Below are 72,089 nucleotides of genomic sequence, written 5' to 3' on the forward strand. Positions count from 1 at the left end.
TTACCAAAATTATTATTAATTGGCATTCTCCAGAGAAATAGAACCAAAAAGATATATAGACATGTAAGCAAGAACTTATTATGAGAATTGACTCATGTAGTTATGAAGTCCAAGAAACTCCACAATATGCTATCTACAATCTGAAGAACCAAGAAAACCAGCAATGTAATTGAATCAGAGACTGAAGGCCTGAGAGCCAGTGGCGGCAGTGGATGGCACAGAAGGATTAATGTTAGAAACCCTGGAGTACAAAGGGCCAAAAACTAGGAATTCTGATGTCTGATGGCAAAAGATGTATGTTCCATCTAAAGAGAAGAGAGCACAAATTTGTCCTTCTTCAACTTTATTCTATCCAGGGCATTAATGGATAGGATAATTCTCTCACATTAGTGAGGTGAGGATATATTTTCTTTACTCAGTCTACTAATTTAAATGCTAGTATCTTCCAGAAACAGCTTCATAGACAAACCTAATTTTAAGAGTTACCTGGAGCCCCATTAACCCAGTCAAGTTGACACACAATATTAGTTATCACAGCAACCATTTCCTTATTTCTACTGACAGAAAAGTAAGGCCTAGAGATATTAAGGAGACATATACTCATGTATACAAGGACAAGGATGCTCACTATAACACTGATACAGGGGACAAACTGCCTGGAATAGAGTTATGCTTGTATTAACATTATTACTATCATAGTGTACATTTTAAATCTACTTTTTATCTCTTACCAGACATAAAAGATACAGATCTACAAGATTCATGAAGCATTGGCAATCATTAATTAATCACAGAGATAACAAGATTATTTTCATTTTTTCCATGAAAACATGATGTTAAATTTGTATTGACTTCTTATTTTGATATAATCATCTATTCACAAGAAGTTACAAAGATAGTACAGTGAGGTTCTATGTACTTTTTACCCAATTTCTGCTGATTGTTGCATCTTACCTACCTAGCTATTGCACAATTTTGCATTTGGAAATTCACACTGGGGAAATTTTCTCCTGTATATTTTTGAAAAGTTTTATATTTGTACATTTTACATGTAAAGCTATGATATATTTTGAGTTCATTTTTGGAGAGGTGTGATGTTAAGGTCAATGATGTCTAATTACTTCAGCACCATGTCTTGAAATTGAAACCTCCATTCTATTTCTTTCATATCTCTGTTCAAAAGTTGCTTGATTATATCTCTGTGGACCTATCTCTGGTTTTCTATATTTTCCTTTAATCTACATAGCTATCATTTTGCCACTTTGATACTGTCTTGGCTACAGTTATATAATGCTTCTTGAGATAGGCACACTCAATTCTACAATTTCATTGCACTTTTTCAACATAGATCTGCTATGTATTTCCTTTGCCTTTTTATATAAATTTTAAATTAATTTTGTTCTGAATACAAAACAAATTTTACTTGAATTTTGATAGAAATTATATTACATTAAGCCTATATGTACATTTTGGGAAAACTAACACTTCCAAATCATGAACAAAGTATGTGTCTCTTAATTTAGGCAATTTTACATTTCATTAACATCGTTTAGTTGTCAGCACAGAGATTCAGTATCTTTTTTAAGATTTATACCTCCTATTTCATTTCATTTGAGTGAATGTAAATGGCTCTGCATTTTAAAGTAATTCTCGTATGTTTATTGCTAGTATATTGAAATACAAATGATTTTTATGTTGACCTGTGTCCTGTGAATTTACTTGTTAGTTCTAGGAGGATTTGTGTAGATTCCTTGGGGAGGTTCTATGTAGATCATCACACCATATACAAATAGGGTATTCCTGATATGTTTATCTTATATTTCTTTTTCTTACCTGTTCACACTGACTATAACTTCTACTATTATGTAGAAAAGGACTGTGTTGAAAAAAATGAGATCTTAAGTTTTTGTCTTCTCAGAATTAGTGCAATGGTATCCCATTTGTTACCATTATGTATAATTCTGTTTTTAAAATAATATTTTATCTAGTTGGGGAAACTCATTCTCTATGTCCAGTTTTATTAGAAGCTATATTATGAATATGTGTTGAATTTTATCAAATGTTCATTTTGCATTAGTAGTTATGATAATGTGAATTTTCTTTAGTGCTGATACCTTCTTTTTAAAATTTAAGTGTGTTTATGATTTCTTTTTGTGGGTTATTTTTATAATGGCTACATTAAAATTATTATCAGATAATTTTAGCAACTGCTATCTCAGAATTGGCCTCTTTTAAACTTTTCTCTTTCATATTTTGATTTTCCTGGTTATTGGTGAAAGTAATTATCTTGTAATTGATCCTGGACATGTTAGGTAATATAAGACACTGAATCTTTTCTAAATCTTTTTAAATATTTCTCATCTGACATTACTCCAGTGCTAGGAGGGAGATGACATTACTCCAATGCTGGGATGAGGTTCCCCACTCTACCACACTTGATACTTGATAATGATGATTGCCTTATTTCGGCTCCCAAGTGGCCACCATTGACACTGTGAGAGGTGATGTTCTCACTATTATTTGTGGGCAATGACTCTTTATCGTCCTTCTCTGATTCTACCACAGACAAGGGCAGGGATTATCTATTTATTATTAAGTCCTCCTGGAATTTAAAGCTCTACATGTGTTCTTTACTGACACTTCAGTTAGGAGGGAGCTTGTTACTGCTCAGTGGGGATAAAAATCTTGAATTCTTATTGCTAAGACACCACTCCAGTGGAGGAGGGTGGAGGAAAAAGACAAGGCACTTTGCTTCACAGCCTAGTGAGGGAGAAAACCTGGACTTCTTGCTTGCTCTGTGCTGGAAGAAGTGGGGTTGTGGTCAGGTGGCAAGTTGTTTTTTTTTTTTTTTTTTCTGGACCATTCATTTGACTAAAGTAAAGGTTTTATTTTGTACAAGTTTTCTGCCTTTCCTCTTTTTGGGGGAGTGGGTGGGTAACAAAGGATTTCACCCAAGAGTGCTCAATCACTGAGCCACATCCCTGAACCTTTTTATTTACTCTTTTGACAGGATCCCACCAAGTTACTTAGAGACTCGCTAAATTGCTGAAGCTGCAGCCTTTGAGTTTACAATCCTCCATGCTCAGCCTCCTGAGCCACTGGGATTACAGGCATGTGCCACCATGCCTGGGGACAAGTTTTCTATGTGTCAATTTTCTGGTCCTTTGACTTATAAAAGGAGTATTTTCTTGAGGCTTTTCTATTGACATTTTCAAATTGCTATTCCTCCAGCAACAAATCTGTGATATGAGGCAAAAGAAAACCAAGGGAATTCAGTTCTCTATTATTCCTTGAGTCCTAGAGTCCTTAGTGAGTCTATGTTCTTATTTTAGATTTTCAGAGTTTTCTCCTTTTAAAAAAATATACTGTCCATGTTTTTTGTTTACTTAGTGAGATATATAGGGAAAAACACATCTACTTCATATATCCAGAAGTCGCTCATTTAATTTTTTAAAATTTTTGAATATGAGGAAAAATGTTTTTTCAAATGTATACCACAATTACTGTTTCCTCTGTACTTTATTTCTTACACATGTCTTATATTTTTCTTTTAAAAGTATTTTAATATAAAGAAAGATATTTTCACTAAGTTCAACCCTTCATAGTAATATTTTTATGGTACTGGGCATCAAAACCCAGAGCCTTGTGGATGCTAGGCATGTGCTATACTACTAAGCTATATCCCTAGCCCCTATATTTATTTTCAATTAAACTTTACACTTTTTCTATTAACTTATAAGAACTTTTAAAGGCACAACTGCAATATTGATTGCAAATACTTTCCTCAGTGTTAGTCATTCGCTTTTATTTTTTTCTTATTTTCTTTTATATAAAATATTTAAAATTTTCAAGTAATTAACCCCATCATTCTTTTTTCAATTAAAGTTTCTGTATTCGGTGTCTTGATTTCCCTATACAAAAATTATGTAAATATGCATTTTATATTGTCCCATTGGCTTGAAATCTTTGCCATAGCCAATGCTCAATTAATTTTTCTTTGCCACAAATAAGATTTTAGTAAATTAATGTATAATATACAGGGAATGAAATATACCTATCTTCAGTGTATAGTGCCATGAGTTAATACTTAATTTTTATGCATATTTTGCTTTCTTTTTTACTTCTTATCCTATTCCCTTTCCTTTAAAAAATTGTTTGGGATAACAAAGGGCCTCTTGAAATCATGTACTTAGATTTTTATTGCCCTTATGCAGAGAAGCTCAAAACCTTTTTGATGTTAACACCTGGTCATTAAGAGGTAACCTTCACCAGTTCATTAATTACAAGTGCTTCTGATAGTTTCCAGGCGCAACACAGACTAGCATTCTTATTAGGAATTTGGGTTTGGCCCTTAATATAGAAATTTTCCTTCCAAAACCAAGATCCTGACTAACACTCATTTTAAATTTCAGAACTGTACAAATTTCAAAAACCAGGGTCTTGGAGAGGTCTACAAAAAGTGCTGACATCTGTTTGGAGATTAAATGTGTGGAAAAAGATCAAACCAAGTTAAGTCCCATCATGAGAACCCTAAATTATCACTTCCCTTCTCAACTTCCCTCTGGAGGAAATACAAAGTAGATTTCTCTGAAAGTCAAACAGAACAAACATATATCATCCTTTGCCCTCTTGTGAATAGACTCTGCTGGAGCCCTCCAAATCTGTGGTCACAGTATTATAAACAAAAGATTAAACTTCAGGACTTTATTTCTTTTCTCTCATTTATTTTGGGTACCTAATGACCCTTTTAGACTCCTAGAGCAACAGCCAGGTACAAATGTGTGCATGGAAACGATGAACTCATCATAAGCTAATGGAGGGTATGTTTCATTGTGGTCCATTGGAAGAATATATGCTTCTTAGGAAAGAACAAAAGTTCTCTCTTGGGTAGCTTAAGGTCACTGAGCTACAGAACACACACACTGATAAGGCCATGGAGAGTATGAACATGCCAGGGAAGGTTAGTGGAGCTTAAAGAAATTTTGAAATATTTTGACAAACCAAGAACCAAACTCTTGTCAAATGCAAAAGAGGCTAATTTTGTCTCAACTTCCTCTTAATATTAGTTGCTCTCCACCTTCTTCCCTAAGGGTATTCATCTGCTATTTTTCCCCACATTCAAAACTTCTCTTTTATTTTTGCCAAGGTGTGAGTGACTTGTTTATTCATTCATCACTTATTGAGGACTTATTTTGTACAATACACTGGGCTAGCTTTTCAGGAAACAAAGATGAATTGAAAGGGTTTTCTCTCCTCAGAGAGCTCACGGATCACAACTTAAAATATTACCCCAGGGGTTGGGGTTATTAGTTCAGTGGTAGACCACAGGCCTAGCATGTGTGAGGCAATGGGTCTGAGTCTCAGTGCCACATATAAATAAATAGAAAAAATAATATTTTAGTTGTTATATATATGATGTTACCCCAGACAAGTGGTTGACATTTTTATTGAAATCAGTTTTCAGTGGAGGGGCTGGATTATCTAATTTTGATATTTTAAACACTACTGGAAAGTAGTTTGAATACCCTAAAATCACTTCCCCAAACTCAGCTGCTCCTAAAAATAGGTCTATATGGTGTCAATGCGTTCTCCAGATGAAAGAAGTCAGTCACAGAACTCTAGAGAGGTACACTGTTAACAATATAATTAAATTGAAAATTCCTTGAAGTCAGGAACAATGGTTTGCTCTTCTCTGAAGACCCACCTCCTACTAGAGTGCTTAGGCATAGGAAACATTGACTCTAGAAGTGAGCAAATAGAAGAAGATGGAATAACTCTACAAATGAGATCATACCTCAGCTGTCCCCTAAACAAATGTGCTTAAGGGTACACACAGGGCACCTGGAGACTGCCCTCCGAGAAAGTCTCCTTTCTCTTTTGTTGTTTTCCAGGCCTTAAATTTCACATTACCCTTCTCCCCACCTGCAATGAGATAGTCTTTCATCAAGAAGCTAAAAGAGGTTGTGCAGCTGCTGTGTAACTGAAAATGGCTAGACATGCCCAAGTGAGTTTTTTCGTGTAGCTGATGGATATTAATAAATTAGTCAACATGTAAGTATTATTTATGTAGTTTACTTTATGTAATTTTTTGGTACATACAAATATTACTTTATCTTGGTTATTGCATAAGATATGAAAAAATTAGTAAAAGTGTAGTGTTCTTCCTCTGAGAGAGAGTATAACAGTGAGAACAGAGGCCTTGGGTGAACATGGTTTGAAATCCTGCTTAAAGTACTTCTCTGTGTGTTGTCTTGTGCAAGTTGTCTGAGGAAGTTTTTAAGCCTCAGGTTTCTCATCTGTAAAATGAGGGTAATAATAGAACTCATCTAAGTTTGAGCTTCCTCTAAACTCTTGTTATTTGATCTTTGCATTCATCTACCACCCATAAGTCTTTGGTACATGATAGGTGTTTTTTATAAGTGTTTGTGGAATTAACAGATCAAGTATATTTTTAAAGTAATGGATTCCTCTTAGCCAGTTTTCCAAGGAACAAAAAGAATGTAAATAAACAGTTTTTGTACTCTGATAGAACCTACCACACGGATAATAATAAAATAAACCCTCATTCTTAAAGAAATACTTTAAAAACTAAATTGCTTCATACATAAATATAGAAGCTTCACCAATCCATGAGAAAATGGGGTTTGTTTTTTAAAATGACTTTGAAGCTATTTAAGTATGAAAGAAAAAATTGTCTCTGAGTCAATGCTGTAAGTTTTAAAAACAACTGCAACTGTCTTGAAAGTTCATCACAAACAGTAAGGAATATGAAAACAGGACTCCCACAATTCAGTTTCACAGAAATATGTGACAGGACTTGAAGCAGATTAGTTTGTTCTGGTCTGGTTAAAACACCAAGAGATCTAGGCCAGTTCCTTCCAATCGACCATTTCCATGAATGTAATCTAATGCCATAAATTTCTCTGCACAGTGATTTTGTTGTGTAACGGTGCCAAGAGGAAATCAGTGCTGTTTAAAAGAGGCTAACAGCCTTCTTCAGTCACTTCCAAATAGGTGAATAATACTGGAACCTCAAGCTGTTTTTCAGTCAGAGAAATTTGTGAAAGTGAGGGCAGAGAGAGCTTAAATAAAAGTATATAAAGGGACAAGTCATAGCAATTAGAGTAAAAGTGATCATCTTAATAAGTCAATTTATATGTGTCCAAGGCATTCTTGGAACAAAGTAGCTTTGGTGAGTAGGTAAGTCATTCTTGAGCTTTCCCCCTTCTCTCTTACTTATCTACTATTTCTAGAAGTGATAAGATTTCTTTCTAATTATGCCCCTTTAGTAGGAATAGTAAACCGATACATTTAAAAAAAATCCTTTGGTAGAGAAGTCATGTCTTACTACTGTGTCACTGAGTAGAGTACTTACAGGTACTATTTGCTTAATAAACACTTGCTGAACAGATGAGTGATACTCTATTTCCTTTCTTTTCTTCTCTTTTCTTTTTTCCTCCTCCTCCTCCTCCTCCTCCTCCTCCTTCTTCTTTTCTTTTTCGATACTGGGGACTGAAACCAGGGGTTCTTAACCACTGAACCACATCTCCAGCCTTTTTTATATTTTATTTAGATACAGGGTCTCTTGAATTCTTTAGGGTCTCACTAAATGCTGAAGCTGGCTTTGAAATCACAATCCTCCTGCTTTAACCTCTCAAACTCCTGGGGAGCTGGTGGAATTACAGGTGTGTGCCACCATGCTTGGCTCCACTTCCTTTCATGATAGCATCATCCACCTAGTTAGTTAGGCCCAAGATATATTGCCTGTTGATTGCCTCCTTTCTCTCAACCTCCAAAGTCAGACACAAAATCCAGTTGTTTTTTTTTTTTTTTTTTTTTCCTTTGGAACATCTCTCAAATTCATTCCTTCTTCTTGTAATCACCAATCTTATCTGTGTCAGTCTGCAAGGACATACTGGATAAGTTCCTTTTCTTATTCCTTGTTCACATACACCTTGTTCAACTTAGCTTACTGACAGACAGTGGGCTACAGGAGTTAAGGAATTTTATCTTCTCATCATTATAACATTTATCAGCATATAGAATTTCTTCTCTGTGATGGGTTCTGAGACTTTTTAAAAATTTCTGTTATTTTTACTTCTTCCTGCTTAAATTGTTTGTAAGTACTAAGTGAAAGTACTGAACTTTTCTTCTAATTTCTTTGATTCTTAAAATGATAACTTCAGCCAGATGTGGTGGCACACACCTGTAATCCCAGCAACTTGGGAGGCTGAGGCAGGAGGATAACAAGTTCATAGCCATCCTCTGCAACTTAGTGAGGCCCTAAGCAACTCACTGAGACCCTATCTCTAAATAGAATACAAAAAAGGAATGGGGTTATGGCTCAGTGGTTAAGTGCCTCTAGGTTCAATATCTGATAACAAAAAAAACAAAAAACAAAACCAATGATGACTCCAAGCCAAACACAGTTGTGCACACCTGTAATCCCAGAAAATCTGGAGGCTGAGGCAGGATGATCACAAGTTCAAGGTCAGCCTCAGCAACTTTGTGAGTCTTGAAACAACCAAGCAAGACCCTGTCTCAAAATAAGTAATTAAAAAGGAATGTAGAGTGTTCCAGTGTTCTTCCTAGGTACAAAAAAAAAAAAAAAAGAATATTACTCCACTCTATTCATTCTCGCTCAGATGCTGAAATGACAATGAAGATCTATCTATCTATCCATCTATCATCTTTTCATCTCTCTATCGTTTATACATGTCTCCTATTCACTTCCCCATAAAAAATTTTTGAAGGAAAAATAACAATTCTAAAACAAGACACTTAAAAATGTTAAACATTTTTAAAAAATCAACAATATGCCCACAATTTCAAGAGTTTTGCAAACCTACAGAAGCCCATTCATGGAATCAAGATTAAAATCTCCTGATGTTAAAGGAGAGCAAAAGAGGATTGTGGTAGGAACATGGAACAAGGAACCAGAAACTAGTGAGGGAAAAATATAAATTTGGTTGGCTACTCAGTCTCATTATTTGAAAGTTCTACTATATGATCATCACACCTACTTCCTAAAGCAGCTGATCTGACTACGTTCCTTTCATGGAATGACAATTCAGTTCTTTTCAATAACTAAGTCTCTTTCTGGCATTTAGTCTTTCTCAACCCCATTTGCAGTTGCCCATGACCTGTTCATGATACTTCCCAAATCCTTATTAACTTATGCTTGGATTATTATAATATTGCTGACTTGTTTTATTGCTTTCCAACTCACTTCACCAATCTATTTGTACCTTATTTTTACATTATGTAAAAATAATACATTTCATCAGAATCATCTCTATATCTCCTTTAGAAAATTAGAAAAAGTTTTCTCCTCCTATCTCACATGGGCCCTGGTTAAAAGGATCGCCTTTTGTAAAGGAAAACTATACATATTCCTGCACGTAAAGATACGGTGTGCTTGGGAGCACTATTTGGCTTGAGTTTCAGCTCCCATGCACATTTTAGGTTGTTGCTCTTTGCAGATTTTCACTGACCCTGGCTTTGTTTACATTACTCTTCTGGGTTCAACCTTTGTTGAGCTCTCATGGCTTATAACAATATTATGATCAATTGCTTTGTCTTCTATACTATAAACACATACACACACACACACAATTACACACATTTTTACATACAAAAGGAAAAGATTTAGAATAAAGAAATAGCTAGAGAGCCGCTTATAATCTTAGATACTCAAAGTATAACTACACACAGTAGTGAAACTAACATTTTGAGGGAGGAATTTTTGGTTTCAAAGCTTTGCTTTTGTTGCAGTTAATGATATTTTCAGACAAAAGCCTGTTAAATAACTGTTAGAGAATCCTTCCAATGGGGCCAACATCAGTATCATGAAATCCTAGAAGTTTGTCTTTGGAATCTTTACCAATCCTTTCTGAACATTTGTCTGCATTTTTAGGCATTTTACTCTTCCTCCACCCATGCCTAATGCTAACCAAACAACACATTTCTAATATAGTTTTAAGAATTTAATATGTTAAAACTAGTATTTTTGAAGATAAGTTTTTGAAGAGAACAATTCCTAACCCAAAAGAATGTCTCAAGGGGCTGGGTTGTGGCTCAGTGGTAGGGCATTTGCCTCTCATGTGTGAGGCACTAGGTTCAATCCTCAGTACCACATAAACAAATAAAATAAAGGTATTGTGTCCATCTACAACTAAAAAAAATTTTAAAAAGAATGTCTCAAATAGTATGTTACTCATCTTTATGGGAGACATTGTTAAGCAGTCTTTCTGGTGACCTCAAATCATTCCTTTTTGGTGACCAATAAAATTTGCCCTGATTCCCAAAAAGTTTCCTATTATTACCATCTTTTATACTTGAAACAGACAACATGGCAGAAAATTAGCAGTGTGAGCTAAATAGTTCAATATGGACTGGAAATATTTACCTCATTTAGCCAGCCTGAAAGTCATATTTGACTTACACATACACATGCATACACACAGGAAAAAAGGAAGAAGAAAGATCATGATAGAGTAAGATGGGCGTGTGCATACCAGGAAGCTCACTACATTTTTGACACATTCTTTTTCCAAGCACCATGGCAAAGACACATGACCATTTATGTCTTTAGATGGAAGCAGCAGCCATTGCATACATGGGATCTAATGATATCTGGAAGTGTAGTACTTTCTGCAAGTTTAGCAAACTATGGAATAGCTACCTGATAGCCATCAGAGTAGTGCAAATGAATTTCCCCACGAAGTAGATGCCTTGGAAGAATGAAGCAGGAAGAAGCTATGGTAAGGAAGAAAATATGATGGATACACATGTGTAAAATAATGTTTATTGCTTTCTGTATGTGTTAGCATTTTAAATACATTGCAGCTCACTTTTTAAATACCAAAGTAAAATTCTAATTCTTAAGATTGGTTTTGCATAGCCTACACTTTAAACTTTCAAAATAGACTGAAAAAACTATGGTAATACGTGGCAAATTAAAGTCAGATACTCTCTTCCTGATTGAAGAAGTAGTACAAATCATGGAAACTCTGAATTTATCAAAGCCAAACTTTGAATTTTCTTTGCCCACAATATCCTCTGAGGGGACTGCTTTCCTAAACAACTGAGTGATGCTGACGAACAGTTCTACCTCCCATTAGAGGTAAACGATTTTGTTTTTTTCCTGTTTTGCTGAATAAACTACGTTACTTCCTCTTGTAGCTGTACAAGCCTGCAGTTCTCTACAGGATATCTGGGTAGAAAGGGTAAGGCTCTTGGCTTTCTCTTCATACATTCAAAAATAGAACTTAAAAGTCTCGGTGAATTGGAAACGACAGTAAATTTCTGCTGCTTCCATTGAAAATGTAACCCTGAATCTGCTAATATATTACTTTGGGGGGATATATTGTTAAGAAGAATGGAGACTCCAGTGAGGTAATATCTATTTATAAGTGTAAGTGGTTAAAATGTTCACTGAAACTGCTGCATGCTTTGTGAAAGGAAATGTGCCTGTCTAGATAGAAAGCTCCTTTCTCTACAAATTAGTACGCCTTTGACAAAAACCAGGAGTCCAGGCTAATGTTAAACACTGCTCCTAACAATTATGTGTCAAAATTAAGATTGTGGTTGATTAAACGCATTTCTCTTAGTGTGAGCTGTGGAGGAAAATAAACTTAAAATTTTAAATCCATGGTTTCTGTCAACCAAATTAAACAGCATTCAAGTTGTAAATATATTTGAATGCCTAAATCTTTTCATAAAATGAGACTTGACATGTTTTCTTGGATTGGGACATTTTCCATGCATGCCTTCTCGGGTGGGACCTGATGGCTTCAAATAGCACAAAAGGATTTTCATCAAGCCCTAGAAGCTAGCACAGCTGTCAAATCTCAGTGGAGCTGATTCTCAACTTACGATGAACATTTTTTGGATGTATTTTTAATTTTAGAACATGGGAAATATTTTAAGAAGGGGTTCCAAATATTTTACTGTCATTTTTAGAAGGAATTTCTTCCATTTTCTTTAGTTGAAATAACAAAATATTTGTTCTTTGTAAAGTATGCTCATTTCACACTTGGAGTTTGATTCTTAAGTATGGAAGATCATTCACAATATGTAAAAAATATATAATCCTAGATAAGTTAGTACAAGCCATACTAAGATATCAGTGAGACCTAGTCATACCACAACCTTTCCATGATACAGATAAATCATTATTTTTTATATACTGAATTTCCTCAGATTAAAGAGTTGTAGATACTAAATTTTAGTAAAAAATGTGTCAATGAAGTTTTTTTCTTCTGTGAAATATCAGAATAAAGACTTTATTGTACTACTAGGTTTTTTTCCCCCCAGAAACAAAATGTAACTAACAGCTGTAGACTACATGAGCATGACTCACAGGATGGCACTATCTGCATATTATGGTTGCCAAGCAGCACCATAATGTTGAATATTGAAAGAAACTCTGCCTAATTTCTCTGACCACAAGTATAGGTGGGGTTTTTCCTCCATGGAAGTGGTTCCAGAGTGACTGAAACTTGGGACTGAGACTGAGTATATGAAACCCAGGCAGGCCAAGCAGCTGCATGGCTCTGGGGACCTCCAGAAGAGCTGAGGTCAACAGTACTCCTTGGACTGACCTTCCGCAGAAATTGAGTTTTGGCGGGATTGTGAGGAAAGGATCTCTTTAGCTGACTTGAAAGCTCTGGGTGGAGTTTTTTTTTTTTCCTTCCCTGTCAGATGCCCCTCCCCCACCCTCCAAGCAAGTTTACTGAGGAGGAGGCTGCTTATTGAAGCAGCTGCGGAGACCGAGTGGGGGAACGGAGAAATTAATCATCTATGTATTTCTAATAACAAAGTTTAGCCCAAAGCTCGAGCTTAGTAGGGAATAGACAGTTGCTGAATTGTAGAGCCCTAGGGGGAGGGAGGGGTTGCAGTTCGCTGACTCTGTGCTGATGTCTTGCTTTCTGCAGCTGTGAATGTGAGTGTCCTAGAAAGAAATTATTCACTAGAACATGAGACATTTTTCCACTTGTTCAAAATAATTGCTCAAGATTGGAAAAAGAAAACTTGTCCATAGTTTCTAGGGGTATAAAATGATAGCATACCACTAGAATTAGACTTAAAAATCGGCAACTGCTTAAGTACATCATTTTGATGCAGGGAAAATGCACCCCAGACTGATGTGTTTCCTAGTCCTGACTGCCTGTTTGCTTCTAACCAGAAATGACATTATTAGCAATCTATTCCCAGATGTTACTTACTGCCTCTCTGAATTCCTATACTTGAAATGCAAATGTTCCTGTTAGTGGTAATAGGTGAAGCTAGTGAAAATTCAGTGAATGAGTTAATGAACTAGATTTAACAGCCAGCTGTTAGATTTTCTCAAACAAGGAAGGTTGGCACTTTTAAAGATACTTAGTGGAACTGGGGATGGAGCTCAGCTGGTAGAGTGCTTGCCTTGAAAGCATAAGACCCTGGGTTCAATCCCCAGCACTGCACACACACACACACACACACAAAAACAGATAGTAATTGAGAAGAGGGCAAAGGAATAAAAATTAAGGCATTGCAGGATAGTGCAGAGGGAAAGTTACTGACTTCACACTTCCTGTCTACTTAATAAGAATAATACTTGCAATGTGTACTTTCTATACCTGGCCAACAACCTGTGAACATACCTATGGAAATTCCAGAAATTGAGTAATGCCAATCATAGGGTTAGCTTTCCTTTTTCCTTTTTTATAGTTATGTTTGGAAAAGAAATTTACTTCTTAAATGTAGTTTCATCTATATTGCATATAATTTATTGTGTTAATTTTCTATAGATGCATTTATTTTAATCATTTATTTTCTTTCAAAATATATTAATAATTGACAAATAATAATTGTGGGTATTTATGACATACAATGTGATTTTTAAGTTTTTATTTTTTTATTTGTTCTTTTTAGATATATATGACAATAGAATGTATTTTGACATATCATACATACATGGAGTATAACTTTCCATTCTTGTGGTTGTACATGATGTGGAATTACACTGGTTGTGTATTCATATATGAACATAGGGAAGTTATGTCTGGTTCATCTACTGTCTTTCCTATTCCCATCCCCCATCTCTTGCCTTCATTCCCCCTTGTCTAATCCAATGAACTTCTTATCCCCCTCCCACTTATTGTGTGGTAGAATTCACATAGAAGAGAGAACATTTAATCTTCAGTTTTGTGGGTTTGGCTTATTTCACTTATCACTGTATTCTCCAGTTCCATCCATTTACTGGCAAATGCCATAATTTCATTCTTCTTTATGGTTGAGTAATATTCCATTGAGTATATATACCACATTTTCTTTATCTACTCATCTGTTGAATGAGACCTAGGTTGGTTCGATAGCTTAGCTATTGTGAATTGAGCTGCTGTAAACATCAATGTGGCCGTGTGACTATAGTATGCTGATTTTAAGTCCTTTGGGTATATACCAAGGAGTGGGATAACTGGGACATATGATGGTTCCATTCCAAGTTTTTTGATGAATTTCCAACTGCTTTCCAGAGTGGTTGCACCAACTTTCAGTCCTACCAGCACAGGGTCTCTGTCCTAGTACCTAAGTCTTTGATCCACTTTGAGTTGCTTTTTGTGCAGGGTGAGAGATAGGGGTTTAATTTCATTTTGCTACATATGGATTTCCAGTTTTCCCAGCACCATATTCTCCAATGTATTATGCTTTTGGTGTCTTTGTCTAGTATGACATAACTGTATTTATGTGGGTTTTTCTTTGCTTTTCTCTACCATTGGTCTTCATGTCTCTTTTGGTGCCAGTACCATGCTGTTTTTGTTACTATAGCTCTATAGTATAACTTAAGGTCTGGTATTGTGACATCTCTCACTTCACATTTCTCAAAAAGGATTGCTTTGGTTACTCTGGATATTCAAGCCAATTAATAAATTCATCATCTAGCCAACTTATCTTTTGTAATTTTGAAATATACAATACATTAACTGTGGTCTCCATGCAGAGCAATTGATCATTTAATCTTTTCTTCCATTATAAGTGAAATTTCATGCCATTTTGTCAACATTTTCCTTTTCCTCACCCCTCACCCTCACCCTAATCCCCCTTCTCTGGTCACTGTTTGCTTTCTACTCTGCTTCTGTAACATCCTCTTGATTCCGCATATAGGTGAGACTATTCAGTATTTGTTTTTCTTTAGCTGTTTTATTTCATTAGCAGAATGTCTCCCACTTCCACTTATGTTGGAGTAAATGGGAGAATGTCTTTTTTTAAGCTCATATAGTATTGTGTTTTCTGTATATGCCACTTTTTCTTTATCCGTTTATTCACTGGTGGACACTTAGGTTGCTTCAATTATTTGACTATTGTGAATAATCATGAAATAAACATGGGAATAGATATCTCTTCAACACACTGAACTCAATTCCTTTGAATATATATACAGAAGTGGAACTGATGGATATATTTTTTGATGGTAGTTCTGTTTTTAGCTTTTTGAGGAAATTCTACACAGTTTTCTAAAATAACTGTACTAATTTACATTTCCACCAATAGTGTACAAGTGTTCCCTTTTCTGGTTAGTTCCTTTTTGCTCGCTTTAGATTGAAGCAATGCTGCTGCATTTCTGTGGGCAAGTAAGAGAATTAAGATTTGGGCTGGGCTTAAGAATCATACTTCCTGATTGTATACTTGAGAACTGGTTCTGAGGAGAGATACAATTCAACTGCTGAAAAATGACCATGTTTTTCCAGAGAGGCTTCTGAAGGTTTTGCAACTGAATTTCCTTAGTCAGAAAGTGACATTTATGCCAATTAAAATTAAAGTGGAAACCTATTTCTTAATTGAGGGTGAACATTTGTGAAGATGAACAGCATAGTCAAGATTTGATAGATCATAAGATGATTTCCTCCACGATATATATGAAAAGTCTGAGATAAGTCCTTTTTTATTCGTTTCCTCATTGAGCCAGCCAATTGTGGTTTAAGGCCTCTCACCAAGGCATGTTTTATAACTTTTTACTTTGAAATATATTTAGTTTCAAAAGGAAATGCAAAAAATGTTGCAGAGGCTCTGTGCTGTATTCACCAATGATCAGCTTTCCTCACTTATCAGATTATAATACTCTTAACTAGACTATAGACATTAGATTTCATCCATTTGTTTGCATTTATGTATTTGTATGACCAGTACCACAACTAAGATTTGGAATTCATCATCATACACAAAAAAGTCCTTTCCCTACTGCACCTTCACATGAGAACCTACCTGAAACTCTTATGCCTTGAAAACGTTTGACATGCTCTACACCTCTGTTTTTTTCCATTTTGAATATGTTATATAAATGGAATTAAACAGTACTTAATCTTTATCTTTGTTTATATGTCTCATCTTCTGCCAATTCCATATTGTATTGATTATTGGAACCAAAAAATAAGTCATAAAATTTTGTAGACTGATTCCTGTAACTTTATTTTTTTTCTTTTGCATATTCGCTTTAGCTACTTCAGTTCCCTTGCGTTTCCATATTCGTTTTAGAATAAACTTGCATATTTCCTATAAAATATATCCTATGATAATGACAGGAATGATATTAAACATATTTATCAACTAGGGGGTAATTTAAATCTATATTTTGTGTAATCTTACAATCAATGGATACATTATGCTTCTGGTTTTATTTCTTCAATATTTTGTATTTTTCAGCATACAGTTCTTGTAATATTTTGTTACATTTCCACCTGAGTATTTCTTGGGTTTTCTTTGAGTTATTGTAAATGGTATTGCATTTGCAATTTTAGTTTCTACATGTTCATTGTTAATGTAAAGAAGTAAAATAGGTTTTATTTGTGTTAACATTTTGTCTTGCAACCCTGCTAAACTTATTTATTAACCTGAGAAATTTTTTGGTAGATTACTTGATATTTTCTAGATGTAAATCACTTTTTTTTTTACTAAATAATACTGATTTTAATGAATAGCAATAATAATGATAATGATTCTACTGAAAGAAATGTGCCTTTATTGTCCTCAAATGGAAAACGTATATCTCAGAAATCATAGCAATGATCAGAAATGGGGAATAACAAAACTGAAAATATTTCTAACAGAAATGGCTGAAAAACTGATTGTGAACATTACTTAATTATGAAATTCTCAGACATGACATGAATGAGCAAAGATTCAATATGTTTATCTGCTATTAAAGAAGTCACTAAATTTAGGTGAGACTGACCAGCTAATATCATGGTATAAGTGTTATTCTTTTTTTTTTCTTTTTTTTAAATTTTATTGTAAACAAATGGGATACATGTTGTTTCTCTGTTTGTACATGGCGTAAAGGCATACCATTTGTGTAATCATAAATTTACATAGGGTAATGCTGTTTGATTCATTCTGTTATTTTTTCCTTCCCCCCCAACCCCTCCCACCCGTCTTTTCCCTCTATACAGTCCTTCCTTCCTCCATTCTTGCCCCCCTCCCTAACCCTAAAATTGGGATGGTTTAATTTTTTTCATTTTGAAGTTTCTCTTTATTTTTATTCTTTCTTATTGCACTGGCTAGAATTTCCAATAGTATCTTTAATAAAAGAGGAGGAAGTGAAATGAAATGCTTTACCTTATTACTGATTTTATTGGAAAATCTTTTTAGTCTTTCCCCATTAAATATGATGTTTAGGTTTTTAAGACATTCTCTGTCAAGTTGAGGGAGTTGCCTTTGATTCCTAGCTTACTAAAAAGGTTTTGATTGAATGGATATGGGATTTTATCAAATGATTTTTCAACATTAACTGATGGGTCCATGTAGCTTTTTTCCTATAACATGATAATATTGTGAATTACGTTGTTTCATTTTAAAATATTGAGTCAGTCTTGTAATGATGGAAAAAATTTCACTTGGTTAAGTTGTATAATTATTTATATATCACTGAATTTAATTTCGTAATATTTTGTTGAAGGGTTTTGCACATATATTCACAAGAGATAATGGTTTGTAGTTTCAATTATTTGTTGTATTGCTTTTTTTTTTTTTCATTTTTCACCAAACCATTTATTTTTTTTTTTTTTGCGGTGCTGGGGATTGAACCCAGGGCCTTAGTGCTTGCAAGGCAAGCACTCTACCAACTGAGCTATCTCCCCAGCCCCAGGAAATTTTCATTTTTTTTAAATTGTAAACAAATGGGATACATGTTGTTTCTCTGTTTGTACATGGCGTAAAGGCATACCATTTGTGTAATCATAAATTTACATAGGGTAATGTTGTTTGATTCATTCTGTTATTTTTCCGTTCCCCCCCACCCCTCCCACCCCTCTTTTCCCTCTATACAGTCCTTCCTTCCTCCATTCTTGCCCCCCTCCCTAACCCTAACTCTAACACTAACACTAACCCCTCCCACCCCCCATTATGTGTCATCATCCACTTATTAGCAATATCATTTGTCCTTTGGTTTTTTTAGATTGGCTTATCTCACTTAGCATGATATTCTCCAGTTTCATCCATTTGCCTGCAAATGCCATAATTTTATCATTCTTTATGGCTGAGTAATATTCCATTGTATATATATACCACAGTTTCTTTATCCATTCATCAATTGAAGGACATCTAGGTTGGTTCCACAATCTGGCTATTGTGAATTGAGCAGCTATGAACATTGATGTGGCTGCATCTCTGTAATATGCTGATTTTAAGTCCTTTGGGTGTAGGCCAAGGAGTGGGATAGCTGGGTCAAATAGTAGTTCCATTCCAAGTTTTAAGGAATCTCCATACTGCTTTCCAGAGTGGCTGCACTAATTTGCAGCCCCACCAGCAATGTATGAGTGTACCTTTCTCCCCACATCCTCGCCAACACCTGTTGTTGCTTGTATTCTTGATAATCGCCATTCTAATTGGGGTGAGATGGAATCTTAGGGTGGTTTTGATTTGCATTTCTCTTATTACTAGAGATGTTGAACATTTTTCCATATGCTTGTTGATTGCTTGTAGATCTTCTTCTGTGAAGTGTCTATTCATTTCCTTAGCCCATTTGTCGATTGGATTATTTGCATTCTTGGTGTAGAGTTTTTTGAGTTCTTTATAGATTCTGGAGATTACTGCTCTACCTGAAGTATGATTGGCAAAGATTTTCTCCCACTCTGTAGGCTCTTTCTTCGCATTGTTGATAGTTTCCTTTGCTGAGAGAAAGCTTTTTAGTTTGAATCTATCCCAGTTGTTGATTCTTGCTTTTATTTCTTGTGCTATGGGAGTCCTGTTGAGGAAGTCTGGTCCTAAGTTGACATGTTGAAGCTCTGGACCTACTTTTTCTTCTATAAGATGCAAGGTCTCTTTTGTCTGGTTTTGGTATCAGAAAATTTTTCACCTCATAAGATGATATGGGGAATATTCCCTCTTCCTCTGTTTCTATAATTGTGTAGAATTGATGTTACTTTTTATTAATTAGTTGGTAGAATTTATCTGTGAAATCATCTGGACCTGAACATTTAGTTTTTGAAGTTTACAAAATCTTAGTAATTTAATTTTTTTTTTTTTTTTTTTTTTGCGGTACTGGGGATGGAACCCAGGGCCTGTGCTTGTAAGGCAAGCACTCAGTAATTTAGTTTTTTAAATAATTATAGAACATTAAAATGATCTATTTCATCTTGAATGAGATTGTTTTATTTGTGTTTTTTAAGGAATTGGTCTATTTCTTCTAAGTTGTTAAATTTATGTGCATATAATCATTTATAGTATTCTCTTGTTAACATTTCAATGTTACATTGTCTATAGTCACAATGTCTTCTTTATTCTTCATGCTGACAATTACTGTTTTCTTCTTTTAAGTTTTTTGATCTTACTGAAGATTTAGCAATTTCTGTTTCTTTTCAAAGTGATGGGGTTTATATTTGATTGATTTTCTCAATTGTTTTTCTTTCCTATTTCATTGATTTCTGATCTCTACTATTTCATTTCTTCATGAAAAAAAGTTAACAATTTCATTAAAATTATTAAAAATTTCTTTTCTTTTCTCTAAATTTTTAGTTTCTTATAATGAAAGCTTATATTATTCATTTGATGCATCTCTCCTTTTCTAATATTCAATGATCTCATTGTTTCTTTAAGTAAACCTTTAGCTGCACCACATATATTTTGATTCATTGTATTTTTCAATTTCATCCAATACAAAATATAGTTTTATTTCTCTTGGAATTTACTATTTGATTCATGGAGTAATTAAAAATATGCTATCTGATCTCCATGAGCTTGGTGAATTTTCTGTTGACACTGAGTCTAACATATAGGATATTAATGAATATTAGTACAATTCCTAACTTAGTTTTTAACTTGATTATATTATTGTGAGTGAACAACCACTATATTTCAGTTATTAATGAAACTGCTAAAATTTGTTTTATGGTACATATAAAGAATGTGTGTTTTGCTCCTCAAAAACCTGTTTCTTAACAATACTTCTGACACCAAATATATGCATTTTCTACATTAAGAATTCTCTATCTATAGGCACCAACAGGGTATCTTATAATTTAATTCAATTCTGACACTACCTACCTGGACTTAGCTCAGAACTCACAAGTTAGGGACTCTGTCCTATCAGTCTACTTCCCATTTCAGATGCCAGTCACAAGTGGCAGATCCCCAGGTGAATCATAATTTAGTCTGATTTGGCTACAAATTGGTGTTTCCAATAACCCACTTCTCAGATTTTATAATTTGATGTAATGGCTCACAGAACTCAAGGAAACAATACTTACATTTGCTGATTTATGGTAGTAAATATTATAAAGGATACAAATAAATAACTAGATGAAGAAGTACCTAAGGAAAGGGCAGGAAGAGATCTGAGTACAAGAGCTTCTGTGCTCAGAGCTTTGGGTTTGCTACCTCCTGGCATATAGATGTAATCACCATTCTAGAAGCTTTCCAAAATGCCTTGTTTAGATTTTTATGTAGGTCTTGGTAAGTATGCATGACTGAATAAATCATGGGCAATTGGTTATTGAACTCAGTCTTCACACTCTTCATTCCCCAGAGGTTTTTGGTGAGACGTTAAGGGGTGAGAGCTGAAATTTCCAATCCTTTAATCACATCGTTGGTTCCTCTGGCAATCAGTCTCTATCCTGAGAGAATTGGGGTCCTATCAGAATTCACTTCTTTAGTGTAAACTCAGGTATGGTTGAAGGATGTTGATTATGAATAACCAAAGACATTCCTCTTAAATTTTCACTCAGGGAATTTCAAAGGTTTTAGAAGTTCTGTACCTGAAACTGAACACAAAAACGAAATATTAATTCCTTATTTTATCACCATGTTACACATGTCCACAATGTTGATTAGATCCTGTGGGTTGGTGTTGATGTTCACGTCTCCTACTTGTTTGCAGATGTCTCTTTTGCATTATAAATTGCAAAGAATGTTGAAGTCTCCAACTGTAGTTTTGGATAATTGTCTATTTCTCATTTCAACTGTATCTAATTTTGTTCTATGTATTTTAAGCTTTTTTTCTTACATACATTTAAAATTGCAACATTTTTGGGTGGATTGATCCTTTTTATTCTTATGAAATGTCCCTCTTTATCCCTATAACTTTGTTTGTTCTAAAGTCTACCTCAGATTAATACATCCACTTTGATTTTCTTTATATTTATTAATGTTTGCATGGTATATCTTCTCATCTATTTCCTTAAAATGTGCCTATGCCATTATGTTTTACATGACTTTCTTTAAATTTATTCTTTATAACTTCAATTTTTATTCTTTATTTGAAGTAGGATTATAACATTTCTTTTTTTCTTTCTTTTATTTTTTTCTTTTTAGATATACATGGCAGCAGAGTGTATTTTGAGATATTAAACATACATGGAGCGTAACTTCCCATTCTTGTGGTTGTACATGATATGGAGTTACACTGGTTATGTATTCATACATGAACATAGGAAAGTTATATCAATTCATTCTACTGCCTTTCCTATTCTCATCCTCTTTTGTTTGAATTGTTTTATTTTTCTTAGTATGATATTCTCCAACTCCATCTGTTCACCTGCAAATGACATAATTTCATTCTTCTTTACAGCTGAGTCATATTCCATTGCATATATATGTATGATATTTTCTTTATCCATTCATCTGTTTAAGGGCAACCTGGCTGACTCCAAAGTTTAACTATCATGAATTGAGCTGCTATAAACATGGCTGTGGCAGTATGACTACAGTATGCTGATTTTAAGTCCTTTTGGTACCAACTGAGGAGTGGGATAACTGGGTCAAATGGTGGTTCCATTCCAAATTTTCTGAGGAATCTCCATACTGCTTTCCATAATGATTGCACCAATTTGCAGCCCCACCAGCAACACATCCTCACCAACATTTATTGTTGCTTTTATTCTTGATAATTGTTCTGACTGGACTGAGATAGAATGCCACTGTAGTTTTAATTAGCATTTCTCTAATTGCTAGTGATATTGAATATTTTTTCATATATTTTTTGAGTGATCCTATTTCTTCTTCTGTGAAGTGCCTGTTCAGTTCTTTAGCTCACTTATTGATTGTGTTATTAAGTGTTTTCCGTGTTAAGTTTATTGAGTTCTTTATATATTCTGGAGATTAATGTTCTATCTGAGGTGCAGGTGGCAAAGATTTTCTCCCATTCTGTAGGCTCTCTCTTCATGTTCTTTATTGTTTCCTTTGCTGTGAAGAAGAATTTTATTTTGATTCCATCCCATTTATTTATTCTTGATTTTACTTCTTGTCCTTTAGGAGTCTTGTTAAGGAATTCAGTTCCTAAAGTGACATGTTGGAGATTTGGGTGCACATTTTCTTTGTAGGCACAAGGTCTCTGTTCTAATGCCTAAGTCTTGGATCCTCTTTCAGTTGCTTTTTGTGCAGAGTGAGAGATAGGGCTTTCATTTCATTTTGCTACATATGGATTTCCAGTTTTCCCAACACCATTTGTTGAAGAGGTTATCTTTTCTCCAATGTATTATGCTTTTGGTGCCTTTGTCTAGTATGAGATAACTGCATTTATGTGGGTTTGTCTCTGTATCTTCTATTCTGGACCATTGATCTATGTGTCTGTTTTGATGCCAATATCATACTGTTCTTATTACAATGGCTCTATAGTATAATTTAAGCCCTGGTTTTGTGATGTCTCCTTCTTCACTTTTCTTGCTAAGGATTGCTTTGGTTATTCTGGGTCTCTTATTTTTCCAAATGAATTTCATGTCTGCTTTTTCTAATTCTATGGAGAATGCCATTTGGATTTTAGTAGGAATTGCATTAAAACTATATAATGCTTTTGATAGTACACCCGTTATGAAAATGTTATTTCTCTCTATCCAAGAGCATGGAAAATCTTTCCATCTTCTAAGGTTTTCATCAATTTCTTTTGTAAATTGTTTCTGTAGTTTTGTGTTCTGTAGTTTTCATTGTAGAGTTCTTTCACCACTTTTGTTAGATTAATTCCCAACTATTCTTTTTGAAGTTATTGTGAATATGGTAATTTTCCTAATTTCTCTTTTAGTAAATTTATCACTGATATATAGGAACGTGTTTGATTTATGGGTGTTTATTTTATATCCTCCTACTTTTCTGAATTAATTTATTAGTTCTAGAAGTTTTTTGGTGGAAAATTTTGGATCCTTTAAATATAGAATCATGTCATTGGCAAATAGTGATAGGTTGAGTTCTTCTTTTCCTATTCCTATCCCTTTAATTTCTCTCTTCTTATTGTTCTGGCTAGAGTTTCAGGATGATTTTGAATAAAAGTGGCAAAAGAGGGCATCCCTGTCTTGTTCCAGTTTTTAGAGGGAATGCTTTAAGTTTTTCTCCATTTAGAATGATGTTGGCCTTGGGTTTAGCATATATAGCTTTTACAATGATGAGGTATATTCCTACTCTCCCTAGTTTTTCTAGTGTTTTGAACAAAAAGAGATGCTGTGTTTTGTCAAACGCTTTCTCTGCATCTATCAAGATTATCATATGATTCTTGTCTTTAAGTGTTTTGATGTGATGAATTATGTTTATTGATTTCCATATGTTGAACCTAACTTTTATTCCTGGGATGAACCCCACTTGATCATGGTGCACTACCTTTTTAAATATGTTTTGTATGTGATTTGCCAGAATTTTATTGAGAATGTTTGCATCTATGTTCTTAAGGTATTAGTATGATGTTTTCTTTCCTTGAGGTGTCTTTGTCTGGTTTCAGTATCAGGGTGATACTAACTTCATAGAGTGAGTTTGAAAGGGTTCCCTCCTTTCCTATTTCATGAGATAATTTGAGGATTGGTGTTAATTCTTCTCTGAAGGTCTACTAGGATTCAGCTGTGAATCTGTCTGGTTCTGGGCTCTTCTTGATTTGTAGACTATTGATGGCTTCTTCTAGTTCGTTGCTTGAAATTGATTTGTGTAAATTGTCTATATCCTCTTGACTCAGTTTGCATAGATCATAGGCCTCTAGAAATTTGTCAATGTGTTCAACATTTTCTATTTTATTGGAGTATAAATTTTCAAAATGATTTCTGATTTTCTTCTGTATTTCAGTAGTGTCTATTGTGTTATATCCTTTTTCATGGTGAATTTTAGTAAGAATGTGTATTCTGTCATTGATGGATGAAATACTCGATATATGTCTGTTAAGTCTAAATTATATTGATTGTATTATTTTGTCTTATAGTTTCTTTCTTAGGTTTTTGTTTGTAAGATCTATCCAGTAGTGAGAGAGGTGTGTTAAAGTCACCTAGTAATATTGTGTTGTGGTCTATTCAATTCTTGAAATTCAGAAGGGATGTATGTAGATGCTCCATTGTTTGGGGGATAAATATTTACAATCGTTATGTTTTGTTGATGTATAATTCCCTTAAGTAGTATTAAATGTCCCTATTTGTCCCTTCTGATTAACTTTGGCTTTAAGCCCATTTTATCTGATATGAAGATAGAAAACTCTGCTCATTTACACAAATGGTCCATGTGAGTGATATGTTTTTTTCCTCATCCTTTTACCTTCAGTCCGTGGATGTCTTTGCCTATGAGTTGAATCTCTTGGAGACAGCATATTGTTTGGTCTTATTTTTTAATCTACTATGCCAGTCTATGTCTTTTTATTGATGAGTTTAGGCCATTAACATTCAAGGTTATTATTGAGATATTATTTGTATTCCCAGTCATTTTGGTTTATTTCTGACTTTTAATTTGGATTAATTTTCCCTTCAATTGACTATTTAATGTAGTTCCTCACTTTGCTGGCTTTCACTTTTTTTCATTTTATCTTCATGGAATATTTTGTTGAGAATGTTCTGTAATGTAGGCTTTCTAGTTGTGAATTCTTTTACCTTTTGTTGATCATGGAAGGTTTTTATTTCCTCTTCAAATCCAAAGTTTGATTTTGCTGGATATAGGATTCTTGGTTGACATCCATTTTCCTTCAGAACTTGGTATATGTCGTTCCAGGACTTCCTAGCTTTGAGGGTCTGGGTTGAGAATTCAGATGAGATCAGAATTGGTTTCCCCCTATATGTTATCTGATATTTTTCTCTTGCAGCCTTTGCAATTCTATTCTTATTCTGCACACTAGGCATTTTCATTATAATGTTCATTTCTTTGGGTCTGTTTTAATTTTGTACATTTGGGGACATGTAAGACTCTTATATTTGATTTACCATTTCATTCTTTAGGTTTGGAAAATTTCTGATATTATTTCAATGAAAATTTGTGCATTCCTTTGGTTTGTATCTCTGCACCATTGTATATTCCAATAAAACTTAAATTTGGTCTTTTGATGTTATCCCATAATTCTTGGAGAGTCTGTTCATGGTTTCTTACCATGTTCTCTGTGTGGTCAACTTTATTTACAAGATTTTACATTTTGTCTTCATTGCCTGAATTTCTGTCTTCCAAATGATCTATTCCGTTAGTGATGCTTTCCACTAATTTTTAATTCATGTATTGATTCCATCATTCAAGAATTTCTGCTTGATTTCTTTTCAGAATCTCTCTTTATTTAAATGATATTTCACCCCTGAAATTTATGGCTGATTTCACTTCTTATATCATTTTTTACACCACTAATCAGTGCAATATGTTCTTTCTAAACTCCTTCTCTGATATTTCTTCTACTTTTTTTTTCACTGAATTCTATTATTGGAGCATCTTGGTTTGTTCGGGGTGCTTTCTTCCCTTGTTTTTTCATATTTGTATGTCTTTCCCTCTAGCAATGTGGATCTGAGGCAATGCAGTTTGTACTCTGTAGACTTATAGTGTCTCTAAAGGTTTTCATTACCTCACCTTTAATGTTGAGACCAATTTTAACAGCACCCAATGCTAACAATATACAGCCTTAAACCAAGTTGTTCTTATTTAGGTGTCTACAGTTTTGATGTGTTCAATTATAGTCTATATAAACAATAAGTTTGCAAAGGAGTTTATAATTTCAAATGGTGAACAAATAGACAACAGAGTGGTAGAGGTTGTGACATTTATGAGAAAAGAGGAGAGATAATCAGAATAAAAAATTGTAAGCAAAACACAGTGGCACACACCTGTAATTCCAGCAGCTTGGGAGCCTGAGGCAGGAAGATCTTGAGTTCAAAGCCACCCTCAGCAATGGTGAGGCACTATGTAACTCAGTAAAAGTCTGTCTCTAAATAAAATACAATGGGATATGACTCAGTGGTTGAGTGACCCTGACTTTAATCCCTAGTACCAAAATAAATAAATGAATAATGGAAGTTGGCTGTTAGCAGGAGAAAAGAGAGAAAGAGAATACCAGGAAACAGATAAGTGAGAAGAAAAATATGTATGTTAAAAATTAAAATTTAAAAAGAAATAAAAAAACTAAAGATAAAAGAATACACAACAAAACTGTAATATACTATTCAGACACCCCAGTCCTCAGTAAACTGATGCATGAAAAATACTTGGTTTAAAATATGGTAGAAATGTGAAAGAAAAAGATAAAAGAAAAGGAATCTTGGTGGAAAATTGACCAATATTTCCCATTGAAGTTCAAAAGTTTTTCAGCTTCCTTTCTCAGCAGCTAGGTGGGGTTGTCTGGAATATGATTTGTCTGGGGTTTGATGGTAGCTCCACCTTCAGGATGGTTGGAGTTGCTAGAGTAGGAGGGTTAGCCCTGGAGGTGGAAATCCTGTGGGCAGGGAGTAGGCTTGATATGTCTGGTCTCTTCACTGTGTGCCAATTGATCTGGGATTTTTATGTCAGTGTACCTCCAGGGCCCAGCAATTGCTGTTTCACTTTGGAAGACTGCACCTCAGGAATCTCCTTTGTTTTCCAATTCTGTGATGTAGGAACCTGTTCTTAGCCCCTTATGCCTGCAGACCCCACAATTCCTGGTCTGTGATTTAGTCTCTATACTAGATCAATTCCACCTCTGCCCCTTGGAATTTCTTATCAAGCACTTCTCTCCTAGGCAATCCTGAGGGTTGGGCACTGGGACCTGTGTGCCAGTTGCAGAACTGTGTATTGGATCTGGTGGGTCTGGTGGCTAAGAGGCATGTGAGGCCTAGCCATGTTGGGGGTCTAGCTGTTCTGTGTCAGGTGGATCCACACCAGGCACTGAGATCTGAGGGCTGGCCATGAAGCTGTCAGCCATGTGCAGGGCTGGGGTCTGGGCACAGGTTAGCAGACTGGGGACTGGGGAGCTGGTGGGGCCTATTGGGTGTTATGCTGATGCCAGAACCAGGGGACTGGTGGATATCAGACTGGGGAGGAAATCAGGGACCAGGCTAATGCTGGGACCCAGTGAGTGCTGACCTCAGTGGGTGCCAGACTGGTTGGTTGGACAAGTTGAAAGCCAGATGCCCTCAAACCCTCTTCCAACCTTCTGACCTGCTGTAACTCACCCTGTCATTCCCCATTAGCTTCAGGATTCATAGAGCTGGGGAGAACCTGGCTTTCTTCAACCTTTCTAACCTATGTTCCCCTGGATTTTTCCCTGTGTTCTTCCACAGAATTGCTAGGCTCAGAAAAGCCCACACAGACTTAGTTGCAAACTCATGGATCTGGGTTTCAGTTTCTGCAAGCTCCACCGTGCTGGAGTCCCACCACATTTTCTTTATCAATTCATCTGTTGAAGGGCACCTAGGTTGATTCCATAGCTTAAATATTGTGAATTGAGTTACTATAAACATTGATGTGGCTGCATTACTGTAATTTGCAGATTTTTTCCTTTTTTAAAAATTATTCTTTTTAGTTATACATGCCAATAGAATGTGTCTTGACATATCATGCATACACGGAATATAGCTTCCCATTCTTGTGCTTATACATGATGTGGGGTTACACTGGTCATGTTTTCATATATGAAGATAGGAAGGTTCCATCCAATTCATCTGACTGTCTTTCCTATTCCCAACCCTCCTCTATTCCCCCCACTCCACCCTGTCCAATCTGGTGAACCTCCACTCCTACTCCCCCTCAGAGAGAACATTCAGCCTTTGGTTTGTGGGGATTGGCTTATTTCACTTAGCATGATAGTCTCTAGTTCCATCTATTTACTGGCAAATGCCCATAATTTCATTCTTCTTTATGGCTGGGTAATATTCCATTGTGTATATGTACCACAGTTTCTTTATCCATTCATCTTTTTAAGGGTATCTACATTGGTTCCATAGCTTAGTTATTGTGAATTGAGCTACTATAAATGTTGATGTGGCTGTGTAACTATAGTATGCTGATTTTAAGTCCTTTGGGTATATACCAAGAAGTAGGATAACTGAGTCAAGTGGTAGCTCCATTCCAAGTTTTCTGAGGAATCTTCATACTGCTTTCCAGAGTGGTTGCACTAATTTGCAGTCCCACCATCAGTGTGTGAGTGTACCTTTTCAACTACATCCTTGCCAACATTTATTGTTACTTGTATTCTTGATAATTGTTCTGACTGGAGTGAGATGAAATGTCAGTGTAGTTTTAATTTCATTTCTTTAATTGCTAGAGATGTTGAACATTTGTTTTCATGTATTTGTTGACCGATCCTATTTCTTCTTCTGTGAAGAACCTATTTAGTTCCTTTGCCCATTTATTGATTGGGTTATTTGTTTTTTTGGCGTTAAGTTTTTTGAATTCTTCATATATTCTGGAGATTAATGCTGTATCTGAGATGCAGGTGGCAAAGATTTTCTCCCATTTCATAGGCTCTCTCTTCATGTTCTTGATTTTTTACTTTGCTAAGAAGAATCTTTTTAGCTTGATTCCATCCCATTTATTGATTCTTGATTTCACTTCTTGTGCATTAGGCATCTTGTTCCAGAATTCAGTTTCTAACCAACATGATGGAGATTTTGGCCAAATTTTTTCTTCTAATAGGAACAGGGTCTCTGGTCTAATGCACAAGTCCTTGATTCACTTTGAGCCAAGTTTGTATAGGATGAGACACAGTAGTCTAATTTCATTTTGCTGCATGTGGTTTTCCAAATTTCCCAGAACATTTATTGAAGAGGCTATATTTTCTCCAATGCATGTGTATGGGGCCTTTGTCTAGTATGAGATAACTGCATTTATGTGGGTTTGTCTCTGTGTCTTCTATTCTGTACCATTGGTCATTATATCTGTTTTGGATCAATACCATGTCATTTTTGTTACTATACCTCTGTAGTATAATTTAAGGTTGGATGTTGTGATGCCTCCAGCTTCACTTTTCTCCTTGAGGATTGCTTAGCCTATTCTGGGCCTTTTATTTTTCCAAATGAATTTCATGACTGCTTTTTATATTTCTATGGAGAATGTCATTGAAATTTTAATAGGAATTGCATTTAATCTGTATAGTACTTTGGGTACTATGGCCATTTTGACAATATCAATTCTGCCTATCCAAAAACATGACTGATCTTTCCATTTTCTAAGGTCTTCTTCAATTTCTTTCTTTTGTGTTCTGTATTTTTAATTGTAGAGGCTTTCACCTCTTTTGTTAAATTGATTCCCAAGTATTTTTTGATGCTATGTGAATGGAATAATTTTCTAAATTTCTCTTTCAGTTAAATAATCATTTCTATATGGTAACACAATTAATTCATGGGTGTTAATTTTATATCCTGCTACTTTGTTGAGTTCATTTATGAGTTCTAGAAATCTTCTGGTGCAGTTTTTTGGTCTTCTAAATATAGAATCATGTCATTAGCAATTAGAGATAGTTTGAGATCTTCTTTTCTTATTCTTATCCTTTTAATTTCTTTCTTCTGTCTAATTGCTCTGACTAAAGTTTTTAGGACTCCCTGTCTTGTTCCAGTTTTTAGAGGGGATGCTTTCAATTTTTCTCCCTTTAAAATAATGTTGGTCTTGGGTTTAACGTATATAGCTTGAGGTATGTTCGTACTATCCCTAGTTTTACTAGTGTTTTGAACATAATGAATTCTTTATTTTGTCAAATGTTTTTTCTGCGTCTGTTGTGATAACCATGTGATTCTTTTCTTTAAGTCTATTGATGAGATGATATGTGTTTATTGACTTCTGTATGTTGAACCAACCTTGCATCCTTTGGATGACCCCCACTTGATCATAGTGCACTGTCATTTAAATATGTTTTTGTATGTGATTTGCCAGTATTTCATTAAGAATTTTTGCTCCTACGTTCATGAGGGATATTGGTCTGAAGTTTTCTTTCCTTGATGAATCTTTGTCTGGTTTTGGTATCAGGGTGATAGTAGCTTCATAAGTGAGTTTCTTGTAGAAAACATATAGTTTAATGTGATAGATAAATGGGCCATGATGATTTCCTCATCCTAATCCCCAGAATCTATAAATGTTAAGTTACCTGACAAGGACACATTATTTCTCAATTTTCCAGATGGATCCAATGTAATCCATGGACAAGATTCTTTATAAATGGTAGGGAGAAGAAGAAGAGAAAGCATATTGATGATATCTGACTATTGTTAACATTGAAGGAGAAAAAGGGTCACGTGCCAAAGAATGCAAAAAGCCTCTAAGAAGCTGGAAACATCAAGAAAATTGATTCTCCCCTATACTCTCCAGAGAGGAGTAGAGCCTTAACAACATCTTCAATTTAGCCTGTTGCAATCCATTTCAGACTTCTGAGTTTAAGAACTGTAAGATAAGATAATGAGTTAGTCATATTTTTCTGTCTACAATGCTATTTCTCTCTTAATAAACATATTTAGATTTTATTTTATGTAATTGGTGATATGATATTTAGACATAAGTCTATAATTTTTAAGTTTATTTTCTGTTGGTTCTCTTTTTTATTCCTCTGGATAATTCCAAGTTACTCAGACAACTTTCTGTTCCACTTTGGATCTTCTAAAGTATATTTTAATCTACATTTTTGCAGTTATCTTAATACGAGTTTTTATTTACTTATAATTCACATACCATGAAATACACTTGCTTATTAAAAGCAACCTTTATACTGAGGTTACATTGTGATGAACATTTACATGAGACAAATATTTTCACTTTCTTTATCCATTCAGAGAATTCTACCCACACAGGTATTTCTACCCCAAACCTAGTTACCAATTTTCCAATAGCATTCTTTCTGATTTCTCATCATCCACACAAACCACTGGCTATAGGACATGATTCAGTATATCCTCCTACCTCCTGACACTTCTACTAAGCCAGATGGATAATCAAGTACACGGTTTGCGTTCAAAAATCATCTGTAAACAAGACCAGATTTTTCACTTCCTTAGTCAATTATTTGTAAGGAATTTCCTAATTGGCCATAGTTATGGAATGTGATAGAGAAGATGATGTCATAAGAATAGGCTCTATAAACATTTGGGCCACTTTCTCCTAAAAATTACTTGTGCATTTAGGACCTGTTGAAGATTGGTTTTGTATGTATCACTTCCATTGCATAATAAAGCACTGTTGTGCAGGCCCAAATTTATTGCCTGGAGGATCTAGCAATACCTGTTTAATGATGGGCAGTTGAAGTAACAAGGTAACTTGGTGGCTTATGGTTATATTTTAAGTCTCTACTAAGACCTAGTAGCAAGCCAAAAGGTGTTTTTCAAAAGAACAGTACTTTTCTGCAGAGGATGACAGGGCTTTGTTCCAAATTCTAAGGATCTGTGATTTGCCTACAGGGGTCCCACAAATGCTCCATACAGCATTTTGATCTTCTGTCGATGCCTTATTACCACTACATCTGCTGGGTCATATATCCCAAGTGACAGAACAGCTTGCATAGCAGGTTTGACTTGTGGCAGATCCTATCTTGTTCTGAGTCCCACTCAAAACTAGCAGCTTTTGGGTCACTGAGTAAATGGGCTTCTCTTAGTCTATAACAAAATACCATAAACTAGTTAGTTTATAAAAACAGAAATTTATTTCTCACAGTTCTGTAGGCTAGACAGCATATAAGATCAAGACACCACAGTGTCTGGTGATGGCCCTCTTTCTGGTACATTGTTGGGTACATTCTTGCTGTGTCCCCACATGGTGAAGGGGGCAAGGCAACTCTCTGGGATCTCTTTTATGAAGCCACTAATCACATTTTTAGGGGTCCACCGAATCAGTCCCTCAAAGCCCTATCTCCTAATACCATCACATTGATGACTAAGTTATGATATGAATTTGGATCACAGCAAGGATGGATTATCAGACACATGTGCATAATATATTACCTCCAAAATTCACTAAGACTGATTAAGTGTTGTGTCTCCTTTTTGGTGGGAGAAAACACCAAATATAACAATAATTACACTTCATCATTAACGGTTTACCTCAACATGTCACACACTATTGATAATTAGAAACTTCACAGATAGAAGGCTCCAGAATGTTTGTGGTTTATATTTTCCATTTTCTAATATGAAATTATCTTACGAATATGCCTAGAATTTTTTTACATCCTGTTCACCAAGAACAATAAGCATAATATCTTCAATTTAATGGGCCAATGTGATGTCCTTAATCTTGTGCAAAGGTGATCAAAATTCATATCTACAAAGTTATGATATAGAGCTAGAAATTATCTATAACACTGTGGTAGGACAATGATGGTTATGTTGATAGTATTGTTAACTCAAATTGATTTTGGTGATCTTCACTAGCAGGTATCAAGAAAAAATCATTTGCCAGATCAAGAGATGCAAACAAAACTAAACAAAACCAAAATATTTAAGCAGAAGCATCAAGTAGAGTCACTACCTGATTAAATTTATGATAATTCACTATTTAAATTCTCCAAAATCTATCTTTCCCTTGAACCCAAATAAGCAAGTTGAATGACAATATAGTTGGATTAACACCCTTACATCTTTCAAGTTCCTTTTTTCCCTTTTATTCAGATTTTTTTAAAAGTAGTGTTACATAGTATTCATACATAATAGTGGGATTCACTTTAACATACTTATACATGCACATAACATAATCTGATCAATTTTATTCCCCAGTTTATGATTACACTAATCTTTGTGATTCTTCCAAGAATGTTATGTACATTTTGGTTTGCTAATTTTCTAGGTAGAGGTAGTCTAGTGGCTTCTACCTGAATATTCTTATCATGATAGGCTTCACTAAACTAGTCAGGGAAAAAATGTGGAGATTCTTTCAGTTGCCGAAAGAAGTTTAAACATTCAAGAAATCAAGAAATAATATTACCTTGAGTTCAGATACCATGTTAATTAACTACTGAATAGTCTGATTAGATTTGTTTCCCTTATTTTGCAGTCACTTAAAAAGAGCAGTGGTCCCTTTGGGAAAGATTAACAGTACATATTTTGGGCAATGTAGCAATACAGTAAGTGGGGTAGGTCTTGAAGAAAATCAGAGACAATTACCACAAGAGAGGCCATTACAGATTCTTAGGCAAAGATTCAATAAAATCCTTAGGCAAGATTGGAGGACCTCTTTTCAGGAAAGAAGATAGAAGAATCTATGTGTTTAATCTCTCCAGCTTTATTGTGATCTGACCATATTTTCCCAGTCCAAGCTTTATTTTCTACTCTTTCTCAGGCAATACCTAACTTTAAGAGAAGATCTCCAGCAGGTTTGGGAGCTTAATTTGCCCTATAATACATCTAGTTGAAGGATGATACTGTTTTGGTTTAACCAAATCTCTTGGCCCTATGTCTATAGAAGATAAAGCTTTCTTTCTTTCAAGGGAAATAAAGAAGCTTATAGATAATTCATATGAAGTGTGAACTGAAAATTTGTAGTTTTGGTCTTTTCTTTTGCCACTTTCTCTAGCACAGTTAGGAATAACCAGTCAATTCCATTATACTTCATAGTTGTACATTTTTAAATATTTTAGTTCTCAAATAATAAATGCATGGTCATTAAGAAACTTACCTTCTCTAGGAATTTGATTAGAAAAAAATCAATGGCAATATTTTGTCTATCTCTATTGCCAAATCATGCCTTAGACTACTACTGTCTTGTTACCATGGAAAATGATCATTGATGCCTTTGATTCTAATGAGATGAGAGAACATCAATTTCATAAAATTCAGAAGCAATTCAGAAATTCATTGTTAAGATGGTAGTCCTCTAGAACAACTGTCAGTGTTCAAATCAGTGCCAACATTCAACCAGTGAAACAGAACTGGAAGGAAATATAAATTAAGAGATTTAATGCAAATAATCTTTATGCAATTATAGGGTCTGGTCAGGCAATTCAGACATCCCTAGGTCAGGATTTTAGAAATGGCAGGCTTGAATTCACAGATTGAAGCTTTTGTCTGAAGTCAGCAATTATTTGTAGAAGTCTCAACTCTTCTCTTAAAGTCTTTTGACTGGTTGAGGCCTACTCAGATTATCTAAAATAATTTCCCTTAAGTAATGTCAAATGATTTTTGAATTTTCATTACATCACCAAAATATTCTCAAATTAGTATTAGAGATATCTGCATGCCTGTTTTGTAGCACTATTCACAACAGCTCAGGTATAGGATCAATCTTGTTACCCATATAGCCATCAAGGCATCAGTGAATAAGAAAATGTTGTATAGGTAGATGATGGAATATTATCCTTCCATAAAGAAGAGTAAAATCCTGTCATTTGCAGCAAAATTGATGGAAATGGAAGAGACTGTTAAGTGAAATAATCCAGATAGAGAAAGACAAGTGCTGCATGATTTCTCATATATGGAAGTTAAAAAAAATCAATCTGAATGTAGATTAGTGATTATTAGAGGTCTGAAATGGAAGAGGAACGGGTAAATAGAGACTACATTTGATCAGTGTACTCTGTATTTCCTGAAATATAACACTGCATCCCTTAAACATGTACAATTAGTATATATTGATAAAAATTATCCTAGAACATTAGTGTTTGACTGAAATAACTGGGGACTAGAGCTTAGCCAAACTGACTATGAAAAAGATCATCACAGATACAAACTTCATTCTTTTCTATATGGACATTGACCTGTTATAGCACTATTTGTTGAAAAGACAATCCCTTCTTCTTCACATTTGATTAACATTCTTATCAAAAATCAATGGACCATAAATGTAAAGGCTGATTTCTAGACTTTCAATATATTCCATGAATCTATATATCTATCACTTTATGCTAGTGCCATACTGGTTTAATTACTGTAACTTTGTAATGACTTCTGAAATGTGGAAGTGTGAATCCTTCAACTTTGTTATTTTATCAAGTAGTCCATTTTATTATTCTGTGTTGTTTGTATTTCCAAAGAAATTTTTGGATTATTGTCAATTTCTACAATATGGTAGCTGGGGTAGACCAATTTGGTTGTACGCCATTGTGACAATAGTTAAGTCTACCAAATTACAAACACATATGCCATTCCATTTAATTTGTTTTCCTTTAGTTTCAACAATATTTAGCAATTTTAGCATAAAATTCTTAAAAATCCTTGGTTGAATTTATTCTAAATGTTTTGTTCTTGTTGAGATATTATAAATGATATCACTTTCTTAATTTCATTTTGGTTTATTCATTGTTAATGTACAGAAATGCAATGGTTTCATGTTTTGATTTTGTATTCTACAATCTTGCTGAACTTGTTAATCTTTTCAAAAAATTATTTTTTAGAATCTGAAGTGATGGTGTACGCCTATAATCCCAGCAACAAGGGAGTCTGAGGCAGGAGGATCACAAGTTTCAGGTCAGCCTTGGCAACCTTACAAAATCCTGTCTCAAATAAAAAAATAAAATAAAAAAAGAGCTGAGACAAAACTCACTGATAGACAGCCCCTGGGTTAAATCCCCAGTATCACAAAGGAAAAAAAAAATTAGTGTACTATTTAGGATTTTCTACATACAAATTCATGTAATCTACAAGGAAACAATTTTGCTTCTTCCTAATTGCTGATTGCACTGGCTCCACATCATGGTGTCTTATTTAATAAAATAAACAATAATACAATATTTAATAGTATCGTGAAATGAATATTTTTGTTCCTTTTTTTAGTGGGAAGTCATTCAGTTTCACCTTTAAGTGTGCTATTAGCTGTAGATTTTTCTGGTTGGGTAAAAAGTCATTTTATTCCTTCTTGAGTGGTTTTAATCATAAAAAGGGTGTTAGATTTTATCACATGCCTTTTGTACAGCCACCGATATGAGTATGTGGCTTTTGGATTTTGTTTTGTTAACATACTATATTACATTGATTGATCCTCAGACATTAAACCAACCTTAGTCATATTGTAGTCATTTTTATATGTTGCTGAATTCAATTGGCTAGTATTTTAGTGAGGATTTTGTTATTTATAATTGTAGTGTTATTAGTCTGTCATTTCCTTTTCCTGTGATATCTTTGGCTGGCTTTGGCATCAGAGTAATGCTATCCTTCTTGTGGAATGAGTTGGGAAATGTCCCATCCTGTCCTATTTTTGGAAGTTTATGAATAGTGTTAATTATCCTTTAGAAGTTTAGTATAATCCATTAGTGAATTCATCTGGTCCTAGACTTTTCTTTGAGAGATGTTTTATGATTGTTAATTTATTTTCTTCACTTATTATAAGTTCATTCAGTTTTTAAAGTCATTTTTAAAAATTAAGCTTTTGTTTTTAATTCAGATTCAGTAGTGTGTGCTGTTCTATAAAGTTATCTGTCAAAATTTTGGCATACTGTTGTTCATAATAATTCCCCATAATCTTTCTTATTATATTAGTCAGTAATGGTGTCCTCACTTACAAACCTGATTTTAGTAATTTGTGTTTTCTCTCCTCTTTATCAGTCAATCTAGTTAAAGGTTCATCCATTTTGTTTATTCTTTCAAGGAACAATATTGGTTTCATTGACTTTCTCTATTATTTGTCTTTTATATATTTCATTTATTTATGCTCTAATCTTTGTTATTTATTTTGGTCTGCTTGTTTGGGTTTATTTTCCTAAGGTTAAAGGTTATGTTATTGACCCGAGTTCTTTGTCCTTTTTAAATATATCTTTTAAGCTATAAATTTCCTTCTAATTTAATTTAATTTCCTTTGTCCAATAAGTTTTTGTACATTATGTTTTTAGTGTCATTCATACAAAAATATATTCTAATTTCTGTTGCAATTTTTGTCTTAGGTCAATTTGTTTTCTAAGAGTGTTTTTTAATTTCCTCATACTTGTACATTTCCAAAGCTTCCTTCTCTGATTTCATCTTTACTTTATTCCATTATGATCAAAGAACATACTTTATGTAATATAAATTCTTTAAAATTTATCAAGGCTTTTTATGACTTGATATATTTTATTTTGAAGAATTTTATATGAACTTGCGATGGATATATATGTTGCTGTTGTTGAGTGGTGTAGTCTATCATTATCTATTAATATTCAATGTACACTACTGCTTAAGTCTTGTGTCTCCTTGTTAATTGTCTAGCAAGCCATTCTATCCATTAATGAAAATATTGAAGTCTCCAACTATCATTGTTGAATTGTCTATTACTCTTTTCATTTGTCATTTTTTACTTCATATATCTCAGGCTATATATTTTTAATTACTGAGTTTTCCAGACCAACTGATCTTTTTATCATAATATAGTATTCTCTGTATTTAATAGCAATTTTTATCTAAAATTTATTTTGTCTGATATTAATATAGCCTCTTTAATTCTCTCTCTCCTTCTCTATATTCTTTTAAGATGGGGTTTTGCTATGTTGTCTAGACTGACCTCGAGCTCCTCAAGTAAAACTCCTGTTCAGCCTCTGAAGGAGCTGGGACTACAGGTATGTGCCACCAGGCCCCACAAATTAATGAGTCTGTTTAGATTCTTTTTATGGTATGGGAAATTGAACCCAAAGCTTCACACATGTTAAGCATGTTTTCTACCACTGAGCTATATTCAGTTCTCTAGCTCTTGTTTACACCTTGAATGAAATATCTTTTAACTTCCCTTTAGTTTCAATCTGCTTGTGACTTTGAATCTAATGTGTGCCTCTGTAGGGAGTATGTGGTTGAATATCATTGTTTATTTTATCCATTCTACCAGTAACTGCCTTTTTTATTGTAGTGTTCAATATATTTATATTTAATGACCAATAATTTTGGATGTACATCTGCTACTCTTCAGTTTTCTTAATGTCTTATGAAAATTTGACAATTTTCTTCAATCCTCTATTTCTGATTTCATTTGTGTTATGTAGACATTTTTCTTGTGCACTCTTTCAACCTATTTGTTGTCTCTTTAACTTTTGAGTTATTTCCTTTGTAGTTTCCTTGTGAATTTCAACTGTCTTACCTTAAAACATTAGTATCAAACAAAAATTGGAATTAGAGAATTAATAGAGACCGATAAGAATAAGATATAAAGATGACAGCTGCCTGAATTAGAATAGATGTGATGCAGAAAGTAGTGGTTAAATTTAAAAAAGGAAAAATATAGTAATCATAATATTTGGTGATTATGTTTGAGGGTATAAGTAGGTGAAGTTATTAAAGGTTCAACTTAGATTTATACTCACACTTATTCTCTGTGTGAATGCATATATGGCAGAGTGATCATATATCATTCAAACTTGATCACTTTTAAGAAAAGTCAACGCTGTGTTTCAGAGGACATAAAAGAACGTGTTTGTCAAGGGGCTTGCATTCAAGGTCAGTGCCCTAAAGACAATAACGAATAATGTACCAGCAAGAAATTAATAGAGCATAATATGATCTGTGGAATCAGATTCATTGTGTTTAATTCTGTTTTGTTGCAAACTAGCTGTTTATTCATAGGCAAAAATATTTACTATTTTTTTTTGGTACTGGGGATTAACCTCAGGGGCATTTAACCACTGAGCCACATTCCCAGCCCCCTTTTGTATTTCATTTAGAGGCAAGGTTTCACTGAGTTACTTAGCACCTAAGTTGCTGAGGCTGGCTTCAAACTCAAAATCTGCCTGCCTGTCCTCCCAAGCTGCTGGGTTTACAGGCATGTGCCACTGCGCCCAGCTCTTTTACTATTTATTAATGATCAGAAAATTGAGGTTGACAAAAACTAGAATAGCCAGGAGTACCTTCCTAGGGTACATGAAATATAAGCTGAATTTTGAAATGTATTTATATTTCATCTTATGAGTCAGAAGAACTACACAAAACAAATTAGAACAATAACACTTGTGATTTAACTATGTACCAGGTACATATATTGCATAAGTTGTCTTGCCTCTTTGAATGTATAAAACAATGGTATGCATTATACAGTTTAAAAACTGTAGATCAGATAAATAAAGACAAACATCTTCTTTGCAGAGAGATGTGTATTTGAAATCAGGTCTGTCTGACTCTAAAGCCTGTATTTGGAACCACTACAGTGTATTGACTGTTAAGAAGAAAAATAAATAAATCCAGAAACTGAATTAAAAATATATTGGTATCAGGTGAAAAAGAATTTTAAATAGGTGGTTGTGAGAAAAACTTTATAAGCTTTTTAAAAAATTTTTTGGGGAAAATAAAATCAGAAATATTTTCCCCTTTCAAATGAAAATCAGTCAAATAAGCAAAAGGCTTAGCAGGAAGATTTTGAAAGCTAATGAAAGAGTTTAACACTAATGCATTCCTTCGCACTGATTTAACTTACTGTTTTCAAGTTTCTGACACTCAAGGAAATGAAATTAGGAATTCTGAGATGACCTAGTTTGTTTTATTACAATACATGTTTTGTGGTAGTTTTGAATTTTTGAGACATTGTTTATGTAAATTCAAAAGTCATGAAGAATGGTCATTCTGAACATTGGCAATAGTTTCTAAATTGAATCAGTTGGATAATTTATTTCAGAATTATTATTTCAGAAGTGAAATAATATGCTCTCCTTAAGGATCCTTCGTGGTTAAAAAAAAAACTATTAAAGTTTAACTTTTCAATGTGGCATTAAGAGAACTGTCATGCTTTCCCAAGTGCGTAAGTTTTAAGCATAGAATCTTTACAGCCTTTTTCTGAAATATAAATACAATGCAATATTATTGACATTGTTTTAGTTTTCTTTTACTAGCACTTTTTTTCCATGTGGTCAAGACAGGAGAAATAAATGAATATAGATCAAGGGGCTGGGGTTGTAGCTCAGTGGTAGAGAGCTTGCCTAGCATATGTGAGGCACTAGATTTGATCCTCAGCACCACATAAAAATAAATAAAATAAACGTATTTTAAAAACCCCCAAACTACAGATGGTAGTACACAGTGACAAAAGTTAGACTACAAACTTTCTGTGAATGTATTCATGTCCAATGTGGAAAAAAAATTGTAATTTTTAAAAAATTACATGATTCATAATATTTGTGAGGAGATAAGATACTAGTTATCAAATAAAACACAATCTTTGCTAGCATAAATAGTGTTTTAAGGAAGTGATTTTCAAACGGTGGTTCTTGTATCACTTGGTGACTAATTAGAAATGCAAATTTTTGGGCCCCAACCCAGATCTATTAAATCAGAAACTATAGGTGCAATAGACCTCTAGATGATTCTGAGGCTTAAATTTGAATGTTAAGATGGACATGGTAAACTTTATTGAATTGATTTGTGACAAGGTAGAAGTTATATTTGAGCCTCATTGAAGAATAAGCCATGAATTCTGGAGATATATTGCATAACCTAACAATATAATTAATAAAAAAGTATAGTATACTTGAGAATTGCTGAGAGTAAATTTTAAATGTTCTCAACATAAAATGATATATATTTGAGGTGATTGATATGTTATTTAGCTTGGTTTCAACATTTTACAATGTATGCACATATCAAAACATTATATTGCATAACATAAATACCCAAATTTTGTCATTTGTCATTTGAAAAAAAAATTAAGACTGAGTCACAATTCTCTACAATATACTTGATCCTCCAACTAGACACAATTTTTTATGTCTAGATTGGACATTGTGATGTTCTTGAAAGAGAATTTTTGGAATTTTTTGGATGCATTTCTGCAAAATAATTTGTTATTACCCATCAAACCCTAGCAATTCCACTTTTAATAATTCAAAGGGAAGAGTTGTTCAAATGTACAATGAATGTGTAAGAATGTTTAGTACTGGAGCTGTAGCTCAGTGGTACGCACTTGCCTATCATGGGTGAGGCACTGGGTTCGATCCTCAACACCACATAAATAAATAAAGATATTGTGTCCATCTACAACTAAATATATCCATATTTATTCATCTATCTATCTATCTATCTATCTATCTATCTATCTATCTAAAAAGAATGTTTACAATGTTTTGTGTGGTACTAGGGATTGAACCCAGGGACACTCTACCACTAAGCTACCTCATTAGTCCTTTTTACTTTTTGTTTTGAAACAGGGTCTCCCTACCTTGCCCAGACTGGCCTCTGGCCTTGAACTTGTAATCCTCCTACCTCAGCCTCTTGAGTTGTTGGGATTGCAACCTTGCACCACTAAGCCCAGTAGGATGTTTACCAATGTTTTCAGTATTGTTCCTGATAGTGATAAAGTGGGAATCTACCTCAATGTCTACTAGCTTAATAAATCATGGTATATAATTCTGTTGGAATTTTAAGTGTCCATTAAAATGAGTATTTAGATGTTACTGACATGGAGGGATAGTTACATTATTATTGAATAAATAAAACTGTTTATGAAAATGTATGTGCATATAAATTAAATTTGGTGTATGTATAGATTTATATACATAGAAGAAAAATTAAATCTGGAAGGTTATGATCCAAAATGATAACAATGAAAAATCTGGATATGTGTGCGTGTGTGTGTGTGTGTGTGTGTGTGTGTGTGTGTAAAAATAGATCACATGGGAGTCTCAGATTGAAATATATACTTTTCATATTACTAAAATCTGTTTTGTTGGTTTTTATCTCTTTTTCTAATGTGAAACTCCATTTCTTGTGTGAAGAAATAATGAACGTTTAAAAACAAAATAATGTAAGATTTTAAGCAGGCTTCTTACACAATCTTATCATTGGGGAATAGAAATATTCATTTTCAAAATACTGTATTTGTCCTAGAATATTTGGAAGGAACTAATCCCTCTTGCTGTAACAGTTCACTGTCAAGGTTAGTGGTCTAAAATCTGGCATTGGCTCAATTCTGAACATTTGTATTATGATTAGATAATTACAAAAATATGGTTTTCATCTTAGAAGTTCCTGGAAAAGTGGAAATTGCTCTGTAGTAGGAGGACTGGTTCAGCCTTTGCCACTAATTTTTTATGTGAATTTGAAAATTTCAGTCTCCTTTTTTCTGGACTTGTTTTCCTCACTTTTATAAGTTACTGAATCAGAAGATCTTAATGGCCTTTAACAACTCTAATATTTTAGAAATCTATAATAAATCTAGATGCCAAGCAGTGTTTATGGAAGTATATTAGGCAGTATGGAGGCTGAGAAAAATAAAATAAATACAAACTCTGTAAAATACTCTTAAAACTTCTGCTTCTGAAGTTACACAGGATGCTTCCTCGTACTTCTCTCCCTTTATTTCTCCCTTAATGAAATTTTAAAATAAATTCTGTTAAATTTCAAAAGATATTTGAACATTGGTATACTTATGACACCTGGTGGTCAGGTCAAACATCACAACTCATTTTAATCCCCTAGACACTCCCTTTCAAGTATTATTTTCCTTTGAGATGGTTTCTGTCTCTTAGATTCATCCAACTATCATACAATTATTCACCCATCAAATAATTAGTGGACCTATAATGTACTCAAAACACAATGTGCTCAAGATACTTTACTTTGGTAGACAGAAAGAAGTAAGAGAATGAGTCTTCAATATGTAGAAGATTGCTATCATTTTAGGGCAATAAAAAAGACCCCATGAAAAGGTAAGTCACCACATCATGTTGGGTGTGTTAAATGCACTCTTCCTAAAAGAAATGACCGGAACTGGGGATACTCTGAAGTCAGTGGCTTGTGGTTTGGACAGGAAAGTCTTCATGGAAGAAGTGAGTCTTGCCTTTCTTGGGGCCTCAGGTTCATCTGTAAAATAGCAATAATATATTATTGTTTCAAAGAATTTCTGTCAGAGATTGATAGAGTATATATAAAGTACTTAGCATAGCATCTGGTCAAAAATAAACATTCAGTAATCACTAATCATTTTGTAACAAAACCAAAGATGATCATGTGTATACCTTATTCTTAATTTTATTTCAAGACTAGTTCTTGTCCACATGTCCAAGACTTTTTCCAGATTTACAGTGAACATACAGAACACAATATCAATTATTTTAGTTATTTCAATGGATAAACCACCCAATTTACTATTTACAGTTTACTAAACTAATTGAGCAATTCAGCAAGAGTCAACTCAGTGAAAAAAATCATTCAAAGTAGTTGTTTGTCTGAATGATCTGGTTGTTTTATTTCAGTGAACTGTCAGTTCAGTAAATAAAGGCATCAAATAGGTTGTTTGGCACTGTATTGCTGTGTAAAGATTAAATGCATTTTTAAAATTTTTAATTGGTTGTGTTTAAGGTTGAATAAACACACAGATCATATATTGTTTTACAAGTTCATATTTCAAGAGTTGTTGGAAATGTGCATTTACTATTGCACTTGAGTGTTATGTAGTTAATGTTAAAGCTATCTCATTGTTCCTTTAATTCCATAAAATGTAATGTGTAGTAAACTAACTGCCTCTGCAGGCAATAAAAAGCACAAAGCAGTATTGAAATCTGATTTACCTTTTGTTTCAGCCATCGAATGTATAAATAATGTTTTCCTAAAAAATATCAACCGTTTAGTAAGCTTTAATTTTAAAAGGTAAAGTAAGCTATATACTGTAATGGCTTTGGGCCAAAAGCAATAACATTGTGACACAAAGCAAACCAAGAACAAGGACAATGTCATATGAGGAAGGAGTGTTTAGCCTGGATAAGGAAGATTTAAAAGAGGACATGATTGTCATCTTTAGATATTTGGAGAGTTTTTGTGTGTAACGGGGAGTAGACTTTATGTTATTTGACCTTCACAGGCCTAACTAGGTTGAAATGATAGGGGAAGAAATTTTAACTCATTAGAGGGAGGAAATTTCTAAGAATCATGATCATTAAAAATGTGACCATTCACATTAGTAACTTTTCACTGGAGAAGTCCTGAGAGATGAAGGATACAGAGCCCTTTTTTGCTGTATCTACTACCAGATATACTTTAGGCCTTCAGATAGTTGCCTCAAATGGTGACAAGGATAGTCTCAAGAAATGTGAATGTCTGAAGCTACCATAAAGCTGTTGATAAACACAGAACTCTAGTTACAGGGGCTTCTGAAAAGTGCTACGACATACAAGCAAGACTAATTTTGTCCTCAAACAAATTCTGGAGAGGCAAAAGTTACCTGAGTAGCACTGTTGTTCCAAACCCTTATCCTCCCAACATTCCAGTGACCTTTCCAGCTCTTACCAAGAACCCTATCCTATCTCTCATTTACAAAGATTGACAGACTTGCCTTAGCAGTCATTTAATCCTTTATTAAAAAGCAGTAACAACTGGATTAAGTTTTCTGTCTCCCAGGGTTGATGATAGAGAATTAAGTTAAATTTTAAACTTTGGATATGCAGATGGAGATGACTGTAAATCTGAACAGTACAACCTCAAACAAGTATTGGAATGTATGTCCAAAGGCTATTTTACAATGACGTCTTACCTATTGGTTAGCTCTATGAATTTGATTACTCCCTTCAAAGGAGAAAACCTGACTGAAGGCATTACCAAAATACAGATATTTTTGATTACTGAAAATGTCTTTCGCGCTACTGTCATTCCTTTTGTGGTTTGACATGATATTTTCTGTTTACATAGATGAGATCTTTTGAAATTGTAGAAGTTCACACTTGAACATTTCTGTGATAAGAAACATATATTTGCATATTCAAACATGGACTGACATGGCCTTGACTCTATTTTTGTTCTATTTTCTGCAGAAGTCATCACTCTAATGCTTTTCCTAAGGAAGGAATATAGGTCCTCAAGATGGGAAATAACAACACAAACAGTACAAAAGTGAAATGCACTGATCTTCAAATGCCATTTCAGTACTCCCTCTATGCAACCACCTATATCCTGATATTCATCCCTGGTCTTCTGGCCAACAGTGCAGCCTTATGGGTCCTGTGCCGTTTCATCAGCAAGAAAAATAAAGCCATCATTTTTATGATCAACCTCTCTGTGGCTGACCTGGCTCACGTACTGTCCTTACCCCTCCGGATTTACTATTACATCAACCACCACTGGCCTTTCCAGAGGGCCCTTTGTCTGTTGTGCTTCTACCTGAAGTATCTCAACATGTATGCCAGCATTTTTTTTCTGACGTGCATCAGCCTGCAGAGGTGCTTCTTTCTCCTCAAGCCATTCAGGGCCAGAAACTGGAAGCGTAGGTATGACGTGGGCATCAGTGCTGCCATCTGGGTCATCGTGGGAACTGCCTGTTTGCCACTTCCCATCCTGAGGAGCACGAACTTAGGCAACAACACGGAATCCTGCTTTGCTGATTTAGGGTTTCACAACATTAGTATGGCTTCTTCCATTGGCATGATAACTGCAGCTGAACTTGGAGGGTTTGTATTACCTGTTGTAATTATTACTTATTGCACCTGGAAAACAAGAAAATCGTTACGAGAATTCCAAGTTCCCCCTCAGAATACGAAAGAAAGGAAAAAGGCTTTGAGGATGGTCCTGATGTGTGCAGTGGTGTTCATTGTGTGTTTCACCCCTTACCATCTTAATTTCCCATTCTTTATGATGGTGAAGCAACATGTCTTTTCAAATTGTTCCTTTATTAAGAGCACTCTATGTTTCCACATCATTTCCCTGTGTCTCGCAAATCTGAATTGTTGTCTTGATCCAGTCGTATATTATTTTATGACTTCGGAATTTCGTGATCAGTTTTCAGAACATGGAGGCTCAGTTCTTCAGTCATGTGTGAGATGCAAAGAAAATGCTTTGGAAATTCATCAAAGGAAGGAGGATCTTCAAACTATCTCTCTTGAATGTTTGGATGATTCCAAGACAATGTAATCAAACAACCAGCTAGGGTCATCTTTATGCTCTAACAGTTTAGCTATATCATATTGAAGATTTTTATTAAAAAATGGTGTGTGTTTTAAAGAAACATGTCACCCTTCCCTATATCCTCAAAATGATCCTTCTGAAGGAATTATTCATGCCTATATTATCTGTCTAAATGGAAATTTTGTTTTATAGACCTCGTGAGTAAATCTTTCTTTGCATAAAGTGATGAGCAACAGAAAAAGTTGCACACCTGTTTCTCAGCAATGGGTCCAATTTTTTCACTTTATCTTGAGAGAAACATAATATAAATTGAAAACAAGTGGACACTATTGAATTATTCAAACATTGAAAAGTATACATGAGAACAGTGTGATCCCACCTTTTTTTTTTTAGAAAGAATACACTACTTGAACAAGGTAGATTGAAGAGGAAAAGCTTTTTAATATTAGTATGAGTTATAGGAATTAACATCCTTATAACTTGAAACATCTATGAGACTTCTTTCTGTCCTTGGGAAACAGTTCAGAAACACCCCAAATATCTCAAAAGTATCATGGTATTCATCCCCAACACAGACAACTTAAACACAAAATTGTGTTCTAGTATATTTTGCAAACTTGAGCTTTAAGGGCTTAAAATGTAATCTCTTTGCTTGAATATCTGTGAGTGCATGTGATGTGATGCATGTTTTTATATAATGGCACTAATTCAGAAAATATTTTATTTATTCATTAAAACTATCTGTGCCATTTTCTGCCTAGATTGATTGCTCCATATACAACCTCAGTCACAACTTTATTTAATACATTTAAACCAATGAGTTAATAAAGTATCGCATGCATTCCTACAGTTTTTTGACTGCTAAAATCTGTTTGGACCACATTTTTTTCTCAAATAAATATATATTGCTGAATCCTATCATAAATACGGAATGAAAATTTGCTGTTTAAAAAATCTCTACTTAAATCATTTTATAATACAAAGTACTTACACTGGAAAATTAAAAACAGATTCATACATTGGGCTTCATTAAAATGGCATTTTAAAAAGCAGTTGTTGCCTAGTGTGGTGATACATGCCTGTAATCCCAGTGGCTTGGGAAACTAAGGCAGGAGGATCATGGGTTCAAAGCTTGCCTTATCAATTTAGCAAGGCCCTCAGCAATTTAGCGAGATCCTGTCTCTAAATAAAATCTAAAAATGGTCTGTGAATGTGGCTCAGTGGTTAAGCACCCATGGGTTCAATTCCTGGTACCAAAAATAAATAAATAGCAGTTGTTAGTTTTACAATACAATGTTTTATAACAATGTTTTATAACATAATGTTTATAACACAATGTCTTATAATACAATAGTTTTATAACACAATGTTTTATTTGTGTGAATAAGTTTATAATAATGATTTCTTAAACAAAATAGCTAATATTTAAAACAGCATGAAAAGAAGGTAAAACCTAGGTTTTCTGAAATTTGCTAAAGATCTGTATTTTGGACAGAGCTTTCTGTAAAAAATGATCAGGTAGTTCTTTAAATACCTAAACATTTAAAACATCAAGTTAGGTGCAAACATCTCTAAAATATAATTTTTCTTATAAAGTGAAGCAGTGTGTTTCAACCAAGGGAATATGGTATAGGAAAGAAACACTAATTCAGATTCAGAGGATAAGTGTCCTAGTTTCAGGTCTGCCACTGTTAAGCTATGTGATCTTGGGCAAATTACTTCTCTTTAGGTTTCAGTTATATTATCTATACATAACGGTAGCTGCACTAGAAGTGATCAGTGTGCAACATATTTTCACAAAGTGCTTTCTAAACACTATAAAGCACTTTATAAATGTTTGATGCTATTGTCAGTACAATTATTATTTTTGTTATTTAAGAAAGATTAACACTTAATGCATTTTTTTCAGGATCACTGAGGGTCATTATTATAATCATCAGTTATTGTTTGATATATGTTTCTTCCCTCCGGGTTATTGAAACCTCTAGCTTTGTTTTCACCTACATAGAATGGCCTCATTTGCTTTTATTTCTTCTTCTTTTTGATTATATTTGTAGTACTTATATATCTACCTTTTCCAGCTATCAGTTCTCACTTGCCATTGTCAGTAGGCCTGTCTTAAGCAGTCCCTATCATTTTGATTATTTCTTTTCTAATCTTTTGTGGCTTTGAAAACACCCTAACCAAGTTAGTTAAAATAGAGCTTTGACTTAACAAAACTGAGTAAAAGCCTGCTTGTTTTATTTTATTTGCATAGGATGTATGTTGAAAAAGGAAACTCTCCTATGGAACAAAGTATGTGGGTTTTAGTTTATGGACTTTATGACATCTATTTTGGCAATTCAGAACTATTTTGCTTCCTTCCTGGCTCTGTCAGCTATGTTTAGATAGGTCAGGTTGCCAGATATTTGAGCTCTGGATCACCAACATATGACTAGTTATTTTTGACACCTTGAATTTCTTGGTATATAAATATTGCCATATATATATGTGATTAAATTTCCAAAATCATTACTTGTTTCATCAAAAATAGTGTATTTAAAACTACTTTATTGCTTTAAGTGAGGGTATTTTCTATTTCCATAAGGCTCTTAAGAAAATATGTGCTCACTCTGGCCATTGCATCCTTCCTCATTGAGAGCACTTTGTAGAAATTCCCCTATGTATTTGAAGTCCTATTTGAGAAACATCAATCCGTTTTTGGAAATCGTCCTGTTCTATCATGAATAATGAACAAAATCCATTCAGTTTGGAGAAGCACAACAAACAAATTACATTAAAGCTCTCTAAAATTTATCAGAATTCTCAAATTTATTCTTACTTCTAGAGAAGAGGGTATTATTTTGATCCAGTATTTCTGGGGCCAGGATAATAGCCAAATCTATATCTCTACTACTCCCTGTTCCCTAAAACATTGGTGAGAAGAGAAGGAGATATAATAATGGTATGATTGTCTGTTGCAACTGATTGCTACTAGTAAGACTTAGATTCTTGTCTTACCCTTTCTTACCTGTGTAATCTTGAAAAAGACCCTTTCCACGCTGATGTTGTTTTCTCATTTGTAATGTGGTGATAATACCTCCCTTTCTGCTTCAGAAGACTCTGGCTAAGCTCCAATAAGAAATGTAGAATATTTTTGGAGGGGGTACCAGGTATTGAACTCAGGGGCACTTGACCACTAAGCCGTATCCCCAACCCTATTTTGTATTTTATTTAGAGACAGTGTCTCCCTTAGTTGCTCAGTGCCTTGCTTTTGCTGAGGTTGGCTTTGAACTTGTGATGCTCCTGCCTCAGCCTCCTGAGCAGCTGGGATTATAGGCATGTGCCACCACAATTGGTCAGATAATTAATTTTTTTTTCTTTCAAAAATAAAAAAAAAAAATGATTATTTAAACATAAGCACAAAGGGAGAGGTGGTATAATAATGGGATCAGGGAAAGGAGATAAAGTTTTCTCAACTCTTAACAACACAGAATTTTAACAGATTTTAAACAACCCATTAGCACTATGGAAAATATGAAAGTTTGAAGTTGTTTCCAGTATCAGGATATCATTGTTTGAGGTCAGCCCAGGGCAACAGAAGGAACCATTTATTGAGGACCCTACCATGAGTTACTTAGGTTCAATCTTCCTGAAGAGAAACTTATGATAAGTGTCAAAGATCTCTAAAGAATTTAAGTATCAGAGGTTGATAATAGCCTTAAGGAAATAATAAATATCCTATAGTGCATAGTCACTTTTTTCTGTGAATAAATTATGTAAATGGGAAGCAATGCCTCCAGAACTTTGGAAAGGAATGAATTTGAGAGAAATATAGAATAACTTACTATTGTAAAGGGAAGAGTTGAGGGCACTAATATGTTACTTATGAGTAGTTTTGAGACATGGATAGATTTGAAACTTTAAAGTTTCAAAGTACTTCATTCATTCATCATAGTCTCTACAGCTCCTGGTGTGCTTAAACATATCAGATAATCAAATATGCATAAACATAAAATATGCAAACCTCGAAGTCTCTTGAAAAATCATTGGACATGCATACATCTGGCTTTGTTCATACTGTTTCCCTGTGTTGTATGTCTTTATTCTTCCTCATTGTCTATTCAGTCTTACAAATCATTTAAGATTCAGCGTAAATTCTACTTCACTGTAAAACTACATTATCTCCCTTAGACCATGAATTCCTTTAGGGTACCCACCATTTCTTTTATGCTATGGCATGTTGGATTTAAACATAATTTCTTATAGGGAAAATTTGGTAATTAGTTTCTATTACTAGATTAGTTAAGGTTTATATATTTCTTTTTCTAAGGGAGATTGAATTCTAGGATAAACTGAGAGTCTATAAGGAATGTAAATATAATTTGTCCAGTTCTCTCAGCACCATACAAATGAATTCTCTCAGCACCATACAAATGAAAGGTACTCAATAAATGTCTTTTAGGTGTTTTAAAAGGAAACATATAGATATTGGTTAGATATCTAGAAGATTATTCCCTATAGAGGTGACATTTAAAAATACCACAAAGTTTATATACTCATTTCCTTGACCTTCTCTTACCTTGATAACCACTAGGAGCTAGGGACCTAAAAAGGGATTATTACTATGAACACCTGCCATTAGAATCATTAATTCTTGGCAGATTAGTTGCATTTGTTGAATACAAATAAAGCCAAAGTTTGGCTGCCTCTCAGTTTATGAAGTAACCATAATACATTAGACTATGGCTTTTGTGGTTCTATAAAATGTTTGCAATTTGTGCTTTAAGGGCTGGGGATATGACTCAGTTGGTAGCAAGCTTGTTTTGCAAGCACAAAGCCCTGGGTTCAATCCCCAGTAACGCAAAAGAAAAAAAAATTTGTGATTTAAAAATGTTTCTGAAAGGTTACTTCATTTTTGCTTTGATATTGTGGTTGTTGTTATTAACAAAGGATAATTTATACTTTATTTTCTTGGTAGGGAAGTGGAGGTATGAAGGAGTCGGTGTAGAATAAAGACAATATCTCACAAGATCAATTACTTTCTCCTTTTTTTCATCTGTGTTCCCTATTTTTTATTCCAGTGAATGCAATAAAGTTATGATAAAATCAGATTTGTGTGAATTCCATCCACATTGTTTACAGTACTACATTTATGTATATCATCTTGTAGCAAGGAGACCTGTTCCTGTTCTTGATTTCACCCAGCAACCAATTCTAGTTTGCCATTCTGAGGTCACTCTATCTCTTTTGGGCCATTCTTTCCCTTGACTGGTGGTGGCTGTCTGGATATACTCTTATTGGACTTCAGTAACTTTGTCTAACCTGAAGGTCAATAAGAATGTTACTGTCTAGGAGCTTAAATTTGTGTCTCAGTGGTAGAGTGCTTGCCTGGCATATGTAAGACCCTGGGTTTGATACTCAGCACCACATGTAAATAAATAAAAGGCCAATTAACAACTAAAAAATATTTTAAAAATAATGTTACTGTCTTGATCATATTCAAGGCCCCAATATTTGTAAAACTCTCTTAATAGAAGAGAAATTATCAAAGAGAAAATAAACATCACATATAGCAAAGTAACAGAATGGAAGTGAGCATCCAAGGAAAACTTAACATTTGTTATTTGTTAGTGGTGTCCTATAGGTTGTTGTTATTACAGGGACCTAAAATTGCACTTAGTATCACCTCTCATTTCCATACCTCAGCACAATTCCTTTCTCATTCACTGACAATGATGGAGAGAACCCAGAATCCTTGGCATGGCATTTAATCTACCTCCATCCTGATTAACCCAGCTCTAACTTTACCCTCTTCCTCTACTCCAGTTAATTTTTTTTCACTCTCCCTAAGGTTTCCCATGGGCTTTTCTTTCTGTGACTTTTTCCAGAATATACTCTCTACTATTCATCCTATTTTAATTCTGACATCATTTAATTCCTACCTGACTTAGGTATGTATCTCTATGCTCATCTCTCTCAATGATGTCTTTTCCTCTGAGCTCCTATAGAAATAATAGTCTGTCACATTTATCATATTCATAATACCTTTTTTAGAATCTAAATTAGGAAGGACTTCTAGAAATTCCCTCTACATAACAAGATATTAAGGGAGCCACTATAGTTTGAATGTATCAGGAAAACACTATTTGTGCACATTCAAAAATGAGAGAGTAGAGTCTGATGGAGTTGGGGAGATCTATCACCATCAATTACTATTTCCTGATGTAGCCAGTGTCAAATTCCTTCATTTCAGGTGGGGGAATGACAGAACCATAACATGGCCAGAGTCACACAGTAAATGATCCTAGAGTAAGTCGTGTTAGAATGGGGATTCAGAGCTAGATATCATGAACATTCTGTGCCCTTTCAATTACCTTATGCTGCCTTTTAAGTTATTTGCTTAACTTCATGCATATGTTATTTTTATGTTATTACCTAAATTCTGATTTACTTCAGAGGCAGGGCCTTGAGGCAGTCATTTTTATCTTTATTTCTTACAACAGAGTTCAGCACAAAACAGGGGCACCAGGTAAACAATTTATAGGTAGTTCTAGATTGATGGATTCATTTTGTAGTCCCTCAAAAAGTTTATAAATTTGCTTTATTATTATTCATTTCAAATGAATGTAAATAAAAATAGAGGTCCTAATGACAAAGTGGAATGATCACAGTGTATCTTTATCAGTATTGTAAAGCAGGGGTGCCAATTATGCTCTTTGAAACCTAGAGCAAGTCACAGTTCCTTCTTGGTTTCCTTATTTTTAAAACTATGGCAGCATAACAATGACATTCTAACTTCCATTTCAATTCTACCATGCCTATAAAACTAACTTCTTTCAATTTTTTTTCTTAAAGTCTCAGTAGGCAAAACTACATGAGCAAAATAATAATTCCTATCTTAAGAAGATGCAAACCCCAAAGTTCACATTAGATTATTTTTAGCTGACTGAACAACAAAATGGTGAATCAAACCTTATTCTGTCAAACAGGTCAATTTTGCCTTATCTTGGTACTTTCATCTTCTCACAACAGGGCATTATTTGTTTCTAACCCTTTTTAGCAATGCTATCATGAAGGAGACTGTGGGAATTAATGTTGGGCAACCCTGGGCTTAAATGTCAGCTCCACCATTCACTATTTAACCTTGGGTGAATTACTTGATTTCTCAAAGATTTGACTTTCTCACTGAAAATGAAGCTAAAACTTCTTACCTTGCAGGACTTTAATTGACACTGGTGTTGAGAATCAGGGCCAAGTCCCATTTCCTCATGTCAAAGATTGAACACCCGAGAAAAGTCAAGACAAGAACAAAAAGTTTTATTTAAAGGATGAAACTGAGAGTGAGAGACAGAAATTCCTCCACAGAGGCAGAGGAAGGGGTCCAAGTTGGAAGTTGGTGACCAGGGAAGTGGGGGTGTCCTGCCCCTGTTATACATTTAGATTTCCTTTGTTCTCATGCCCCCCTTATCCCTATATCTTGCCTACATGACCAAAAGGTGGAACGACCAAAAGGTGGAGTGATCCAAGTAAGAGAATGTAGCTACCCAGGGGACAGGCAGGAAGGGAGCAGCCCAGGGGGCATTCATTAACAACTGCTTGCAGGGAGGATCAATTTCATGGAGGCAGGGAACCTTGGCAACAGGTGAGGAGGAGGGGGAAGGGCTCTGGAGATATTAGTGTTTTATTTCCTTTCCTTTCCAACCAGCCCCTATCTTCCCAATTTGACCCAGATCATTTATCACCTATACTGACTATACTTTTGCTCCCCCAATGCCTCATCATGAGGCTGTAGAGAAAATACACATGAAAACTCGTGCGACAAATGTGACACCTTTTATATGTGCAAGAGATGAAAATGATAGCAATTTGTGTCATATATAATTGTTATTAGTAAGGAACATGATTTTTTTATTGTATCCCTGTAATGCGATTCTAATCCTGCATTGCATATGTCTGCCTTAAATAAGTTTGCAGTTTGAGAGATGGGAATGGTGAAAAAATGTACAATAATTTCCTGCCCCTGATGTCCTCTTCTCTGTACAGATTACCAAATCAGCTTCAAAATCTACACATGAAAAAGAAGTAATGAAAAAAGGACATATCAAGAGGGGTGGCTCAAAATGAAGTAGAAGCATGAGAGCAACCTAAAGTAGTCAAAATAATTATTTCTATGAGATGGCTCCCAGAACATTCAGGCCCTATGCATAAAAATAGAATTCTCAGTATTTAAACAGATGCTAATTCATGGTCATATTTGATATTGGTCATATGTAAATAAGCCCTGGGTGAAACAACTATTTCCATGGAAATTATAACTTACATTCATCTAAATCTGTGAAGTATACTACCAGTAATTCTGTCTTTATATTCATATCTTGGTTTGAATCAGTTTACAAATTTTATGTTTGACTAACACTAAAAACTTGACTTTGTGGGCAAAGACAGAGTTGGCATGAGTCAGGTTTTCAAAAAGAAAGAAAGCAAGAAAGGAGAAGGAGGAGGCCGAAGAGGAAAGAAAGAGGAAGAAAGAAGGGAGAAGAGGGGGCAAGGCAGAAAAGAAGGAAGGAAAATTGTTTGAAAAGGCAAGTAAAGTGGTAGAATAAATCAGTTGACCAGAGAACCCTATACAGTAACCTTCAGCCCAAACTAAACTTGATCCAGTAAAATATCAATACTTACCCCAATGAGAATTCAAATTGTTTTCAACATTGTAAGACTGGTTTCTGCCCCATGTCTATTTGTTTTCTAGTCCAGACTGTCTCTAATGGACATGTGCTGGTAGCTAGATTAGCTAATAATTAGAAGAGAAAATTCTGCTGCGCTGGCCTTGGATCCAGGAGGCCCAAAGTCTAGTCGATGCTGTTTTGCTTATTTTCAGGGACCTGACACAAATCATTAACCCTTTCTGGGCCTCTCTTTCTTCTACTGCCAAATGAGGGGAGGGGGTTGGATTTTATAGTCTCTGGTTTCCTTCTTAGCTCTGCAATTCAGTGGCCCTAAAAGGAATTTCTGACTTTGTTAGCTGACTCCAGGCACACTGAGGAAAGTATGTGTGGGGTGGGGAATATTAAGGAACAAAGTCTCTGGAATAGAGAAGTCAAAGCTATAGGTTAGTATTTCTAAGAAGTGACATTAAAGGATGATATGGTTTTCATCTGCTGACTGTATCCACGCCTCTCATTCATCCTCAGTTTATCTGGACAAATGTAGACTATAAGGAACAGTAATTTGGCTAGGGAGGAGCAAACAGGACATAGATCCAAGTCTAGTCAAACTTTGAGGTAGGAAAGGTCTGCAGTTACCCTTTTCTCTTTCCAGGAGATTCTACTGAAAATCTCTCCAAAACATTAACAAAAAGGTATGTTGCACATTCGGCACATTATAATTTCATCAACATTTTTCTTGGTGCATATTCATAATACAGGATGTTGGGTTTCATTGTAGAATATCCATGCATGCCTACAACATAATTTGATCATTTTCACTCCCTAGTGCCTCCTCTTGCTCACCCCTCTTCCTTCATCTCAATCTCCTTCCTCTACCCTAATCGTATCCCTTCTATTTTCATGAGATCCTTTTTTTTTCTCTAAGGGAAGAAAATGCACCAGAATCATAATAGTGGTTACCTCCAAGCAAAATTAATTTTATTTTCTGTGCTTCTATACAGGTTCCCAAATTTTGTTTTTATTAAAATCCTTTTATTGATCCCTTATTCCTCTCTTGATTCCCTAAAACCTGTTCTTCATAGAGACCCTAGATTATCTTTTTCTAAAAATAAGAATCAGATCATTTAAATTTTTTTTTTATTTAGAAGGCATTAATAGTTTCCTTTCAAATGTATAACACAAGCCAGGATCTTTTAAAAATTCATTTATTTTTTGGTTGACACATAAAGTTTGTCTTTATGAGGTATATTGTGATGCTTTAATTACTGTGTACATTAAATAATGACCAACTCAAGGTAATCAGCATATCTATCACCTTAGACTTTAATCATTTCTTCATTGTAAGTACATTCAAATCCTCTTTTCTGACTTCTTTGAGATATACAGTGCATTAGTAACTATCTCTACCCTATTGTGCCATAGCACTCCAGAAATTATTCCTCCTAATGGTAACTTTATACCTATTGCCCTACCTCTCCCCAATGCCTGTTCCCTCTGTGCTCCCCAGTGTCTTGTAACCACTATTCTACTCTCAACTTCTATAAGATCAAATGTTTACTATTTCACATATGAATGTGATCATGTGGTATTTATCTTTCTGGGACTGTCTTACTTCATTAAAATAAGTTATTATAGTCATAAATATTCCATGATTTGCCATTAGACTACCTGTAGGACCTTATTTCCTATTACTCTCCCTTCCTGACCTACTCTTTATCAGTTCTTTGAACCCTTAAGGCCTACTCCTACTTCAAGACACTTGCACTTTCTTTTTCCATTGCCTGTTATGCTTTTCCTTCATATGTTCATATGATTAATTCCTTGTCATTCTCATTCTCTGTTTCAAAATGACTTCAGCAAGGAGATTTTCTTGATCCCCCGGTTTATAACTTTCCTCATAAAACTCTGGACTCTTCCTACATATCATTTGCATAATGTTTAATTACAATACATAAGCATTGATTTCATTTCTTTATCCTAACTAATCTGTAAGCTTCTGTGTACAGGAAAAATGTCTTCCTTTCTTACCACTGTGTCTCTCAGTAGGTGTCCAATGTTTGTTAAATGATCATGTGAACAAATGATTCAATTGATCAACAAAAGAAAAAAAGACTGAAGTCTCAAGTATGGTAAGGGTTCCACTTTTATAATGTATCCTCAGTGGTCTATGTCCCTAGTACATATGACTATGAATTGTATTATTAACTATCTTCACCCTACTAGGTGGATCCAGTTACTTGCCAGATCATTTCTTTTCTTTTCCTTGTTTTTGGAGGGTGTACTGGGGATTGAACCAAGAAGTGCTTAACCTCTGAGCTACATTTTATTTTGAGACAGTCTTGTTAATTTTCTTAGAACCTTGTTAAGTTGTTGTGGGCTGGCTTTGAATTGGTGATCCTCCTGCCTCAGCCTCCTGAATCATTGGGATTACAGGTAGGCAACACTGTGCCTGGCTTTGTAAGACCATTCCTGACATTAGAGAACACATCTTTTTTCTTAAGTGTGTGGTTGCTATTTGTGTACCTCCAAAGATTTTAGTTCTTCTGAAAAATTGCAGATGGATAGATCAATTCTAACCACCTAATCTGCCTCATAGTCAGTTATTTAGGGATAACATTCTAAACTTTGATTAAAGGAAAAGCCATCCAAAATCAATGAGTAGGTAGAAACATTTTTGAGTTTCTGACAAAGTAAATAATTTGCAGAGAAGGGAATGAGATTAATGACCCTGTGGCCTAGACATGTTATTTTCTGTTACAACAAATGGCCAAGAGGTTATAATACCTGTAAATTTTTTTAAAAAAAGAACCACCTGGTCCCAGTATTTCTTTGCATTACTCCCTACACTGAAAGGCACATTTGAAATAAAAATGGTTATTTTAATTTGATAATAAGAAAATGTCTTCCATGAAAGCTTCTCTCTGAAGAATAATATATCCATTATTGCGCACTCAAGGGGAGGGAAATGTGTTTTGAGAAGTCTGGAGACAAAATGGATAAGATGCATAGTGAACTGCTACTGGGTGACTTAACCTGATCATTGCAGAGGACACTTGCTTCTATTTAAGGACAGAAATAATTATTCCTTTTGGAGGCTTTTCCAACAAGAAAGGTTTTGCCAAATTGGAAAGGAAAGGACTTATCATACCAAAATATCCTATTAAGTACTGTTTTTTTTTTTCAACAGAATTCACTTCTGATCTTGCAATTGAGAACTTCCATTTCACTACAGATCAACATTCTTGGAGTTCTAGGGATAGAATCATTGAAAGCATGAATTATAGGGGAGATTAATTATTTTCGGGAAGAGGCTTGGAAACTGTCTTATGTTCCTAAGGTTTTGTTATTAATTTAATTTTTAATAACTTTATTTTATTTATTTGTTTATTTTTATGTGGTGCTGAGGATCAAACCCAGTGCCTCACTCATGCTTGGCAAGCGCTCTACCCCTGAGCCACAACGGCAGCCCCTATTAATTTAATTTTATCCAGCACTTAATGTAGCAACAAATACACTTCTGGGTATTTTTCTAGATATTTTCAAAGTTTACTCTTGGTTTATTTTCACAACCATTTTTAAGATAGGTAACTGGATATCAAAAAGGATAAGTGACTTGCCCATTGTCATACATCAAATAATTGGTAAAGGTGGAGTGTGATATTAAGCATGGTGACTTCAGAGCCTGTGTGTTTGGCCCTCAAAATTATTTTGCTAAAGGAATTTCTCAGTAGTCTTGATGTCTTTTTTCCCAGTGCATTGCTGTCCTAAAATGAAAAATGAATATAAACAACTGCTGTATATAGGAGGAAAAGGGAATGAGAATGGACCCAGTTTAATCTGTCTCCAACAGAAAAAAGGGTGGAAATGCTGACTTAATCTCATCATGTGTGACAAATCGGTTTATTGGAAGTTACTTATGATAGTATTTCTCTTATATATTGTGGTTGTTAATTCTATGTGTCCTATGTGTCATGTTAGCTTGACTGGGCCAAAGGGTGATCAGATTAGAAGTTACTTCTGAGTGTGTTTTTGAGAGTGTTTCCAGATGACATTAGCATTTTAACAAGCAGACTAAGTAACTTAGTTTATCCTCTTCAAGGTGAGTGGGCAACATCAAATCCACTGAAAGTCTTACTAGAATAAAAGATGGAGGAAGGAGGAATTAGCCTTTTTGCTTCCTGAATACCTGCTTGAAGTGTGACATCATCCTACCCTTGTAAATTTAAACCATCAACTTTCTAAGTTCTCAGGTCTCAGACTTGGACTGACTTCCTTCACTGGTTTTCCTGGTTTTCCTTATAGATGATAAACTATGAGTCTTCTCAGTCTCCATAATAATGTGAGCTACTTCCTCATAATAAATGCCTTATGTAATTTTTTTCCTATTGCTTCAGTTTCACTGAAGAAATCTGAAAAATATACATTTTATGACCAACTTTCATGTAATGTACACAAGCAAATCCCTCTGTGTTTCACAGATCATTTCTTTTGTTGACTAGTACTAAAGGAGATTTTATGCTCATCTCATATTGTCTGAATTACAGTATAAATTTAACAATATCAAGAAGCACAAAATTTTAAAGTGTTATTTTGTTTTTAACTTCCCCTATTGAAATGTTTGTATTTGGGGGAGAGGGATGGGTACTGGGGATCGAACCACTGGCCTACATCGCCACTTCACTTTTAATTTTTGAGAGTCTTGCTAAGTTGCTGAAAATCTTGGTAAGTTGCTTAGTCTGGCCTTGAATTTGGGGTCCTCCTATTTCAGCCTCCCAAGTTGCTATAATTATAGGCAATTGTACACCACCATTTCCTGGCACAAAATCTGCATCACTGTAAAACTCTGTACATGAAAGAGAATCCTGATGTGGAGGTGATGACCAATTTATTGCAGGTTGACTTTACAATAACTAGAAGTGTCATCTAAAGATCCTGTTTTCTCCACTGTGTCAAAGTGGTTCTAACTGTGGCTGTAGATAATGTCATTTCATAAATTTCCTTAAAATACTGAGGCTTTTGTAGAGCCCAAGAATATGCTTTTAAAAAAGACTTTAATGAAAAAATCCTATAATATAAAACAAATTCATTTTAATATATATAGTTCTGTAACATTTAGTAAAGATGTTTTTTGACATATGATGTGGTTATATCCTAATTAACTCATGGGAAACTGAAAATATCATGGTCAAAAAATTCATTTAATACACAATTTACCAAAAATCATAGCTTAGCAACACAGTACACTGTATAGTATAGGCTATTTGCTCTCACAGTCATATGCTGACTGGAAGCTATAGTTTACTGCCATTGTCTGGTACCATGAGAGATTATTTTACCACATTTCATGAGCACAGGAAAAGATAGAAATTAGAAATTCAAAGCATAGTCTCTACTGTATGCGTTTCACCATCACACCATAGTAAAATTGAAAAATCATAAGTTAAACCATACAAAGTTGAACTGTTTATATATTTGCAAAGTGTATGACCATAATCTATAGTTACAAAATATTTTCATCACCCAAAAGGAAAACTTATATTCATTATTCAGTTCCTCTATTTCTCCCTTCTTCCCAGCCCTGGCAAACACAAGTCTGCTTTCTGTCTCTATGAATCTACATATCCTAGATATTTCAAATAAATGGAGGCATACATATGTGAATGTTTGTATCTGACTTTATCAATTTAACATAATGTTTTGGAAGCTCATCTGTGTTTTAGTATACATCAAGACTTCATTTTTTATAGGCAAATAATATTCCATTGTCTGAATATACCACATCTTATTTATACATTCTTTAGTAAATAAACATTTGCATTGTTTCCCCTTTTGTTTATTGTGAATATGCCACTATGGTCTTTTATGTGTAAGTTTTGAGCACTTGTTTTTTATCTTTTGTGTATATATATCCAAGAATATAATTGCTAGGTCATATGGAATTCTATGATAAATTTTGAGGAAAAGCCAAAGTATTTTCCACACTAGCTGTACCTTTTAACATCCCTATCAGTAACCTGTGAGGTTTCAATATATCCCCATCTCAAACACTTGTTCTTTTCCTTTTAAAAAAATAGTAATTCTAGTAGAGGTGAATGATTTCTTACTGTAGTTTTAATTTCTATTTCCCCAATGACTAAGGACTGAACAATATTTCATGTGTTAACTAGCCATTTGTATATATATTTTTTGTGAAATGTCTATTTAAATCCTTTGATCACGTTTCAATTGGGCTATTTGTTTAATTTTATTGAATAGTGAAAATATTTGATATATTTGAGAATTAAGTCCTTTATTACACATGATTTTCAAATACCTTATTTCCTTCTGTAGGTCTTTCCCCACTCTCTTGGGGTCTTTCCCCATTGCTCTTTTCTTGGGGGAGTATTGGGGATTGAACTCAGGGGCACTCAACCACTGAACCACATCCCCAGAGCTATTCCGTATTTTATTTAGAGACAGGGTCTCACTGAGTTGCTTAGGGCCTAAGTTACTGAAACTGGCTCTGAACTCGTGATCCTCCTACCTCAGCCTCTCAAGCTGCTGGGATTATAGTCATGCACTACTGCTCCTGGCTTGATATTGCTCTTTGATGCACAAAATTTTTAATTTTGAGGAAGTCCAATTTATCCATTTTTATTTTACTCCAGGTGCTTTTGGCATCACACAAAGAACTCATTGTTAGGTCCAAAGTCAGGAAGATTTATCTTAGATTTTCTTCTAGGAGGATTTTATATTTATACATTTAGGTCTTTGATCCATTTTGAGTTAATTTTTTTACAAGGCATAATGACATTCTTTTTTTTTTTGGGGGGTGCTGGGGATCGAACCCAGAGCCTTGTGCTTACAAGGCAAGCACTCTACCAGCTGAGCTATATCTCCAGCCCTGCATAAATGGCATTCTTTTCCATGTGAATGTAAGATTATCCCAACACAATTTGTTGATGAAACTATTCCTTAAGTGGCACCATTGTCAAAAATTATTTGATAGTGGACAAAGAATTTTACTGTTGGACTCTATTCTCTTGACCTATGTGTCTTTTCTTATTGTTATTATCATACCATTTTTATTACTTTTGATTTGTATAAGTTTGGAAGCATAAGTCTTCCAAATTTGTTCTTCCACATTTTTATTGGTGCATTATCATTGTAAATTTTTTAAAAATATTTTGTAGTTGTAAATGGACAGCATGCTTTTATTTGTTTATTTTTAATGCAGTGCTAAGGATTGAACTCAGTACCTCACATGTTCTAGGCAAGTGCTCTGCCACTGAGCTACAGTCCCAGTTCAAAGTATTAATGGGGTTTGTCATTATATTTTCATACATGCACACAATATGTCAACACTACAGCTTTTAGGCACAGGCAATGATTTTCTCAGTAGGACCCCTAAAGTTCAGGAAATAATGCCAAAGGTTAATAAATGGGATAGCATCAAAGGAAAAAATTAAAAATGTGAAGAAACAAACTACAGAATAAGAGAAATTCTTCAATATCTACTTTTCTAACAGAAGATTAATATCTAGAATATATAAAGAACTCAAAAATCTTAAGACAAAAAATAATCCAATTAATAAATGGGCAAATGAAATCAACAGATACTTCTTAAAAGAAAAAATACACATGGACATCAAATACATGAAAAAATGTTCAACATCACTAGCAATTAGGGAAATGCAATCAAAACTACACTGACGTTTCATCTCACACCAGTCAGAATGACAGTCATGAAGAATACACATAATAAATGCTGGAGAGGTTGTAGAGAAAAATGATCACTGTTGGTGGGATTGTAAATTAGCACAACAACTATGGAAATCAGTCTGGAGGTTCCTCAAAAGATGAGGCATGCAACCACCATATGAGCCAACTATCTATTCTTCATAATTTATCCTGAAGAGCTACAGGCATCTTACTACATGCATACCCAAGTGTATAGCAACACAATTCACAATAGTTAAACTATGGAACCAGCCTAGGCGTCCACCAGAAGGTGAATGGATAAAAAATGCGGCATATATACACAATGGAGTTTTATTGAACCATAAAGAAAATGAAATTATGTCATTTGCAGGAAAATGAATGGAACTAGAGACCATCATATTAAGCAAAATAAGTCAAACTCAGAAGGTTAAGAGTTATAGGTTTTCTCTCATATATGGAAGCTAGAGAGGAAAAAGGAAAAGAAAGGTGGGGTGGACCTCCTAAAAATCAAAGGGAGATCAGTATAACAAAGGGGCCAAGGGGTAGGAGAAGTGGAGGGAGGGGGGAAGTGCTATGGAGTGATATTGGCCAAATGTACTCTTTTTAAAGACTATTTTGACTGTAGACCTTTGCAATTCCATATGAAATTTTAGATGAGATTTCACAATTCTGAAAAAGAGGATATTGGAATTTTGGCAAGGATTGCAATGAAGATGTAGTTTGGAGAATATTGCTATTTTAACAATCTTAAGTCTTCTAATCCATAAACATAGAATGACTGTTCATTTATCTGGATCTTCCTTAATTTCTTCCAGCAATATTTTCAAGTTTCCAGTGTACAAGACTTCTGTGGTTGTGGCTAAATTTATTCCTAAGTACTTTATTATTTTGACGTTTAGTAGATTGTTTTCTTAATTTTATGTTCAGATTACACATGGATAGATTTGGTTTTTTTGTCTTTGGTCAATTCAGCTGAATGTTTCTATTTATATTTAAACTATTTTCCCATATTATTTTTATTAAGTTAATAATTTAACATTTATGTTGTTGGTTAGGAAGGACTTCTATTGCCATTTTGTTTTTCTTTCTAATATGTCTTATGTAACTTTTGGTTCCATAATTCCTTTATTACTGCCTTCTTTGTGCTTAATTGTTTTCCTACCATACTATTTTGTTTGGCATCTCATTTTTCCTATGTATTTGGTTCTTTTTTCTTAGGATTATAGGATTATAATTGACCTCTTAAATTCATAACACTAAAGTATGGATTAACAACAACTTAACTTCAATATTATGTAATAAATATGATAGTTTTACACATCCATTTTCTCAACCTTTAAATTTTTTTGTTAAAAGATTAAATCTTTATAAATTGTTTCTTTAGCTTAGATTCAAACTTATTGTTTCATGAATTCATGTTTTAAATCATGTGGAAAAAATGAGAAGAGTTTTAAATCAGAATGCAACAATACTGGTTTTTATATTTACCTATGTAAATTTACTGTTAGCATTGTTTTTGTTTTCTGAGTATGACTTTCAGTTATTATAGTGTCTTCATTTCAACCTAAGTAGTTCCATCAGAATTTATTGTGAGACAGATCTCTCAGTGACAAATACCCCCAATTTTTATTTGGGGATGTCTTAATTTCTTCTTCAAATTTGAAGAATAGTCTTGTCACATATATTACTCTTGTTTGACATTTTTCATTCAGCATTTAAGATGTATCATGTATGCCTCAATGCCTTCTGTCCTCTATGATTACTAAAGAAAAATATTGTTGTTAATCTTCCTGAGGATATATTGTTAAAAATTTGAGTAGGTAATGATTAATAGAAACAATGGTTGAATGTAATAAGAAATAAAACAAAAATAAGGGATTGGTTTTTAAGTAGTAAGAGAAAATTAAAAGAATATAGGAATAGAAGTAGATATAGTGAATATTAACCACCCCTTAGGCTGAGACAGATCATCCAAGGAAGAAGTTCCCCAGGTTGGAATCAAGACCTTGATAGACAGAGTATAGCTGTGGCTCACTTAACACCAGAGAAGTTGCTGAGGTACTGTACTGGTGGAACTTACTAGAATTCTGTACTCTAGGTTTCCAAGGAAAGCTATTGATCAGGACACATCCTGAGGGAGTTGTCAAAAGAAATATTTGGTTGCTAGGTGCTGGTGATTGCATGGAAGGAACCTGGTGCTAGGGAAGCTAGGCTCACTGCTAGAGTTTTCTGAGAAGTCAAGAACTGGAACAGGAAGGAAAATTCCTTTGTCTCCTATTGACACTAACATGATGCCAACCAGTAAAGGAAAAGTAATTAAAGAGCCCATCTCTACCTTTGAAGAGCAGAAGAATGAATTTGGGGGTGAGAAACAATTGACCATTGGCATAGTGAGGGTCTTCTGATGATACTTGTCTCCATTTGTCTGAAAATTTCACCCCCATTTTCTGGGTATACAACTCATTTCTTCTAAGTACATGAAAATATCATTTAACTGTCCTTTGATTGTTTTTCTTTTTCTTTTTTCTTTTTCTTTTTTGCAGTACTGGGGATTGAACCCAGGGCCTTGTATTTGCGAGGCAAGCACTCTACCAACTGAGCTATCTCCCCAGTCCTACTGTTTTTCATTTTTAACTGCATTTTAATTATACAGAATAGTGGGTTTCCTTGAGGCATGTCTGTACATGCACATAGCTTAAGTTGATCATATCAATCCCCTTATCCCCTGTTGACTTCCAATCCTTGTGATACCATTAATCTTCTCTAGTAGTCTTTCTGGTATTTTCATATCTTTTTCCCCAAAAGATTCCACATACGGGGGAAATTATGTAATCCTTGTCTTTCTGAACCTGGATAATTTCACTTAATTTTATGATCTCCAGTTCCATCAATTATTCTACAAGAGATATTATTTCACTCTTCTTGATGGCTTAATAATACTCCATTGTGTATGCATGCAACATTTTCTTTATCCACTCATGAAGATCACTTTATGTTAAAAATTACTTCACTCTTTCTTGTGAGATTCTCTCTTTGCCTTTCAACAATTTGACTCAGGTATCTTGATGAGAATCTCCCTGCCTTTCTCAGGTTGGAAGTTTTTGAGCTTCTAGGATATGAACATTCATGTATTGCATCAGATTTGGGAAATTCAGGGCCATTATTATTTGTTGTGCCACTGTGTTCATCTGGATTCTCCAGAGAAACAGAAAGAATAGAATATATATGGAAATTGGCTCACATGATCTCAAGGTTGAAAAGTTTCACAGTGGACATCTGTACACTGGAGAACCAGTAATGATGATTCAGTTCAAGAAGTTTCAGAACAAGATAAACCAATGGTACAGACTCCTATTAATGACTAAACACTTGCTAAACTACAGAGGTCTGTTGGTATAAGTCCCAGAGTTCAATGACTGCAGAACTGTGTGTCTGATGTCTTAGGACAGCAGCAGAAGAAAACTTGCCTGCTTTGAGAAGAAAAATCAGAGAGTTTCCCTCTCCTGCTTCTTCAATTTTCTGTTCCGTCCAGGTCCACAGCTGGCTGGATGGTGCCTGCTCAAATTGAGGACAGTCTTCACAACTCTTTTCACTGACTGCCCCCCAATTTCCCCTGGAAACACGCTTAAAGATACATCCAAAAGTATGTTTTAACAATTCTCTAGGGATCTCTAAATCAAGTAATGTTAATACACAAAATTAACCATTAGCAGCTTCTTTCTTTTCTTCCCTTCTGAGACTTCCATTATGTGCATTTTTATATATCTGACAATGGCTCACAGGTCTCTTGGGCTCCTTGCATTTTCGTTTTTCATTCTTTTCTCTGCCTATTTATAGAACTAGATAATCTCAATTGACCTGTTTTCAAGTTTACTACTTCTTTTGTTTACTAAAATCTGTTGAATACTTTAAATAAATTTTTATTTTAAATATATTTTCAGCTTAAGAATATCTATTTGGTTCCTATTGATATTGTCTATCTCTTTATTTTATTTTTTTTATTATTGTAAACAAATGGGATACATGTTGTTTCTCTATTTGTATATGGAGTCAAGGCATACCATTTGTGTATTCATAAATTTACATAGGGCAATGTTGTTTGATTCATTCTGTTATTTTTTTCCCTTCCCCCCAATTGAATAGATTGTTCATTCCTTTGGTTTGTTTCTCTGTGTCTTCCTCAATCCCAATAATTCTTAAATTTGGCCTTTTCATGATATCCCATAATTCTTGTAGAGTCTGTTCATGATTTCTTACCATCTTCTCTGTTTGGCCAACTTTGTTTTCAAGATTAAATAATTTGTCTTCAATGTCTGAGGTTCTGTCTTCCAGGTGTTCTATCCTATTGGTTATGTTTTCTATGGAGTTTTTAACTTGGTTTATTGTTTCCTTCATTTCAAGGATTTCTGTTTGTTTTTTTTTCAGTATCTCTAACTCTTCATTGAAATGATCTCTTGCTTCCCATATTGGTCTTTTAACTGTCGATTGGTGTGATCATTTAATGCCTGCATTTACTCTTTCATCTCCTCCTTCAATGCCTGCATTTGCTCTTTCATGTCCTCATTTGCTTCCCTGATTGTTTTAATTATGTACATTCTGAACTCCCTTTCTGACATTTCTTCTGCTGTGCTGTCATTGGGTTTTATTGATGTAGTATCTAGGTTTGTTTGGGACATTTTCTTCCCTTGTTTCCTCATATTGGTCAGATGTCAGTGGGACTCTGAGATATTGCAGATTTCCTCTATTGGCTTATAGTGTCCCTGTACATTTCCAGTGTATCACCTCCCAGCCTTCAGTAGCCTGAAGTCTTGGAGGAACTTGATAATGCAGTGCTTCCGAAGAATGCTGCCCCTAGACCGCTACTGGTTCCAGGGTTTGGAGCTGGCTCTTTGTGGAAAGGCTCTCACTGGGGGGCCTGCTCCAAAAAGCTGACCGTGTGGGAGGAGCCCACTGCTGGAGTGTGCAGTGCTACCTGGGGAAGACTCTAGCTGCCCTGCGTTGCTCTGATAATCCGCCCCTATCCGTGCCTGCCACCCAGGCCAAGCTTCACCTGGTGGGGGAGACTCACCCCATGGCTCTATTTTATTCCGAGTCTCTCAATGCCTCCCCTTCTTGAATCCTGTGTTCTGGAGCGACTGGAGATGCAGTCACCCTCTAGTCCACCATCTTGGATCGCCCCATGGAAAGAGCCTGCAGCCCAAGGGGGCAGGGCCACCTGGAGAAGTCTCTGGCTGCCCTGCCCTGATCCCAGAGACTGCTTTCGGGTCACAGCTCTCTGTGGCTCAGGGATTTGTGGCTGGCTCTGTGTAGAAAGGCTCTCACTGGGCGTCTCACTGGGTGGTCTGCTCCGAGAAACTAGCCTTAAAAGGCGCCTCCCGCCGGAAGAGGCCGGGCTGCTTGGGGAAGTCCCTGGCTGCCCTGTCCTGGTCCCTGAAGCCACTTGCGGGCCGGAGCTCCCCGCACTGGCTCCGGGAGTTGGAGCTGGTTCTGTTCAGAAAGGCTCTCACTGGGGGGCCTGTTCTGAGAAGCTGGAGAAGCTGGCCGTGTGGGAGGAGCCCACCGCCAAAGTGCACAGGGCTACCTGGGGAAGACTCTAGCTGCCCTGCCCTACTCTGATAAGCCACCTCTATCCAGGCCTGCCGCCCAGGCCAAGCCTCACCCAGTGGGGGAGACTCACCCGTGGCTCTATTTTAGTCCGAGTCTCTCAATGCCTCCCCTGCTTGAATCCTGGGTTCTGGAGCGACCGGAGATGCAGTCACCCTCTAGTCCACCATCTTGGATTGCCCCTGTCTATCTCTTTATTGACATTTTTGATTGATGAGGTATTTTTCTCCTGGATCCTTAGCTCTTTGTCTATTCAGTGATTTGAGCATGTTTAAGACATTTGATTTAAAGTCTTTGCCTATTAAGTCGAATGACTCTGCCTACTCAGAGAGTTTCAGCTCATTTTGTTTTTCCTTGGGAATGGAATGGATTTTCTTGTTTCTTTGCATGTTTCATATATTTTAGGTTGAAAATTGGATAGTTTTAGTATATCGTGGCCACTATTGGAAATCAACTTTAGGTCATAAAATTTTGCCTCCCGTTTGAGATTTGTTTTTGTTGCTTATTGTGTGTTGCTGTTGTTTTGTGGCTACTTGTTTATATAGTGTCTTTTCTAAACCATTTTTATAAAATCTGTATTTTATCAGCATGGTTACACAAGGTTGTGTTCTATTAGCTTAGTGAGTTGTCAGGTGTCATCTTTTACAGATTCCTCTGAAACATCTACCAAGTGACTGGCATGCTCTGAGCCTTAGAATGAACCTGAAATGAAGGCTTAAGGTCTTCTCAATTATATTTTGAATCTGTAATTTGCTCAGGCTTTGGGTGGCATTTTTTATTCCCTTGCAAATATGGCTGCTTTTGAATGTTTTAATTTCCCAAAGAGTCTCATTCAGCTTCTTCTTGGGGCCTTAGATGCTCAATTGTATGTATTCACTCATAATATATTATTCCAAGTGTCTATGGGTCTGTAGTCCCCCTGCAGCTTTTAGGAGAAGTGCCCACTGCTTTCTGCCAATTTCCCCATCTGAGTTATGAGTTATGCTCATTTTCCACACTTGAGATCCAAATTTGGAAAAAATCAGGCACCTTTATTTCAGGCAACCTCTATAATGGTTAAAACTTACACCTAAGGTTTTCTCTGTTCCTCCCGTTCTTGGGGGTGTATTTAAAACTCTTATGCTACCTTCTCCATACTAAGTCCTTACTATGCCACAGGGGAAGTAGAATAATGTTCAATAAAAACACCATGACATTTCCTATCATTTCAAATTTGACTTTTCTCAACTGGGTATTCATTTGGTTGCTGTAGATCTTTGACTATTGTCCAAAGTTTCTAGCAATATATATTAGCCCATCTCTGATTGACTTATAATGTTTTAATAAAATTCATGCATATTTAATGTGGAAATTAGAATACACTATACTTTGTTCAACAATCATTTTTTGTCACTTAACACATAAAGGCTAACTTTTATTATTATTCACTGAATCCAGATCTTCTGACGGAGTCCCACTACGTTGCATTTTCTAGTTTATACAGACTCTTAGGACAGACAATTTCCACTAAATAGTATTTCTTAAAGTGTTTTAAGAAATCTTATATGCTATTGAATATTCCACAGCTTTCTAAAATATTTTTATTAGTGAATTATAGCTATATATAATATCAGGGCTTATTTTACATAATCATTCATGCATGGAGTATAATTTCTGATCCCAGTACTTCCTTTTTCCTTCCCCTCCTCTCTCCCCCTAATCCCTTCCTCTACTTTACCTGTTTTCCCTTTATTTATTTATAGTTTTTATAAATTGGTGCTTTATAGATGCACATGAAAGTGAAATTCACTGTTATATGTTCATATATGTACATAATTTGGTCAATTTCATTCTATAGTTCCCCCCTTTTCTTCTTCCTTCTCCCTCCCCTTCCTCTACTCCATCCCTACCCCTTCTATTTTCTTCCCACTTTATTCTAGCTTCCTTGTATGAGAGGAAACATTTGACCCTAGACTTTCTGAGTCTGTCTATTCACTTAGCATGATTGTTATGGTTTGGATGGGATGTGGCCCCCAACAGCTCATGTGTGAGGTAATGCAAGAAGTTTTAGAGGAGAAATGATGGGGTTATGAGAACCTTAACCCAATCAGTGAATTAATCACCTAATGGGATTAACTGAGTGTTAATTAAAGGCAGGCAGGGTGTGGCTGGAGGAGGTGGGGTATTGGGGACATGGCTTTGCGGTAAATATTTGGCAAGTTGAGATCTCTTTCTCTCCCTGCTTGCTGATCATCATGTGAGCTGCTTCCCTCAATCACATTCTTCCACATGTTGTTCTGTTTCATTTCAAGGCCCAAGGAATGAAGCCTGCTGTCTGTGGACCAGACCTCTAACACCCTGAGACCTAGAGTAAACTTATCCTCCTCTACATTTGTTCTGGTTAGGTCTTTTAGTCACAGCAGCAAAACAGGTGACCAAAACAGTGATGTTCTCCAGTTCCATCCAATTATCAGCAAAAGGCATAACATAATTTAATTCTTTATGACTTTATTCTTTCTCACTATAGTATGGTGACTTTATTTCTTTAGGATAAACACCAAGTAGATAACTGGATCATATGGTGACTCCTTTCCTAGTCTTTTGAGGAATCATACTGCTTCTCAAAGATCCATGATTTTAAAAAAGTATTTTAATTGACACAAAATTATTTTTTATGTATTTATGGGTTTCAGTGAGGAATTTCAATAATTGGTACTGGGTTTAAATTCCCAGTATCTAAAAAAATTTCAAAATGCAGGATGAATAGGCTCTAGAGATCTGCTATACAACATTGTGCCTATAGTTAGCAAGGCACTAAGCAACTCAGTGAAATCCAGTCTTAAAACACAAAATAGGACTGCGGATGTGGCTCAGTGGTTGCGTGCCCCTGAGTTCAATAATGGGTATCAAAAAAAAAAAAAAAAAAGGAAAGATGAAATGTGTTATGTCTCCTGATTCTTTTAGCTCTAGAGGTAATAATGATTTATTGTTACTTTCTGGGTGCTTCAACATTCCTTGATTGTTCCATTAACTTTTTCCAGTAATCCTTAAGAAGTTGTTTTATTAAAATGTCTTTATTTGAGAAGCTAGGGGTATAGGTCAGTGGTAGAGTTACTGCATTTCTCATGAGGTCCTTAATTCAATCCCCAGCACCAGACAAATAAACAAACAAAGGAGAAAATCAAAAAAACAGAACAATACAACAACAAAAAAACCCACTTTGTTTGAACCGCCTGAGGCAAACTGCTTTGTTCTGACATTCTGATGGAGTTAAACACAATTTAGTAGTTTTCTTTATTTCAGAATTTTAAAGAGGCTTTAATATGCTAATTGAATTACTAATCTCCCAGTGGAGACTATTAACTGGGAGAATTTCCCAAAAACATTTGTCAGCAGAGCACTTTTAGAAAAGCAATAATAGTTATTTGTTTACTTATTTATGACGACCAGCTCTTAGACTAGTATTCAAAGAAACTCACATTTGAAATGTTGCTTAATAACTATCAAGAAACTACCATTTATCAAGTGTTATGTGTAATACACTGCACCAATTACTTTTCATTATTTATCTCACATAATCTTCATCAAAAACTTGTAATAGGGTTGGAGATGTAGCTCAGTGATACAGCACTTGCCTAGCATGCATGAGACTCTGGGTTTGATCCCCAGCACTGCAAATAAATAAATAAAGCATATAAAAGAATATGCCAAGTTTATATGCGAGAACAACTGTATTTAATTGAAAAAAAAATACCCTTATAATGGTTGTACTAATTGATATTCCTACCAACAGTGTGTCAGGTCCTTTATCCCCTGCATCCTCCTCAGC

The 72,089-nt window shown here is 34.8% G+C and overlaps 1 protein-coding gene across 2 annotated transcripts; it reads left to right on the forward strand.

Annotated features, from left to right (window-relative positions):
• The first annotated feature begins 10,645 nt into the window (after nt 1-10,645).
• On the forward strand, nt 10,646-46,698 carry LOC124972408 (putative P2Y purinoceptor 10). 2 transcript variants are annotated; one of them, XM_047536804.1, is made up of 3 exons: nt 11,271-11,397; nt 37,999-38,083; nt 45,242-46,698. In XM_047536804.1, the coding sequence occupies exon 3, from the start codon at nt 45,291-45,293 to the stop codon at nt 46,332-46,334; it is 1,044 nt and encodes a 347-aa protein (XP_047392760.1). In that variant the 5' UTR covers nt 11,271-11,397; nt 37,999-38,083; nt 45,242-45,290; the 3' UTR covers nt 46,335-46,698. The 2 variants fall into 2 exon arrangements, with proteins under 2 accessions (XP_047392762.1, XP_047392760.1); XM_047536806.1 differs by lacking the exons at nt 11,271-11,397; nt 37,999-38,083 and adding an exon at nt 10,646-10,763.
• The last annotated feature ends 25,391 nt before the right edge of the window (nt 46,699-72,089 follow it).

Source organism: Sciurus carolinensis, chromosome X, assembly GCF_902686445.1.
Source record: "Sciurus carolinensis chromosome X, mSciCar1.2, whole genome shotgun sequence".
NCBI lineage: Eukaryota > Metazoa > Chordata > Mammalia > Rodentia > Sciuridae > Sciurus > Sciurus carolinensis.

Coding starts and splice junctions, on each gene's coding strand:
- LOC124972408 (XM_047536806.1), top strand. CDS start 45,291: ATGGGAAATAACAACACAAACAGTACAAAAGTGAAATGCACTGATCTT.